General features: G+C 39.6%; 2 protein-coding genes and 1 long non-coding RNA gene across 6 annotated transcripts in view; 1 reads left to right on the top strand and 2 right to left on the bottom strand.

The window, feature by feature from the left end:
• Positions 1-9,299, bottom strand: part of SLC30A10 (solute carrier family 30 member 10) — a 9,716-nt gene extending 417 nt beyond the window's left edge. The window contains exons 1-4 of the mRNA XM_075088850.1: positions 8,676-9,299; positions 8,158-8,241; positions 4,471-4,707; positions 1-3,722 (exon numbers count right to left, since the gene is read on the bottom strand). The exon at positions 1-3,722 is cut by the window's left edge and continues 417 nt beyond it. Of these exons, the coding sequence (XP_074944951.1) occupies positions 3,247-3,722; positions 4,471-4,707; positions 8,158-8,241; positions 8,676-9,195 (1,317 nt within the window). The 5' untranslated portion in view covers positions 9,196-9,299 and the 3' untranslated portion in view covers positions 1-3,246. The remainder of the gene's footprint in view (positions 3,723-4,470; positions 4,708-8,157; positions 8,242-8,675) is intronic.
• A 123-nt stretch (positions 9,300-9,422) lies between these two features.
• LOC142055810 (uncharacterized) lies at positions 9,423-10,521 on the top strand. The gene is made up of 2 exons (XR_012660061.1): positions 9,423-9,788; positions 9,957-10,521. It is a non-coding gene; the product is annotated as an uncharacterized LOC142055810 (long non-coding RNA).
• Positions 10,522-25,764: 15,243 nt separating this feature from the next.
• EPRS1 (glutamyl-prolyl-tRNA synthetase 1) lies at positions 25,765-71,876 on the bottom strand. 4 transcript variants are annotated; one of them, XM_075088849.1, is made up of 35 exons: positions 71,735-71,815; positions 70,172-70,259; positions 69,047-69,131; positions 64,501-64,600; positions 62,424-62,580; positions 61,061-61,200; positions 60,507-60,601; positions 59,068-59,194; positions 58,323-58,515; positions 57,779-57,950; positions 56,563-56,796; positions 55,002-55,086; positions 54,598-54,657; positions 52,328-52,438; positions 50,620-50,756; positions 49,666-49,873; positions 49,104-49,216; positions 48,369-48,486; positions 47,884-48,255; positions 46,744-46,974; positions 45,807-46,055; positions 44,716-44,946; positions 44,122-44,387; positions 37,048-37,099; positions 35,960-36,169; positions 35,705-35,777; positions 34,839-34,918; positions 34,415-34,516; positions 33,598-33,753; positions 33,282-33,479; positions 32,747-32,920; positions 30,222-30,382; positions 29,096-29,174; positions 26,406-26,470; positions 25,765-26,136 (listed from the first exon to the last, which is right to left on the bottom strand). In XM_075088849.1, the coding sequence occupies exons 7-35, from the start codon at positions 60,545-60,547 to the stop codon at positions 25,986-25,988; spliced, it is 4,449 nt and encodes a 1,482-aa protein (XP_074944950.1). In that variant the 5' UTR covers positions 60,548-60,601; positions 61,061-61,200; positions 62,424-62,580; positions 64,501-64,600; positions 69,047-69,131; positions 70,172-70,259; positions 71,735-71,815; the 3' UTR covers positions 25,765-25,985. The 4 variants fall into 4 exon arrangements, with proteins under 4 accessions (XP_074944950.1, XP_074944946.1, XP_074944947.1 ...); XM_075088845.1 differs by lacking the exon at positions 70,172-70,259 and having other exon boundaries at positions 71,735-71,876; XM_075088846.1 differs by lacking the exons at positions 46,744-46,974; positions 70,172-70,259 and having other exon boundaries at positions 71,735-71,876.
• Positions 71,877-72,089: the final 213 nt, after the last annotated feature.

Below are 72,089 nucleotides of genomic sequence, written 5' to 3'. Positions count from 1 at the left end.
CAAACGTTTCGTTGTGATACAACTAGATCACATATATGACTGGTTATGGATCAGAGGGCCACATAAGCTGGACATCCAGTTGAAAATCACCTGTGTTTTAAGCATATTTCCTTTGCTACAGATAGTGATGGACAGATAGGGGCGAACCCTGCAAGAGAAACTGAATGCCATTCCACTGCAATCAGAAGGGAATAATTGAAGAGGACAGGGTAGCACAATCAACCTGTAATTGTCAGAAATTTTACATTACTGAATTGGAGGGGGAAAAAAGCAGTTAAGCTAAAGAGGCCAGAAAAGAGATTTTTTTCAACAGTGCAACACACTACAAAACTGAATTTAGAACAAGTGCCCATAGATAAGGGCAAATATTGGAATATACTGTATTTCAAAATGAGATAAGCTTAATTCATGAGAATTAGAAGAGCTATGCCAAGAACTGAAAGGAAATAAGCCAATACAAAATAGACACTGATTGGAATGAAGTCTTTTACAGAAGTAGAGAGGGGCCAGCCAGTAGAGCCTAGTCGTGACACACTTAAAACAGAGCATAAAAGTATTTTCTTCCAGAACTCAAATAAAAACAAGGATACTGGGTCAGAAACATTATTTGGATACCCTGAAAGTCCCTACACAGAAAAAATAACATTCACCTCATAAATAATGTAGCTCTGTTGGTTTTGCTTGCTTAAGTAATAAAGCAATTTTTAAATCTGCTTGTTTTCTAGACCTGAAGATTTCTATAACCCCTGGTACTTTCCTATTTATTCACAGCCAACAATTACAGTACATACAACCAGACAAGAAAAATGTTTAAGAAGGTTACTTCATTGTATTTTCAGGTTACAACACTTTTGAAAACTTAAAAAATAGATAATCACAGTTTTAACAAACACTGGAAGGATAAAGAAAAAGATGGTCCATTTTGTCAAATGCCTCAACATTACACATACTTGTTTTCTCTAATTTCAGAGTAAACAATACTGGCATTGCATCTTTCAACGATTTAATAAAATGTATATATAAAAAGACTACCTGATGTAAGACACAAATCCATAATTATGAAAGGGTGCTTGTTTTAGAGGGTATCTGGGAAGCAAGTTCTCCCATAGACTTTGTTGTTATTTTGGGAGATTTCTATTCCAGTTCTCAAAAAAAACTATAAATATATTTGTTATTTACATCTAAACCCTGACATTTAAACATCATCACGGATGAAAATAAGGAAAAAAAAACCCAAAAGAGCTGTCTTACTATATGCCACACGCTTTTAAAAGACAGAGCAATTCTTAAAATGTTTCCTGATTTACATTAATTCATGCAATAACTGCCAAGCAAGATCTTGCTGCTTTCACCTCTGCTGCTGCCACCAGAATCAAACAGACCATAAAATCAAGCTTTTAATTATACTAACACATAGTTTAATTTATATAATACAACCCTATGATGGAAGGCTATAAAATTAATGTATATATATTAATTCACCCAATAATCTGTTCAAGAGGGGTAACTACAAATCTAGATATGTGCTATTTAGACTGCAATCACTCCTTCAGCAAATTGCATTTTCCAAGCAGCAAAATAGCCTGCTGTGTGTTTTAATATTCATTGACTTAACGTAATCATCCTTATTAATAAGGAGGTGGCTGCTTTCTAGCCAGCCTTACAAAGAGGTCCTGGTATTTTCCCAGCCCAGGCAGGAAATCAATTTTCCCTTTCTGTTAAGGTGTCACTGAGGTAAAGGCACCGCTATTTTATAGAGGTGTCCCCATAAACAAATTAATAAAATAGCCTGCCCAGGCCCCACAGACCATTGAAAGGCTGCTTTTGACAGCAAGACATATTTGAAAGCATCTGGATCTGGTCCGTTTAGCCAGTGAGGCTAAGCACTACACTCAGTGTGGATTAGATAGTGGGTTTCCTCTCCCAAACACCTGGGGAACAGACCTGACCTAAATCCAGCACTGGTGACAGGGCACATAATCTTGTTTTCCTTAAAGCACCCTCACATGCCTTCAAAATGAAAAAGCAGCAAAGAGATAAAGGAACTGCTACACTAAATATACTTTGAAATACACCGTTGGGCATGGGGAGGAGGGGCAGGGCAGAGGGCAGGGCTTAGAGCTTTAAAATATATCAGCAAGAAATAATCAAGACTAAACAAGGAAAAAATCCCTGTAATTTTTTCTTTTAAGCTCCCTCTAAGAGATAATACTGTATATAAAACTTTAAAGGAACTTTCCTAATTAATGCACTATTATATTTTGTCTTAATAATAGAACTGCAGAATGTTAATTGTTCATAATAAACATGTTAGCTTATTTATTCAGCATGAATAATGGCACTCAGTGTTAAAGACACTGCAATCAACCCACACAATGATGAATTCAGATTGTGGCTATTATAATTTCTGCTGTCAAGAGGGGGGAAAAAAAAAAAAAAGACTGAGTTGTACAATCACAACAGTGAACAAGATAAAAGTTAACTGGATGACTGCCTGCATTTCCATTTGCTACAATCAGTACAGACAATGTTAGCATATCTTTGCTTTCATGACAAGAAGTCTACTCTTTAGCATACTTATCTGTGATTAGGCTAAGACTCCAGTATTACTAGTAGAGAAGCAAGACCAGCTTCTGCTTTGTCCCTAAATACAGGAGTCAATCAATAAAACAATGCAAGTCAAAATTCCTGAGTGCTTCCCCTCTCCCATAGACACTCTTAATTTCATTCACAAACCCCACCGGCCAGAAGTACAAGCATTACTGTTAAAAATGAACTGTCTATGCAAAAATGGGTTTTAAGGATCAGTAAAGCATCTCTACTGAAGTCCTTTATAAATATACAGTACTTCAGCCCAGTACAATCATGAACTGGCCACAGGGCTTTCAAGAAACAGCTCACTTCAGCAAAAAGGGCTGGAGTTTCATTCCCAGTGCCACTGGCCATTAACTGCAAGCATCAGTGCAGACGGCAATACCCCACCCACTCTAGCGACAGAAATTCACACGTCGTTTGGTAAGGAACTGGGTTAGGCTGTATGAGAATAATCTTAGATGAGTGCAACACCCTTTGTGGAAATATTAATCCTTATTTCAGATACAAGGGGTTTTTAGGTGTGTTTTGGTTCACAGCTAAAGCACAAAAACCTTTTTGCCACACCAACTTCAGCTACAACCACCAACGACCCCCTTCCCAGCCAGGATACATTTGTTCTATGAAAACATTACACAGAGTAGAGGGAATTGCCTAAAGTCGTGTACTGCTCAACTGTGATTTTTCATCAGACACTCCACAATTTTTCACGCTTTTAATGCTATCCTCTGCCAGTGGGTACTCGATAGGGATTTCGGTGTCATTTTTACTTGAACCATTGTCTTTATGCAGTGCAGAAAAGCAACTATCATTTTTCTCAGTATAGCCGTTAGTTTTAGCCAGGGGGGGCTCCCGCTGACTGCAGCACAGCTGAGAGTCACAAGCTTTTGAGATGCAGGGTGAGCTGCACAGTAGGTGGGAGGTCTTGTGGTCAATGTACTCAGGCTGAATGGTCACAGAATGGATCCCTGCTTCGTGGAAAACCTTCCGTATTTTATAAGCAGCATCTTGGTAATCAGTAGGAGTTTGGCACTTGATATGAAGAGTAGCAATGTTCTTTCCACCTGCAAGCTCCCAAACATGCACCTCATGAAGGCTGCTAACCCCTGGCACACAAGCTAGTCTGTCAGCTGGAAAACATAAGAGAAAGATATTAGAGGCTTTCGTGTACTGGCTAATGACTAGCTTTCCCATGAAGAGCCCTGTCCAAAAGCAACAGTCTCCAAACTATCTTTTTAAAAGAGCTGTACTTAGTAAAATCTGTCTGTTCGCAGCTGACTTCGGTTCAGCCTCCAGATGACCACACAAGCAGGCCACCCTTCTTTTTGGGTTCACCCAGCCCCTCAGGGTCCCTAATGGCAATTTACCAGCCATTCACAGAAGCAACGTCAGAGCACCACTTCTTTGGCCAAGACCCCACGTCTTCTGGTTTATTTAGCCCTGAGCATGGTGGAATTCCAGAAATAACCAGTGCTACCTCAAAATTAACTAGTGTAGCTGGAAAGCTACAAAATTAACCAACCTTAATGGAAATGTCTAAGCTGTTTTGGAAGCCTTTTGGAAGAAGCTGCTGCAGGATTGGGATATATTCTAATTCAGTGTTGTTTCTTCCACAAACACCCCACACAAAGCATTAACAGCTCAAGACCTGGTATTTTTGATGTATTATTGGAGTACCACATTCTCAAAATGCATGCTTTAACTAATCCAGAGAGATTTGAGTCGTGTTGCTAGGACACAGGCATGTGACTATTTCTCATGGTTCTTGAAAATTTAGAGCTATTATGAGTAAATAATCCAAACGTCATTCCAGAAATAACATATGCATTGAAATATATAATTAAAATTAATAGCATTTCAACAACAAATTTTACTTACTCAGTAGTTGCATATTAAGGCCTTTGGGAACCATCTGCAACAAAATAATTGAGGTCTCCTTGATAAGCGGGAATGCAGAAGACAAGATGATGAACACCATAATTATTGTCAGGCTTGGATCGATGTAGCACTGCCAATTACATGGAGCATTCCCCAGAGGAAGTACATGGAAGATTGTAGCAGCAACTACCACGACCACAGATCCAAGTGCATCTCCCATAACATGCAAAAGAACACCTGAAACAAATGGCACAATTTCCATTAGTGGGGTGTCTTTTTTTTGAGGAGGGAAGGAGAGTAAAGCTGCATTTTTCAAGTCTGTTCTACTTGACATTAAAAACACAATATTCCAAGCACTAACATCATAATCAGTGTCTTCAATAACAGCTTTCAGAACAAACCAGCAAGGGAAATACTGACTCTGAACCACAGCTGCTTAAGTGGGATGCATTATTAAACATGTAGGGTGTGCTAGCAACTGTGGTCCAACTGCAATGCCATGGCAACGTGAAATGTGTTTGCTTAAATGCTTGCAGATTATTAAGAGGTCCTGGCACATTAAATCTCAATTCTCAATTAAAAATTGATTACTAAATCTATCCGTTCTACCCTGGGAGCTAAGAGAGCCACAGACCACACCCAGTAACAGTTATTCTCCTCCATTAGCTTCTGCAACACTGCTGAAATCTGAAAAATTACCTGAGTGAAACCTAAGCCCATTCCTATGGCTCCAAACACCCTCAAACTCCCTTTCTTGGATCAAACTTGATTACTAGTCATGTTAAACCTTGCCCCACCAACACTACTAGCCCTCAGACCTCCAAAGAAAATCAGAATCTGGTTTGAGAGTTAGTCACATGGATGCCATGGTTTAATATGTGCTTGGAGTACTCTAAATTGAGCAAAACGTGGGGTACCACTTTTTACATCTATAGATACGCTTTGGCACAAAAGGTAAAGACACAAAACAGGCTCTAGTAATAACACATTTTTAGCTGCCCTTTCAACTACAATGACCAAAGCAGTCTTCTTGCTACAAAGTTACAATAATCTAAGAACTCCTTTCTTCTTCCTTTTTTTTTTTTTACTACTTTACATAATCTTCCCTCTTCCCGTCATTGCTCAAATGCACTCCGGTTTTGTCAGTCTTTACTGTTCAGACCCACATTTCATTCCAACCCATGCCTAATTCATAACATCTCTAAACATATGAAGTTAATTTCTTTGTCAATACTTTCTATTCAGAGCCTGTGAAAGAATAAAATGGACCATATCCTTTTAACATCCCTATGACAAGCACTTTCAAGAGCTTCACCACCATTTATTCGTTTCCCCTGGACTGGAGAAGCTGTAAAAAGCTCCCTCTGAAACACATTAGCAACACAGCAAAAAGTTTTGACTGTTTGGTGACGCTGGACACTGGACTACACCTAAAGCCATGCCTGTGCTGCTGTTTCTGCTAGCTCTTTGCATGAACATTGATCTTCAGTGTGAGAAATTAAGGCAATAACCACTGAGTTCCTCTGAATCACTCGGGTCAGATAAGAAAGTACAAACTTCCAGTGAGTGCAGCTCTTTCTGCTGGAGTCAGGCATGTTCTGCCCCACTTGGCAGACTCCCACAGGGCTTTACTCCTCCTAACAGTGTTGCAGTGTTTCCTTTTCATTTACAAATGATCCCAATTCAGCGTGGGCTATCAGCTATTCCCGAACAAGAGACAGGCAGGATGCAATCGCCAAGGCAACTAACTTGAGAGCAAAGCTTAAAAAGAACAAGAAAATGTTTCAGAAATCTTCTTCTGAATTAAGAAAAAACGTAAGCATGTCAGAATTATAAATTATGAATTGATAATATGGAATTTGGAAAATGCTTATTTTACAATATTAACATTGTTAATATGTACATCTTGGTTACACATCACATAGTGGGGGCCTAGGCAGAAATGAACGCTTTTCCCTATACACCCCCAAAAGCTATGGTTATGAAATAGAACCTAAAATGAATTTTTAGTAAATAAAGTCAGTACGGTAAGACCATAGGTAATGCACCGTTTCCAACAGCTTGTGCTGAAAAGTCTGAATCATTCTGCATATGCTCAAGAAATAAAAGGAATAATTTTACACTACAGTAATTAATTGAGTCAGGCAGAATGTCTGGATTCCTGTTCCTACCACTTTTGTCCAGCCACATTTTTCAAGAAGGGTCCGATTCTATAATATACAGATTTTTTTTTTTTGCCAAGTGATTATGAAGTAAGTATAGCTATGTAGCTAATTTACAGCAGCAAAGAAAAAACATAGATTTTGAATCAGAATTTTAAAGATGTGCATCTGTAACGCTGGCTAAAGAAGTAAGGAAAATTTGTAAGGACAATCAAAATAGATTTTGCAAAGATGACATACTAAAGTAGCACTGTGAGAAAAAGTCTCTTTTTAAAAATCAAAGACAGGCATCTTAAAATAATCGATACAAAACTCCTTACCCTGCAAACATTTTTGAAAGTTTCCAGTATCATCATGTCTAAGCACTGGCATTCAGGCAAGTAAGGCCTTCTCTAAAATACACTCTTTGGTTTCTTATGCTCTCCTCCACCCCTGAAAGTGACAGTTTGCTTTTCCTGCTCCAATAACTTACCACTATAATGCCATATTATCCCGTGACACCAATTTCCAGACGTTCAGGAAAGTGCTGCGGCTCTAGCACATGGTTTGATTTTCAAGTGTCTTCCCTTACAGACACATTTGTGTAACTCTGAAAACACTTTCGGAAGGCAGGCAGACCACAAAAAAAAAAAAAAAATCCAAGTGCCTGACTGCCATGTCGACCTCTTTAAGCTGAAATCTTGTGATGCCAACTTACACAACTTTGGAGGAATATCAGATGCTGGTAAGTGACCATAAGAAGCCTGAAACTACCATCCTGTTTAAGCTTTCTGACAGCCCTTTTCTTGGGGGACAAACTCAGAGCTTAATCTGCTTTTGGCTCTGTTCAGAACAGGCGTGTAAACATGTATGCATATAAACACCTATATTAGAGAGGGAGAAAGACATACCTTAATTTATTCCTAGAAGTAGCTATACAATTTCAGTCTGCAGATACCCAGAGACCTGCTGAATTACAACATAAGAAGGGCCGATACTGTCACAGACTCTTTCAGGAACAGGTTCACAGTTCAAGGACCTAGGAAAAACACTGTGCTGAAGCATTAACTTCAGCACCTTTTTCCTCACGCTGTGTACAAAACATTGTCAACCGCAGGATTTAAAGAAATTTTTTTCTGCCCAAAAACACTTTAAAGTTGAAAACTGTTCAACTACTACAAAAAGCGACACTCAAAGAAATGCCTCATAGATACCTGCTTTACCTCCCTATAAGGCCTCTAGTGACTTGAGCTTAGTGCAAGATTTGCCACCTTTCCAAAAAAGTTTAGAATAATGCAGCTAAAGAATTAAAATCAAAATGTAAACACACACAGAGCCAAATCAGCATCACACCATTTTGTTATTATCTATGCTATTTCATACAACCAAAACCTTTATGCTAAAGATAACGGGGTCCAGATACATAGGAGAGTCCTGGGCTTTGGCTCCATTTCTTACTGAGATTTGGGGGGGAAAAAAATCTGAAATGGAAACCAGAAAGTGTTTAAAGTTAATATAATATTAGCAGTTTACTCCTGTGCTGTACCTCTGATGTTCAAGGCTTCAGACTTCTTCTCTTTTTTCTTCTCAGGCCCCTCTTCAGGGCTTTTTTGGTCATTTGGTGAATCACCTGCATTCAAAGAAGAAACGCTGTGTTGTGTATAAGTTCTACAAACAGAAAAAACATCATCCTCAAAACCAACTTATTTCAAAGACAAGAAGAAAACAAAACAAAAACCAAGCCAAAACATTTTCCATGCAGCTCCCTGAGCAATGCATCCCTCCCCCATCCCAAGGGGATGCCCAGCAGCCCGGTGTAAAGTACAAGGTAAAAGAGGTGGTGGATATCTGACTCAGCTTAGTGACATTCCCTGGGGCCCACGGGTGGGTTCAGGGCTTCGAAAGGGCCCAGAGGATAGGTCTGGCAGCTCAGCGGGTCCCGAGGCCAGAGAGGAGGGAGAGAGGGGACAAGGAGCGATGGGGAAGGATGCGGGGGTTGGGAGAGGTGCAGGACATGAAGGGAAGGCTGGATGGCGAGGCGGTGAGGATGCAGCCGAAAGGCACCTGCTTCATCCGCCTCCCCCGTCGAGGCACTGCCGGGCACGGCCCGCAGCGTGGTGGCAGCAGGTGGCAGGGTGGGAGGGTGGCGGTGACGGCGGCAGCAGCAGGACCCCCAGTCCTGGAAGACGAGGAGCCCCACGAGGTTGACGGCGAGGCCGAGGGTGCCAACGATGAGCACCAGCTGGGCATCATCGATGGGCTCAGGCCGGGCGAGGCGGAGGATGGCCTCCACGAAGATGGTGAAGCAGAGGGCGGTGAGGAAGACGGCGTTGCCGAGGGCCCCCACCACCTCGGCGCGGCTGTAGCCGTAGGTGGCGCGGGGACCCCGTCGGCTGCGGCGGGCGATGCGCCCCGTGGAGAGGCCCACGCAGAGGGAGATTAGGTCCGACAGCATGTTGAAGGAGTCGGACACCAACGCGATGGAGTTGCCCAGGTAGCCCGACACCAGCTCGGCCACGAAGAAACCGACGGTGAGCACCAGCATAAAGACAAGGCGGCACGTCTTCCCCGAGTACCGCCCCATGGCGATGGCGGCGGCCGGTCCCACCGGCGCCCCTCTCCGCGCTAGCGCCGGGGCATGCCCCGCCGCCCGCAGCCAGCGCCGCCGGCCCGCAACAAGTGCGGCCGCCCCGGCCCTTAACGCCGCCGCCCGCCGCGCCAGGCCCCGCCCGCCGCCCTGCCCCGCCGGCCAGGCGCCGGCCCCCCGCCCCGCCCCGCCCCAGCACCGCCACCGCCCCAGCACCGCCCCGCACCACCACCGTACCCCCTGGCCGCCTCCCCGGGTGGAAGGCAGCGGGGGTTCCCCGCCCTGCCGCTGCGCAGCCCAGCGGCGTTCACGTGTCGCTAGAAACGACAGTGGGTTACACGAAATCAAGAAAATATGAAATAATTATGAAATAAAAGGTCGTGGGGAGGTGCAAAGCTGGCACGCCGGCTGGAAAAGGGCACGCAACAAACCCGAAAGGCTGTCCTGGGAGCTTGCCAGGGCACCAGGTACCACCACACTACCCAGATACGGTGCAGTTTCAGTGATGGGTCCAATAGTGATACCCCTTTGGTGCTTTATTGATAGCTTAAGTGCCTAATCAAAGGCTAGAGTGCCATCTACTGAACCAGGTAATTTCTTGCCACTAGCCTTTAGAAAGGTATGTCAAAGCAGTACCTAGGCTGATGATGGATTCACGCACGCTTATGAGAAAAATAGTTTCATGCATTTTTTTTTACCCTACAGAGTAATCTCTAAGAAGCATAATAAATAAGTAAACCTCTATCTTGTATTTGTAGATTTTTTTATTCGGTTATGACTTGGGACCCAGCCTGTAAATGGAAAAAGAACAGAACTGGACTACTAAATACAGCATTTCAAGATAATGGGAGCCACTGGATAATCAAAGGAGGTGCTGGGAAATTTAGCCATTCTCAAAAACAGATGCTAACGTCACTAGATTCTCTGTGACCCCAGACTGGACTTGTGATCATCATACAAGTTTTCCATGTTTGACTTCAGAAGTAGGTAAAAAAGGAAATCAGAACTGGGCCCAAGAATAATAAACTTAAATAAAAGACTTAAGACCTAAAGAAAATAATGTCCTTAAAATCATATCCTGCGAGAGTCTGGAGTATTTCAATTACGTGAGAGGCACACTGGTGCTGGAGGTACGGCTTCAGCAACTACAATTCACACTGAAGTACCACATCGTACATTTCACCACACTTGACAAAGCATACATCACTATCAGAAGATAAACCAGCATGGCTGGGGAAGACTGTCATGTCCCTCCTACCAAAGGTGGTGCTCTCTACAGCCAGAACTTCATTAAAGGCCTTGGGAGTTTCCTCTTCATTCTAACTGTGATGCAATTGCACTGTTACTGCTGTTAACTGAGTCTGATCTCTTGCTTGAATACATCTTTTAAATGAGGCCTCTCAATTGCACCTGAATTATGTGTACACAGCCAAAGCCTTTCTTGCAGATAACCCAAGATGTATCTTAACCTCTGGAGTGGACTTAAGTAGCCATTCAGGGCATAACCCCCCCACCTATCTCCAAGGCCTAAAACACACAATTCCCAGTTAACTGGAGATTCTTGTGCACGTCCTTCACACATTCAATACCCAAGCAATGAGACAACCTGTAATATTCAAATTAACAAATACATAAAAATAAATGTATTGAAAAGAACCTTACCATAAAGACAAACACAATAGTGGGAGCAGATAGCATAATTACATCAACGCACATTTCACCTTTAACGTTACATCAACCAACACGTGATGAGAGATTTTAAACAGCAGTGCCAAATAAAAAGCAGTGTGACACAGGTAGAACAAAAAGAAGAAACATATGAGTTATAGGAAGTTTAAATAGTCTGTTAGATAAAAACATTAAAATGACAGACTATCTTCTTTATTATAATTAGCGATCGAAAATTCTGACTCTGGCACTTCACGTGTGATCAAAAAAATTCACTGAAGCCCAGCTTATTGCACCTGCATGGAACTGAACAGAATTTCTAGTGGTTCTTATTTTAGGAAGATGTATGATACAGTAACTGCAACTTCATTAATCCTTCTGTGCAAAATATACATTAATTCTCTTTGAAAAAAATAGTAATGTGTCATAGCCCTGAACTCACTTCAAAAACATAAAAATATCACAGTCATTTTGAAGAAACAGTGCTAAAAATATTATTTTCAGCAAATAAGGCTTTGACTAAGTCTTACACGTAAGGCAATTACAGATGACTCACTGAAGAAGTCAGAAGCAGTACGTGTCAGAGCCTCAGCTCTGAAGCTGTGTCTGCTGATCCACTGCTGCTTCCTTCTTCTGCATGTCAAGCTCATGCATCTCAGTCTGCTCCTCACGATAGAGCATCAGTCTGAAAGCCACACACTGACACAGGAACAGAGCAATGTCTGTGCTGGGTTAGACCCGAGGCCCATCTCTGAACTATTTCCAGTTCCCATCTACATCTTCTGGAGACGAGGGAACAAAACCTGCAGTCCTTAGAACACAGGTCAGCCACAGGTTCATAGAGACACAGCAAAGGTCCCAACTATCTCCTTTACTCCTTTCCAGTACCGCCTCACATTTGATTCACCTCCTGTCTTCTGAGCATTCAGCAAACGTTTTTCTAGAACTAATTGTTCTCTCCTGCTTTCTATTTCTTGACTTCCGACCCTTTATTTGTCCACACAAGGGCCTTTCCCCTTCATTCTATGGCTGCTTAGAAAGCCTCTTGGAGGTCCAAGCTTTTGCTCACCCCACTGTGCATACAAGCCCCCCTGGCCCTCTTCATGCAGGTACCACTACGACTTCAAGACAAACAACTCCTAAAACTGTCATCTGAACAAAGCTACACTAATCACTCTTGTTCAGTAAGTCATCACTTTCAATAAGATTAATTAATTTAGCTCAATCTTCAGAATAAAGTGTACATTATCTTTTGCACTTTGATCTTCTCCCACATCATCCAAAAGAAAGTCTTGACCTTGCACATAGGAGGCACCAACTCTGTCACCAGGGTTTTCACTCAGGCTCTTTCCCTCTTGTGGGCACTTCGGTTCTGCTGGCACTGATCCACTTGCAGTATCAGTAAGTTTGATCTCAAAACCTTTTAGCAAGAAACTCTGTTTCTGATTGTTTCGCAGTGTGCTTGGCACCCTTGTGTGTTTTATGCTGACTGCACACATTCAACAATATAATGTTACAGTTCCACTTACTCATCCAGTACTGAGATTGCCTGAGTAGCTTAGGTGCTATTAAATAAAACAATCAACCTGAATATCCCAGTCTCTCTGCTTCTAACTATGCTGAGTTGAACAAGTCCCTCTTAGGAGGTTCAGAAAAGGTCGTCCAACACCTTAGTTTCCTGAATTATTTGCCAACTTCAGTTTCAGCTACAATACTGCTAGAAAAACTGTTGTTGCAGTTTCTTCATCCTAACCAGGAGCAGGAATTGGTAACGGTTTTATGAATTGATAAAATTCTTAAGAACGAGACAACTTTCCTTCTAAATCCCAAAGATGCAAAGCACTCCTGTAAGCATCAAGATTGCTGTGTGCCAAGTTTTTAAGGTTCTCTACATGCCATTTTTCAACACTTAACCACTGGTAGTCAGACCCTCTAAGCCAACAGGCTATCCCCACCTGTGGACATAAGGGGACGCTTAGGTAGCAGTAAGAGCAGAGTAAGTATATATGATCCTTTCCGAGAATACTTTTCCATCCTTCAAGTATTTTCAGCTCGAGTTTCTGAGCTAGGTGGCTGTCAGTGGATTTCTCTTCCATGTACTTGTCCAGCCATTCACTCACTGATGTAGACTTCAGCATTGCATCCATGGTGTGGAGAATCACCTCTTTGCTTTCAACCTGGATGCAGTTAGTTTCATGTGATATACCCTAGTGCTTGTAACAGAGGACAGAACAAACAGGCAACGACTACTGACCTTCCCTATGCCGCTTTTGATTTTGCAGACTTCTGTCATACCCTCCTGAAGTTACACATTTTCAAGGTCACAGGTTAAAATCTACTTAGTTATTCCTTGCAGAGAAGCAATTATCAGCCTTTGGAAATAGACTGTCTCTGTATTACTGTGAAATATCAGGCAACAGTAAGAGCAGTAACAACAGTAATGTTCTTCCACTGCTGAATGAAGAATGAAGATCACTCATAGCCTTGTGGTGCTATAGAATTTGAATAGTAAAAAAAACCTTGAAAATAAATAATTTTGAACACTATAATTAAGAGAGATCACTCTTCATCCTGCTTATCAAAGTCCTGGCAGTGATTACTTTTTAACCCATCATTAAAATGAATTACATAAGCTATTTCAGGAATGATCTGGAAAAAACCAGAGAATGAAGGAAACAAATGCCACACACCACCGTATGTGCTAAAGGACTCATGCCTCTTTAAGACTGGGGTGAAATATACTACATTTGCACTAAAAAGCTGAGGCTGACCCTAGGCACATTATATTTAAGGGCAGCATCCCTAGCTGTAAGAGCCTGAAATCCAATAGGTGGGTAAGACCTTTAAGCTTGCGTTTCTCATCTTGTAGAGAGCCTAAACCATCTTCTTTCCAACAAGACTTGATTTCAGCCCTGAGGGCTCTTGCAGAGCTTGTTTCTTTAAATTAGGAAAGCTGGGCCAAATTCATAGCAAATCTAAATTGAAACAATGTGGTTGGCATCTGCCACAGATAAATTTGACCACAAAATTAATCACAAAAGAAACACCAACCAACCGATCTTATTGTGGACGATAGTTAGTACAAGAGTATTCCGTTTGCAGTTGGTTTGTTCCTAGACGTTTGCTCCTTTTATTTATATCTCCCTCTAATTCTGCTCAGAACCATACTTGCAAGAGGAAGATGAGGTCTTTTGGCATATGCTGAAGGGTGGGAGGGCTGGGAAATCAGTTCATTAGATCTGCTTCAATCCAGGGAGCAGACGCATAAAAGTTAGCCCTCCAGAGTTCAGCAGTCTGAGTGAAAGTTTTATCAGCGTCCTCTGCAGAGTACAGAGGTGAATGTCCCTGCCTTTTTCAGTCACAGCTGTGACTCTCCTGAAATTGTCCCAGGAAAGACCATAAGCTGGCTGGACACGGAGAAAGGATTTTTCATGCCCTTCCAAAGAGGGCTTGATTACACTGGTAGGTGAATCTGAAATGATGGACCTGTGGGATTATTTATTTCCTAGCCTGGAATGTATTCTGTTTGTAAGATTATTTTTTTTCTATTTTAAGATGGTTTTTCATTTTGTTAGTTACAAACCACCATTCCCTGCTCTTAGTATCTAGCATAAGGAAACGTTTTGCATACTTTAAGACATATCCAGCCAGTATCTGCTCTACTCCCTGGATAGTGCTTCCCTGAATATTTCTACTTGATAATTCACTTTTTTAAAAGTGTAGTTCTGTTATGTTTCCCATACATATATATGTAAATGTCTATATAACCTTTTTTTACCAGGAGGTAGTGCTGTATATTGCAAAGAACGCGAAGAGGAGAAAGCCAGTCACTGTTTTCATCATTGTAAATTACATTGAGAGTCCTACTACAAAAACTTCACTTTCTATTCCAGCAGCATTTCTAGACCGAAGCTGATACCAATCCTGTGGCTGTAGCAAACTCTCTGCAGAATAGCCATCCAAATAAAACAATTAACATATATAACAGGTCAGCCTTAAAATCCCCCATTATATTAAAACTGTTTATGACTTTGAACTCGGTTATCTCACGGTCCTTTTATTTCCTTCCAGCTCACCAGATACTGTGATGTAACTCACACAGTCTGTCTATGCCTTTACTATGAAGTTGGTTCAAGGTTGAGAGCAAATGCAGTTACACAAAGTTCAGTGGTACTAGTACCGTTGGAATCTGGGTTCAGAAGTTTTGATCTTACCTTTATGCTGTTGCATAAACCATCCAGGGATGCTTTGCTTGCTTTACTTATAGACCTCAAATTTTCATTCCACGCTTTTCATTTTGGCCAAAAGGTAGCCACAAAACCTTTGCTCTTACTTGTTTTAATGTAAAATTTTCTCCTCAGAAACAATCTGGGAAAGTAAAATGTCTCCCCCTTGGATTACCTTCTGAGGTTTCTTTTAAGAGCAGAAAGCATTAAAAAAAAATCTTAAGAAAAATTAGTGAAGCACGTCGCTAAATAGACTTTCACAGTCTCTTCCCATTTGTCTTGTCTTTCTTGAAGACCCTGGATTAGAGCTTCAGCTAATCTAAGATAACAGAGGTCTGGTTACCTTTGGGGTAGCTGCTCAGAAAAGCTTTGGAAGAATTTGGTGAGAATTATTTGGCATATTAAACTAAAGAAAACCTTCAGAAGAGAGACGCATTCAGTCCTGGGTGTACAATAAACAATTAAAATCACTTTGAGGGTTTCCCTTGGCCTTTTTATTCTGTTTGAGAGGACTGACTCCAGTAACGCTGTAGAAATCAAAGCCAGAAATCTAAATATTTGGTTAGAGTGGGCTTTGGTTACCTGCATGCCAGCATACTAACACCTCTGGGATTTATGGAAATAAATGCATAAGGCTTATGTCCATTTATACATACTACGCTGGCAAGTGTTTAGTAGTTGGATGCCACAGTGCAGCATAAACCCATGAGGATGTACTGTGTGAATAAAGCAATGGTCTGTTGGTAAACTCCTGTGCTGCGCATTGGGCAATCACCTGCCTATGAATGCAGTCAGGGATGAATTGGCAAGAAGTGTTTACTGAAGAGTTGGTGCTTTCGGAGAAGAATATCATCAACCTGGGGAAGACATACTCGAAGGAGAAGCAAAACAGAAGTAGCAATGCTGATCATGAGGAAAAGCTTTCAGGCTTTTCAAGTGTGAAAAGCACAGTAAGCCAGAGGTTTGTTATCACACGTGTTACAGCCAGGGTTCCTTCCCATTCCTTAGAAAGGTCCCAAAACCACCAGACTGGCGTAGTCTGGCACCCTTTCAGCAGTACATTAGAGAGAGAAACCAGTTCAGACCAGGAACTTATTTTTCCCTTCTTAAATACCAGTGAATTAAGTGATCATGAAAGTCTTCACACTGACAGCCTAAGAAACTGAAATCCTCTGTTCTAGATCTCTAATCCCCATACCACTTTTGTCTCCCACAGTATAGACTGTTGGGTCTGTTGAATCTGAGAGCGTCTCTAAAAATACAATTGCTTTTCAATACCTGCATACTTACACTCACGAGCTCTCTACTGGGAAGATCTATGGCATTAAGATACAAGTCAAGCAGCCATTTATCCACTTATTTTGGTCTATAAATCCCCTGGGATCAGTATGTTTGCAACAGATGTGAAAATTGAGTTCAGAACATTAGAGCAACACAGCCTTCTCAAGTCACCCAGCCAGTTAAAGCTAATACCTCTCCTCATCTCCATTCACACACATCCACCCCCAACTCTCCCCTAATTGCAAAAGCGTGGAAGAAGAGATTTGCCTCCCAGCAAGCCTCAGAATAAACAAACACCCTGCATAAGGTCCAGGAGGAGAAAGAAAGTCTGTTTTCCACTTATGTGACTGCTAGCTTACTTGCCACCTTTTATCTGGGAGGCAGGCTGCTGGTGCACAGTGAGATAGGAGAATCAAGACCCAACGGTGTTAGCATATAAAAAGCTCACGCACATGCCTGCTAAGTTGTACCTACCAGAATATAAAAGCAAGCCACTTGGCTGCTAACAGAGAACATGTTTTATTTAATGAGTTGTCAACTGTGCGAAGACCATGAGGTGTCTCATGAGATGAGGGCTGTTTCTCACAGCCCCAGCCACTTCATGGGCAACTCAGTATCACACAGGTTGGGCCAGGTGACATCATCCTCGTCTTCTGCTTCCGCCCCAAACAGTTCACAAGATGACAGGACAAATGTTTTATGCATGTTAAATCTTTGTTCATTTTCTTAAGATAAACAACAGAGAATTAATTCAATCAGACCAATGTGATGCTTTCCAAACTGTGGTCTCCTTAACAGATTAAAATTGTGTATAAATGAGTAGAAGAGACAATTACACTGAACCACACAAACAAGAGTAAGCTTATCTCTGTGTGCAGTAAAACAGGCTTCTGTATTTTTATGACTCACTATAAAAGGTATGGTCAGTATTGAAGTTGTCTGGTATTTATTATAAAAGCCTGATTTTCTTTTCAGCTGCTTATTACTTTGCCATATTCTTCATTTTTGTGCCAAAACTTTCTGTGTAAAATACAAGACCTCAAAATTGTCTGAAAACTCTGACTAAAGCTGCTCCGTCATTTCCAACAGCAACAGCAAGTAAAATGTTTTGTGAATGTTAACTTCTGGCAGAAGTTTCTTAGAGAAGCTTTAGTATTTCTACGTTTTAACAAGTATTTCCTGGATTTTAAGTCAAAGCAATAACTAGTCTGTGCTGCCCTCCACGCTGCTATGGATAGCCCAGCTGGCCCAAGTGCCTCTGCACAGCAGTTCCTTGAGAGAGTGTAGAAATATTTTATAACTCTAATAGCTGCTCTGGGCCAGCATCAAAAGAAAGAACAGGGGCATGTCTTCCCCATACTCTAGCCAACCTCTCCTCTTAGTGCTAATGTAGCGTGGCAAACTAGACTGCCTGAATCAAGTGCAAAGACAGACCTAGAGGGGCAGAGTTTAACCTGGTGGGAAGAGATGGGCGCTTACAGCTGGCAGAGGGAGACATGGGAATTTGAACAACAAGCTGGAGAGAGAGGCAAAGGGGGAAGTCAGTAGATGAAGACTTAGAGAAGCAGAGACAGAGCAAAAGGGTAGCAAGAACCAGGGGGAAAAAAAAAAAACAAAACAAACAACAAAACAGAGAAGGGAGAGGGATAGAAGAGTAAGGGGTGAGAGGCAAAACAAACCCAGCCGATGGGTGGAGGAGGGAAATTGGGTCTGCCTGGATAAGCAGGAATGGCAACTCAGAAAAACACATTTATACTTGCTCAACAAAAATATTTGAACTAAGATGAGAAACTGAGGCACGGAGGTTGCAATTTGCTAAACAAGGAGTACAGCAGTAGAACAAGCAAAAAGGATGGAGAGCTGGGCTGGCACCTGTGAACACCACCCTCTGTGTCCACTGGATCTCATACCTGACTAACAATGCTTGTTGTAGGCATGGCTTGCTCTGCACCTGCTGCCGGCTACACCCAGGAAAGCCACCAGCTATTCATTCCATCCCTGACTGTAGACCACGCAACAGATGAACTCTTGGCTATTGTGATTAATCATTACACTAATACACGTGGAAGAATTTGCTTCAGTGGATTTAGATGTTCCCACTGCCCTCAGCACCCACAATACAGCACTAGATGACTGAACCACTCTCTCCATTTTTCGCTTTGTATTTTTCAAAGTGATGCAAACTACCACACACAAGAGAAAAGTGGGCTGTTTAAATTCATTCCCTACTTGGGGAACAGAGATTTGAAGGCAGCTCTCCCCCTTCCCAGGAAAACCTAAGAGATAGAAGGTTACTCTACAAACCTTTAATCTCCAGCAAACCGTCACCGGTGTCAGGATATCGCTCAGGTGCCACCAAGGGCATTGCCTGCAGAAAGCTGCATCGCACCAGCAGGATTCAGAGACCGTGTTCATCCACTAGAACTTCCGCTACTGACAATGACGCACTAGAAAATTTGCCTTGACTTCCATCTCCAGGAAAGAGTATCTTTTCCTCATACACAGGATGACAAAAGAGAGAAACAAAATCCCTCTTTTTTAATATATAGCTAAAATATATATAAAGCATATAGGTGTACTTTTCAGAGTACAGCTGTTTGGGGAATGACAATTCTTTCAAAAGAAATAGTAGTAAAAACCCAAAAGTAATAAAAATCCCACTCAGGTTGAATTAGAGGAAATAAATGTGAAATTTTACCTAAGTGGGTATTGTAAAATCAAGTCCAGAAGAGAGAAGCATTCCCTCTTCAGTACAAAATGGCATTGTCTTTCCTGTAGGTATTACCACAAGCAGAGAAGATTCACCTTACCAGAAACAGAGAGGCAAAACCACTGACAAATCTACCACTGCATTTATGGGATGGTACAAAATTAATCTCTGGCTTGTGTAGCTGAAATTCAGTTGAAAGCAAAGTGGAGTTGCCAGGTACCTGGATGTGAATCTCTCAGAGGGAGGAGGATGGCTGTGTTGTCCCAGAGAGCTGTTAGGAGCAGGATCCTGGACATTTTATGAAAACGGTGTTTACCTACACAGCTGCCATTAACTTAAGTTAATTCCCTAATTGCCTGACACTCTTCACCTTTGGTTTTAAGTGTTGATGTGTTTCTCCTCCCTTACTTCACCCAGAGGCATAATTTTCTGTTAGGATAAAACTAAGAAGCTGTCACAGAGACTAAGACTTTGTCAGGAATTGCTGACAGTTCTTAATATAAAAGCCCATTAAATCCCCCTGTGAATTACATATCACCACAAATTTTGTTTAAGAGCAGCTCAAGTTTTAAACAGCTGGGTATCTAAACAAACAAGTAGCAAAATAAGTTGTGCATCTGGTTTTAGTGTTATACACCAGTATAGTTAAAGGTTCAATATTGTCTGGAGGTACCTTTAATTACGAACAGAAATCTTTTCCACTTTAAGTCCTACAGAAAACACATTAAACACCAAAATGTAAACTAATGAACATTTAATTTCTAATACCAAAGCCCTGTCCAGCCTGAAAGTAAAATATAAAACTTAGCTTCCCTCACCTCACCTAGAACAGTACATAACAGCAGCTGCTTTATTAGACGAATTCTCTCAGTTTTCCCCCCAGGATGTCCAGTTAATGCTTTGCAAATGTCTGTTTCCTATCCCGACTGAAATTTTTGAGAAATATATTTGTGTGTGTGTGTATATATATATATATATATAAGTACAGAAAGAGAGAGAGAACATGCATGTATCTTATGTTAAATAAAGTGAGATTTTTTTTGCAGGAATAAAAAAACAGCCCCCACGCCTTTTCCCAAACATAGAAACTTGAAAATCCTATGCTAAGAAAAATAAAGTAAAAGACTAAACCTCTGCGCACTCAGCAGAACCTCCTGCAAAAGATTTTTGTAGAGTATCACTGTTTCTCCCCTGCCCCTCTCTAAAGCACAGGTTAACAAACATCAGCAAAGAATACTTCAGCTCTGAATTCACAGGTTTTTCAGTCAGCATTCAAATATTCTCAAAATAGTTGCCTTTTACCCCCAAATCAAAGAGACTCTCCTTTTGTCTCATACTAACTGTGAACACCCCTCAAAAGATAACCATGTCCTAGACAAAAAGTACCGCAGAATTACTTAAGCATGGAGAGTTACTGACTGTGGATGATTGGTATTTCAGGATTAGGTATTTCCTGATAAGTATCTCCTTAGGGTGGTAGTACACCATGTCCCACATTTGGCCAGCTAGTGGATAATGGAGAAAATTTCTCTTGTAGATCACTGTACTCTATAGAAAGTCAAAGCATACACTACTTAAACATTATTTACTAAGAAACACATGTGGTGATAGCTGCCTTGCAGGATAAGCAGGAAACATATATGGGTTCAGACATAAAATCCATTACCCTTGCTAACAAATGGATGAAGAAAACTACAATGATTTACCGGTCCACCTCAGAGGAGCAGTAAACAGTCTCTAGAAAAGTCATTAAGCAGAAACATAGAGCCAGGAATGTTGAGCAACTGCTTTAGGTTATTTACCTGTTTCGACGTCTCCTTGGGGTGCACGACAGTAACAGCAGTCCATGAAGATAACATAGTTGAACACATTGAAGAACAGACCTGCAATCCCGACAATGAGGACGAGCAGCGCTTTCTCAGTCTTCTGAGGATTGATAAACCTCTTGATTGCCTCAATGAAGATGCTAAACATCAGAGCGGTGGCAAAAACAGAGTTGCCAAAAGCTCCCACCACATCTGCCCGGCTGAAGCCAAAAGTGTTAGCCTTGTGCCATCTGATGCGACTGAACCTAACACCGAACAAACCGATGATCATGGAGATCAAGTGAGAGAGAACAGCAAATGCATCTGAAGCTAAGGAAAGTGAATTGCCAATGTAGGCCACTGAGATCTCAACAGCAAAAAGCACAAGGCTCACCACGCACATGAGGATGAGCCTGCTGCTCCTGCCTGAGTAGCGGCCCATTTCTCTTGCTCTCTTCCCCTTACTCTGGGGTTCTGCAAGACAGAAGTGTGCGAGGAGAAACTCGCTGCCTGTGATTCTGCCCTTCACTTGTCAGTGCTGCTCACATGTGGGAGCCACTTTTATAGGAAGCAGTAAAGCAATAAATCAGTTTAAAGGGCAGTTTAGCAAGATTCGTCATGTGAAGGCAGCCTGAATCCTCCAGTCCTGTAGGGGTTCCACCCTCAGGAGACATTTTTTTTCCTACAGAAACAAAAATAAAGCAAGGGAGAGTACCAGGATCCCGCACCAGCACTTGCTACTCTACCCAACAGCACTGTCCTAGAAAACTGAATAAGGCCCAGAGGAGAGCATAAGAAGGTGGCTCAGAATTTTATGCAGTTAGAGAAGACATTTCTTTTGCATAAAACTTTCCTCTGATGTCTGTTTTGGCCATTTCTATTGCTGGTAACTTTAGTACTGAGAAAATACTAAATGTCTCTGGAAGAAGACATTTTAAATCCCTGTGAGGTTGACATTATTTCTAAGAACACGGTAAACATGAACTGCCTGTGAGAGTATCATAGAATGTCCTGGGTTGGAAGGGACCCACAAGGGTGATCGAGTCCAACTCCTGTCCCTGCATAGGGCAACTCCAAATTTATACCATATCTCTGAGGGCGTTGTCCAAGTGCTTCTGGAATATTGTCAGACTTGGTGCCGTGACTGCCTCCCTGGGGAGCCTGATCCAGTGCTCCACCACCCTCTGGGTGAAGAACCTTTTCCTAATATCCAACCTAAACCTCCCCTGGCACATATTTCTGCCATTCCCTCAGGTTCTAGTAGTTGAACATGTTGTCCACAGAGCAAGTTTCAACGACAACTGAATTGATCTTCCATTTTAGCAGCCTAGAGTTCTCCACTGCTTGTACTTTTGGCACTTTTTAACATTGCCCATAGATATGGAGCAAAGCTGGAGGCCATTTCCTAAATATGCGACCATTAGACACAGAAGCTGAACTTCAACCATAAACCCAAAGTGCATCATTTATTTCTCATTTAGAAAACCCTGCCTATCTCACAAATCCCAAAGTAATCCTCATATGCTTGCAAGGAAGAGTCAGATTTGGGGAAAGCACAACCAGAAGTGAAGGGGGAAATAAAAGCTGCAGAAGTCCTAGCTTGCACTTGGTGGCATTTTTGGGACAGAGTAAGAACCCGAAGGAGTTGTGCTTTTTTTGTCACTCATTGTGGTACCAGTTGAGGTCTTGAGTGTATGCATAGGAGCTTATTCACACACACAAACCCTGGTGAGGGAAATCTAGCTGCTAATAGCACGCTAGACAATATGGATGATAGGACCAGGTGCCTTCCTTGAAAAGTTTATGGTCCAGTTTTTGTTTGAAATGTCCATCTGTGTACCTACATACACAGTTAGTTCCAAGATAAAACGGAAGGAAATTACATGCAGTACAGCCATAGAGAGATAAGATAATAATTCTGATAACCTGAGCTGACCAACTGTCTCTGCCGGCCTTAGGACTTCCCAAGGTGAATTAACTTTAGGTCAAAAACACAAACACCCACCCCCAATTTTCATTTACTTTTTTTGCTCAAAGGGTTTCAACAGCCAAAATATTTATGTTTAAAGTCCAGTCTGTTAGAAACCTTCCCTGACAACAGATGTAATTTTTAACATTCGGTCATTTGTTTACCTACACACTGCAGCTGCAGCTCCTGAGAGTTTCCCCACACACCCACACCTTTTAAGAATACCACTAACCCTGGTAGGATGAATTAGTAGAACTAACTACAACATTGAAACTGGTACTTGCTCTTCTTCATCCTCTCCCACCTGTGTTACTACTTCTATGCCAGCTATTTCTATGGTGTTTTCTTCCTTCTTGTATTAAAGTAATGTTCAAGTACTTATTTTATTATCTGAACTAGAGAGCATGAAAAATGAGAAATTTTTTTCAAGAGTTATTCTCCTTTCAGTGGAAACAGACAAAGGTCAAACTTCAGAGCTCTCAAAAGTCCTGCCTTACACCAGGTTTTGATTACCAAAACATGAGCTCAAACTACATGAAGCATTCCCTTTGCAGCAGAGCTAAAAAGCTTGCGTGCTTTATTTCGTTAATAAGGAGCAGCACCACATTAAGCACCAGTTCTACCACATCCCACCTTACTATGCTATTTAACCCAAACTTATCAGTATACAACTATAAGAACTAAGGAGCACTAAGAGATTTGCAGTTCTAGTATAACCACAAAGCAGTATCATTTAATCAACTGTAGTGTTATTCCAATTCATACACTTATTTTCCAAGAGAGACAATTTATTTAAGATTCTGAGAGTTTTTTATACCATTAAAATGAAACGCATGGCTGTTTCTATAATGCTTTACATATAGCTCAGATTGTGCTTCTGATGGAAGGATACTTGAGATGGACATGCCTTCCCAGGTAGGCACTAGCTTTTCTATGGAAGATCACCCCAGAGATCTGCAGGTGGATCATCCGTGTTCCATACACTTCAAGCCCTACTATGATCAGGAAGAAGCACGCTGGAGAAAAGAATTAAAAAACCAACCAAACAACAACAAAAGGCTGGGCTTCCATGAAACCTCTGGCTTCAAACTCATTTGTAGGTGAGAGCAACTTATTTCTAAGAACTGTTGTCAACATGTTTACTCATGAATTTGATCCAGTCAACTGGTTGAAGATTGTCTGGTTGTTCAAACTGATAAGGTTGCAGCAGTATTAGAGACTGCATTTAGTTTTGCCCTTCCTTTATTCTGTGCTATTAACAGCTTCTGCATCTCATTTTTAAAATATCAACGTTGCAGAGTGTTGATGGGAGCTGAAAGTACTCATCTATTCTTAATAGACCGCTTTGCTCTGTCAAAAAATCTTGGTGCTCTCCTGTCTCTCATGCCTGAGGACACTGAAGCTGCTTTTTACTGCCTCTCCCCTTCCCCCAGCATGAGTGCGCTGCAGTAGGCAGGGAAAACATCACTCTGGTATTACTACTTACGCTCTTTCTCAAAGTATAATTCCAGTCAGCGTTAGAGGATAGAAAGACCTTAAGGCCACTCTTCTGGTATGTCAACTGAAAACAAGACAAATGCATGCATTGACATATCATTCCCCAAATCCTTCACTCATTACTACCGCCGAGATTTTGTTTATAAGGTGAGAAAATACCTAGACAGATGAATGCAAGATAGTTGATTTCCAGATGTAACTGAAGCAAACCTTCCAGGGCTAGTCATTAACCAAGGAATATTACAGAGAATTTCCAAGTGTTTGAGTGTTCTGATCTGAAATATTTAATAATTTTTGCACTTTTCTCTGAAAAAGTGGGGTACTATCACAAGGTGCACGATCCTAAACTGGACAGACCACCAGTTCAATTTAATATTCAAAATTTTGACTAGAGAGGCTGACCACAGGAATCTGGGCAAAAGCAAACATTTTACATGCTTTTGAAAGCAGAGAAGTGTGAAGAACTGGGAATAGCACTGCAAGTCTCCTGTATGCTTAAGACTTTTAGACTACTGATGCTACATAAAAACAGGGGTTTAGAAACAGGCAGCCATGTAGTATTGTCCCAGGAAGAGTTTGGGGAGGATCTTACTAGTCCAACTTTTAAATTGCCGAATTTTCACTCAACCCTTCTCAGGGAAAGGGGTTTATGTAGATGGCCTTCAAAACTGCACACAGGAGAAACAAGGAACACGATAAGTATGTGTCATCCAAAAGTTATTTTGTGCCAGGACTATTTCATATTATTTTTTAAGTCAATCCTATGTTCAGAATGGAAGTAATACTTTTTCATAACTCTGCAACATCCAGCCTCCTCTGCTGAAGCAACACATAGTGAGTGCAGGAAAAGTAAAAGGGGTTTATGGGACATGTCATAGGTATAATCACAGCCTAAAATCTTTAGCACTGAAAATACCTCCCTTCAGATTGCCTTTGCATCACTCATTGCAGTATCACTGTGAGACAGCTATAAAATGACAGTTCATAAGAAATGAGAAACAGGGCTTTGCAAAATATCCACAAGAAATGGCATTCACCTGCACCTTGCTAACAAAATGGCATTTAATTTAAGATAGCCTTTCAAACTTGTTTTTCGATGGGGTAAAAATATTTCTTGAAACACCTGGCTCCAGAGGGAGTTTTCAAAAAGCATTTACCATACCTACAAGTTATCAGCAAGTCTGTTCTGAAAATTGAAAAATTTGAAGGCAAAATTAAAAGCAGATGTTTTATCTATAAAAGTTTATGTCGGCACTCTAAACTACTGTAGAGCGTTTACGACATTCTCTCCAAACTTTCAGGTATTTTCTCAGTGTACAAGAAAATATACACACAAAAATGGAAAAAAGACATGAGCAAAGAATACGTATACTCCCCATTGAGCAACACAGAAAAAACAACCAAAGCATATTACAGCTCACAATACATGTTTATTATTAGAGGTGTTTACAGAAAAGTCTGTGAATTACTGCTAGCCTAAGACTGACAATTGGGGGCGGGGGTTATGGTTTATGGCTTTGTTTTTTGAATCATTTAAAAAGTCGCAAAACCGATTAAGTCTGGGGGCTATTTCAGTCTTATTAAAAAAAGTTCAATTCACAGATAAAGGAGAAGGTGCTTTCACTAGTAATTTAGTAACTACGACCAAATAGGGTGTAAAACTTGGCAGGGTTTTTGCCGCAGACACATCTTGCCCCACGCTGTAGTTCACAGAGAGGCTGAAAAGGTATGCAGAGGCTTTTTGCTCCCATGGACGGGGCGCCAGGCTCAAGATCTTGATCCCTGAAATAAAAGCATATTAATAAATAAATACTTTTATTTAAAAATAAAGGTGCAATAAAGTGTATTATACATAAAATCTCAAAAGCACACAAATAAGTTTGAAAGTTTCAGAACTAAGGGAGTAAATATATTGAATTATGCAGGACAGCAAGAGCCAAGGCTGACTGTACGTCAGTGTTATACCCAGAGGCATCTTACACTCCTGTTTTATAATCAAAACATTTTGATTTTGATTGTGGTAGATACTCCCCAGTTCAGCTATATTTTACCTGGCAGTGGTCTTCTTGATCCAATCCTCACACTCAATTTCCCCACAAAAAGGGATTTGTACAATCTGAAGGGGGGGAGAGGAAGAAAACCCACAGTTATACATCTAAAAAAAATTGTCCTTGTCTCTGGAAGATTCCTAAAGCTTAAGAGCTCATATACACTCAAAGTGGGAAAAGTTCTGATTGCTACAGTTAAGTTTTAATAGCTCTTTCTCATCTGAGAAATAGATAAGCACAGTCTCCTCTACGTAGTGCAGCATGGAAAAACCTACACAAACCCAAAGCAGCATTTAAATCAAGTCAAGGTGCTGATTTTCTTTTTTTTTAAGCCAATATGTCTTCCTTCTGTGGAAAGTATAATTACTGTTTTCTCCTGCAATACACTGTTTTTCAGGAAACATTTAAGACTTTCAAGCTGGAGAACAAATGCTTGCTTAGATATTGCAAGATAGTTAGTGCTCTCCTAATGAAGTTTCCATTTTAATTTCATTACTATGAATTTTCATATTTTCTGAACAATAGAAGAACATACATATTTTAAGAAAACAGAATCACCAACTGCACATTTTTCTTGGGGGTGGGAGGAAGTGGTGCGTATTTTCCTGCTGTTTCCTTCAGTTAGCTGAACTGAAGAAAATTGAAAAAGTACAGCTGAAAGGATAATCTCAGTCTTCTCAGTACTACTCTTAGCTATTGTAGCAAATCTCAATTCCCAAGTTTTATATTGCATTTTACTGATTTTTTCATTTTATTGATTCATTTACGTTAATTCAGACATGCCAATTATAATGAACTTCAAATAAACCAAAATGGTGCGAGTATCCAACTTGGAATGTAAAAATATTTGTTCACATTTCCAAGTTTAACTGCATTATAAACGAGATTACATTAGAGTTCTAAACATAATATAAATTGTTCAATTCTCTTGGCCCTCTGTAGAATCTAGCTGTACGTGACAGTAAGTTTTGATCATTTAAGACCAGGCATTTTACCCTCTCCATAGGCAGAGGGTATCATCTGGAACCTCTGCAGTATGAGGAGAAGAAAAGGAGTTCTATAGTATTTAATCAAAGTTCACGGATAATAATTTACGTGCACATACAAATACAGAATTAGCATCACATTCCGTTTCTGCTCTTGGAATGAGCTAGACTCTCCATTTCAGTTTATTTTTACATACAAATATACTGCACCTCTTAAGATTTTTTTTAAGTGCTTATGTCTTCCTCAACTGTTTGTCTTGAAGACAGTCAAGCATAGTTTCAGAGTACTTGTTTAATTCAGAAGTGAAAGATTTGTGATGGCACATCTTGATATCACAATACATGAGAGCAATAGTACTAGCCGAACATCTATGCACAGTACATTTATTTGTTAAGCAAAGACTAAAGACTTGGTTTTTAAATCTACCACCAGAATCATCAGATGCTTCAGAGACACTTGCACCAAGGAAATAATATTTTGCAGTCAGCAGGAAGAGCCCAAAGCTCTTTGGAAACAGAATATTTCACACTTGTATCTAGTTTCATAGGGGAAATTAAGGCAGTACTACTATTCTAGCGTGTATGCACAGAATGTCTAAGAAATCTGTATCCTCAACCTCATAAGCATGCTAAATCAGGCCCTCCTCTGAAGTTCATAGTTACTCCTTTAAATCTTGTTAGAAACTGAATTTAAGTGCAACAGAAATGCAAGAAAAGAGCGTGATGGAAGGTCAAGCCTAATCAAGAGTAACTTAAAATTATTTTTTGAAGTTAACAAAAGCACTATGAATTCTTGGCACTTGTGCATTTTCCATCTGAACTTTGGAAATACTCAGAGTAGGTCTAATTGGCACACAACCCCCCCCATCTCTCTATTACTACTTGAACACATTAGCCTAAGTATATGAACAATTTTACAAGCTGAGGTTTGTGACAGAATGTCAGGGTTAAGAACTTGTGTCAGTGGATCTCTGAAAAAGAAGCAGCAGCTCAATTCTCTACTGAAGACTTAATCTCTCATCTGAACTTCAAATAATTTGCCACAATTTTAAATTTTTCACAGATCTCTAGTTCAGTAGAGCTCAATCATCCACATTATGGATTATTCTTACTATCAACCCAAGGAAGTTTCTGACTTGCAGTAATTCTCAATGAACCCAGTGGCTTCTACTCAGGTCATAAAGGCAAAACTTCTTTGACGTAAATAGCATGTACTTTAAACTCTTACCTGAACCCTATTATAAGATTTGACAAGTATTTTTCACTGTTTGCATTAGAATAATGCCAGTACGTTTATCTTAATCTGAATAAAATATTTAAGTTAATCTCTCTGAAAAGCACTTTCTGATAAAAAATATAACACTTTAAATGCAAATTACCAAGCTGCAGCATTTTAAGTCACTTCGATACCCTGTCACCTCTAGCATAGGACTGAATTTTGAATGGTGGTAGCCTGAAACACCATATTTAGTAAATAAGGTATTTTAGCAAAAGAAGAAAGCAAGGTGTTTAACAAATTTTGGGAAAGCTAATTCATTTTTGTGCAGCTCCCCAGGAGAGGCTTCATCTGCTTGTAAGGGGAGAGTTCCATAAAAACCACAACAGTATTTAAATATAAGCTTTGAAATTTCTAGCCCCTGGTTATTTGCAAGGAACAGAAAGTATGTGATAGTACCTACCAGGACAGAATGAAGTAAATTTCCTTACCTTTCCTGAATCAAGCTCTTTTTGAAAGTCCTCCATAGTATTGGCCACCACCATATGACTTTTTAGGTCTTCGGAAGCTCTAAGAAAAGGGGGGAAAAAAATAACCAAAGAACCCAACAAAACAAAACAAAAACCCCAACAAATGAAAAACAAACCAGTCAGGGCAGCTTTACACACATAACCTCACTGGCCAAATGAACTAAGTTTTCAGTCAGAACAGAAAGTTCATGAAGATAAGCTATATATTCCTTCAAATCTTCCTAATCAGGTTATGTCTTTCTACCATTTTTGCACTCAAAGAGATAAAATTTTTATTAACTGCCAATGGGCTGTTCTCCAGGTGCTGCATATTTCACCATGTTAATTCACACTGTTGTGCATGCTAGTTCAACACTGACCAGCTGTAGATAGAAACAGATAAGTACTATAGATCTAGATTTTTCTTTTTTAAATTATGTTCTAAATCTAAATAGCAAAATGGTTTTTAACTAGGTAGAAATATTCTGCTTGTAAGCAACTTCACTCACCACAGAAGAAAGCAGGAAAATCCATCTGCCATGGTGCTGGATCAGCACCATGTTCTTTCTTGGTCTCCTTACAAACAACAGTTTGCAATGACAGACACACAGGGGATTTGGCACATGCAGTAAGCGCAAACAACAGTTCCAAGAGCATTTGACTGCTTATAAGAAAACATTACTATGGAAGTCAATAGGATAGAGGGTCTTAAAACACAATTCTGAACATAGAACTTCAGCTACTGAAGTTTCTTGGACAACTTTGTATTTTTCAAAATTCCCTACCAAAAGCATCTTTCTGGAAGGAATCCTGTGCATTATCCCATGAACTATTTGTGGTGTGTTTGTTTATTAATACTTTACACAAATTCACAGAAGTATTTTTAAAATAAGTTCACACCCTTCAACATTCCGTTTCATGAGCACAACAGGAAACTTTTATCACTGTATATGACCAAGTTTCAGCAGCAGAAAAAAGAAATGTCACAAATGGAAAGATGGGCCTGACCTGTCTTTCTGCACAGATGAACCAATAATGTGAGAAATTCTTCTGACAGGTAAAGTGCATCTGCGATTAGCACAGCCATTTACTGTATCTCTCAATTTACCTGTTGTAAAGGTTAGCATGGATCTCCTCCAAAATCTGCTTCAGTTTATCTTCTGCCTCATCTTCAGAAAAGGTCAGCTTCTGTCCTGTGTCTCTTCTAACAGCTACAAACTGTTGGCTCTTCATGTCTCGTGGTCCCACTTCAACCCTGACTGGAACACCCTTCATTAAAGAGTTAAGAGTTATAATGAACAAGTAATTCTCAGAAGAGTGCTCTCTCCCTCTCTCTCCTCCCTGCCCCACCCCCAAGCCTAGTCTTAATATGGAATCACTTTACACATTTAAGTTTCTTTGAAAAAAATCAGCATATACTCCACTGCTTTTATGCATTTCTGTCTTTCCCATCCACACTCTCTTCACTTGTCATTATACCTTCCTCCAACCTTGCTTCACTAGCTTGGAGACTGCATCTGTGCCAACGTGCAAGTAATACTATGACAGTTAAGGCACAACTGAAACTAGACTAAGACAGTTATCCCAGCCAGTGCAAATCAGACTTTTAAAGTCTGAATGATTAAGACTTCTATAAGTCATTTTAACATTCTAGTTCATCAAATAATACCTTTTAATTCTGTTTTCACAGAACACTTTCAACTGTATGAACAGCAAATAGCAAAAGTTCTGTTAAATATAGCCCCAATACCGACATTAATTGTACAGAATACTGGACTACAAACAGTTGCTTTATTTATGTAAAGCTTTTATGCTTCATAAACTTTGGTGATAAGAACCATGTAACTCCTCATCTCCCATATGCCATCACACAAAAGGAGTTTCCATTTTACTAGTCGTTAAGAGTCTACTGAGTCTAACTTATTTTCTCTATGTCCTGCTAACATGTGTCCCGAGCTGTACACATTCCTTCATGGAAAAGAGACTAAGTGTGAATGCATTCTGATGTTGACTTCCAACCCCCCAAGGGAAATCTAATTGATAAGCTAAGAAGCTAAAAGCTAAAAACAGTGTTCAACAGGTGAATCAAAGACACTCCCCCAAGCTTTCTGGAATCTCTTCAAGTTCGTAGTTTGCAAATGATTCCCTATACCTCCCCCACTCTTATTTATCCTAAAAATGTAAATAATATAGTAAAATCTGCCTGAAGGGTAAAATATCTACTTCTACTGCAAAGCTACATAAAAAGCTATTCAAAACTGTTATTAACAAACAATTTAAACTGAACAAACATTCTAGTTTATGACATACAAAAAAGCCATCTCTCATCAGAAAGTATCTAGTGTTTCTAATTGTAGTACTACTTTCCAGTGAAAGAAGGATGCCTAATGTTCGCACAGGGAAACTTCCTAAGAAAGAGCAATGGACCTAATAATACCAGACATTATAAAACAAGTACTAATGACTTGGCTCTTTTCGGTGGTAATATCAGAAATCTGCTAGTCTGAAAAGTACATAAAGGAAAATACATACCAGTTATGTCTTGTACTTCTTACTTTGGTACCCTTGTATTTTTTGCCCTACGAAATTCCTTATCAGTACTCAAAAAAATGAATGCACTTTTCCTGCAATTAGCTTGAAGATGCAGTTTATGTATTATGCTAGACTCATTACTAGATTTTATAAAAACATCAAGTTTGTTCCACGCTGTGCCTCCTCTATAAACCTAATTTTATTTTAAAAGTCTCCCAATATGGATTCATTGTATTGGAGCTCCATTAAAAAAAAAAGTTTATAAAAAAGAAAGAGAACTTGGACACAATGGGAACTTTCAACAACTCCAGGATCTTCTATCATAGAATCATAGAGTCATTTAAGTTGGAAAGAGCCTTTAAGACCATCGAGTCCAACTGTTAATCTAACACTGCCAAGTCCACCCACCTTGTACCTACGCACCACATCTACACCTTTTTAAAATACATCCAGGGATGGTGACTCCAGCACTTCCCTGGGGAGCCTGTCCCAATGCTTGACAACCCTTTTGGTCTTACCTTGAAGATTAACATATTGAAACTCATTTCAAATTCAGAACAAAAATATGATCCCATAACTTCACTCCATACATTATTCAATTTCTAATTACCATTGCTTCATTCTGTTCACTATTTTTGTTTCAAAAAAGCCTCTTATATTTGATGAGGCAGAACTGTTCCTCTCAACTACTAATATGAGCGGAACACCGTAATCTTGAAACAAACAAACAAAAATTGCTCCTTTCTTTGTTGATGCTGTACGGATTTATCTTCTCCATTCCACTGTTGTGACCATGCACACACTTAAGTGTTACAATTTTTTAAACATGCAAGTGATTTGTGCTATTAAATTTCATTTTCTAGGTACATAACGTGGAGACTTGGAAGTTCAAATAATTGTTAGTGACACGCAAATCCTAGCAAACAGAGCAAGTCTCAGAAAACATCTTTTCTTCACTGATTATTGAAAGTGATCACTGATCATCAGGCAGCAATTCTTCATTTAGAGAAAATATCTGCCTTCAGAATACAAGGCATGCATAACCTGCCTCATAGATACCCCACATATAAGCTTCAAAACGCCTCCTGGAAAGAAATGTACCTTAAGCTCCCAGTGGTTGAACTTCCAGCCGGGTGAATAGTTGTCTCTTAAATCAGCCCGCACACGGATATTAACACTAAGCAGTCTATTACGATATTCATTACATTTCTTCAGTAAAGCCTCTTTGTCCTCTTCAGAAAGGGAATTTGTAATACCACAAGGTATAATTACAACCTGCAATACAACATGTCATGTACTTTATGTTATAAGAAAATTAGCTCCTAGTTATTATAAAAACTTAAAAACAATATTGTGGCCCAATATCCCAGTATTTTCTTTCAAGTTCTCGCAAGTAAAGGATATATTTTTCTTTTCATTCAAATGATAGAGATAAAATTATTTTAAATAGATGGATTACTAAAGACAGCTTGTCCACCACCAGTACCCAAATGATTTGTACTAACTTTATACAGCATGCTCTGTAATCAGACAGCTCCTATCCTATGTTAAGACTTCCAGGTGCTTGATATAAAATGCTCATCTATTCCAAGACAGGAAAGGAAACAAAATAGTAGTTTATGGCATTTTTACACACCTGAACACAGGCTACTCGAGGCGGAAGCACCAGTCCCATGTTATCTCCGTGAATCATTGTCATTACACCAATAGTTCGAGTTGTAATGCCCCAGGAATTCTGATAAGCAAACTGTTTTTCTCCTGGTTTCTTGGGATCTTCAAATACAATTTCAAACATCTTTGAGAAATTCTGCCCTAGATGATGTGATGTTGCTCCCTGAAATAGTTGTACACAGAAAATGCTACTCAGTGGAAAGTTAAGTCTCTCAAGCATCAGTTTAAGGCTTTCATCTTACTGCATTTGCTGAAAAAAAAAAACTTCTTCTAATAAATACCTGGATAGCTCTTCCACTAGCAGATATAAATGCCTCTACAGTGGTTGTATAATCACCCCCAGCGAATTTCTCCTTCTCTGTCTTCCTTCCTTTCACAACAGGTATTGCTAGGAGATCTTCGTACACTTGAGCATACAGATCAAGTATCTGCATCACCTATGATGAATATGGTGTTTTAAGAATTACTCAGTATTTTGCATTTGCTAGATCGTGATATACTTTTATATGTCAGAGTCTAAAACCTTAAAAGCTTAACGCTTTCTCAAGATTGTGATTAAAAACCCAGATTTCTTCAATTGCTTTAAACTTTGGCTCTTATTTTCTATGAATCAAATAGCAACTGTGAACCGTGACAGAAAACAAGAGTCACTGCAGAAATGCCAGTCCAATGGCTATACTGACTTCTAGTTTCCACCTAAAAGTTTGAATATCTGCTAAGTAAATAAAGATATGCTATAATACTCAATGAAACATCTGTCTTCTGGGCAAAGGAAGTGTTAAAATTTCTAGCAGTTAACATGTGATCGCATCATTTAGATTTTTAAGGAAAATGGATCTTTAAGGATCATAATTTGTAAGGAAAGATTCTTTATATATCACACTCTTTGAACTCTCCATATCATCTGAAGAGACTAAAGCCTCAGACAAGTGTTACATCTGAGAAAAAAATGGATTATAGTACACTTGGCATTTTTCATGAGGGCTCCCAATGAAAAGGAGACATATTTCTACCAGGTCCTAATAAAAAGATTTGTTTGTGTTGCTATGGAGAAGGTAACTTTCTGAAAGCAAAAGCACCATGGCATTTGCTTTTTACCTCCTCTGCTGCTTCTTCATATGTTGCAAATGCGGTGTGACCCTCTTGCCAAAGGAACTCACGAGTGCGAAGGAAAGGTTGGGGATGTTTGAACTCCCAACGCTGGGGCGGGTAATAAAAAAATTGAACACCATGATTAATACTAAAGTGTCAAACTACTGTTAAAAATAAGTATTAGAAAATTCTGAATAAAAAGATAAAAAATAACTACTCATAGATTTTTACTTGAACAATATAATCAACGATACACATTGATAAAATGTTTTATTAAAAACAGTGAGAAAAACATCACATAAACCACATTCATACTTTTGCCATGGAATATGTGCTGTGATAAGTATCAACATGCCATGTCTACACAGAAGGATTATCCTACACTGTATCTATGATACAACAGTTACTCAGAAATTGTGTATGGACATACCACAACATTGCACCACTGATTAAGCTTGATAGGCAGATCCCTGTGTGACTGCACCCACTTTGCATAGGCAGGATACATGACTGTAAAAAGAAAACAGCTTTGGGTCTCTGCACAATACATCCAGTTGACGCCAAACCTTTCTTTTTGTTACATGTAAGCTTAACATTCTCTGCTGTGAGAACTATGGTTTTATGTTTAATTCTCTTTAAAGGATGTTTTTTGTCTTAACACATAATATTTTCATTGAAAGGAACACTCTCACTTTGTCTTGTGTCTCTGGAAAACAGCTTGCTTGCTGCTGTTCAAAGTACAATCCAAAGCTTAATATCTAATGACACTATGTTTGAGTCACTGGCTTAGAGTATGTAAATACATCTAGGTTCACAAATAAAGATTCACCGACCTCGAAATTTCAGGACACTATACCATACCTGATTCAATTAAAAACTCATCCAGCCTCAGGTCTTAAAATGTTTGTTTAAATTACTCAGAGGAAATTTTAGTAAAAGGTAGTTTCACAGCTATAGTCAAAGTGCAGGCAAAACTGAAGTGAATTATGAGATGAAAACATTTTCTTATAAACAATATCAAACAAGTAACCAAACATGTTTTTCACTCAAAGCGAGTCAGTCTTCAGGTTATGAAAATTCCTAGAGTGTACACTTCCTAGACAAGTCCATTTAAGGGGACGTGTAGTGTTGCAACGTTTGCTATAAGCGGCAGCAAATTTAAGAAATTTTGATAAGGAGTTATAGAAAACATTCTAAAAAATGGGTTTCCACTTTTCAAAAGGGATGCTTGTCTATCAGCTACAGGATGCCTGTAACTGTTTTCTTCACAGCCAAACTGCATGAAAAGAGGTCTACCTGTTTCACTTGTGGGACGTACAGCAATTGGTTCAGCCAGATCTGTTTTTCCGGATCTTGTGACCCAAGCAACCTAAAGGAAGGAAAAAAGAAAAGGCGGGGTGGGGGGGTGGGGGGGTAGAGAGGGTGGTGGTATTAAAAAAGGAAAAAAATCACACAAAACAAGTTTGAAAAAACCCTTACTTTCATACTCAGCTGCAGACTACGTGGTTGGGTTTTCCTGTAGTCTGACTAAAATAGTGTTTTGAAGTGTACCTCAGGAGCAAAGTCAGCAATATGAGTCTTCTCTTTCTCTAGGGCAGCCTGGGACACAAACATGGGGAAGTAACAGTTTTCCACTCCAAGTTTCTTGATCTCTGCATCGAAGAAGTTCTTGATAGCTTCCCAAATAGCGTAAGCCCAAGGACGAAGAACGTAACAGCCACTCACATCATAGTATTCAATCATTTCTGATTTTGTGATCACCTTTCAAAAGATTATTTAGATACTGTAGTTTCAACTTCAAACATAAGGAACATTCAGTAATTCAAGCGTGTGGCATGCAATTCAAGAAAAGTCTCCTATTTAAAAGTCTTTGTGCTCAAAAAGTTAGCAAAGATATGTGTTGAGATTACTTTTGTTACCTATAATTAGAGAAAGTTAAACAGGAACATTAAGCTTAATAATAGATCTGAATAATGTAAACACTTACCTGAAACTGAGTTTCATGAATCTGAGTAAAAAAGAGTAGCTAATTTCCCGATATCAACAAACTACACCTTTGTAAGAAATGTCTCTAGCTCATGTCAGAAAATATTTTTATTCCCTAGGGTACATGCACAAATTATACTAGTGAGAGGCAACGTACACCACTGTTATTCATTTACAATCTTTCATAAGTAGGCTCATCTAAACCAACCATCTCTACTCTGGTTTTGAACCTCATGAGCCAGCAAACTCATTCCATAAACAACAGGTACGTACTTTATTATACAGCATCTTGAGGCAAAATAAAACTTCCAAGCCTGTGAAATTCCTATCACTTCACTGATGTTCTGCACTCTTAATGAAAGAGGAGTGCATACATGAATTAAGAAAAGCATATATATGGGGAAGAGGGTGAAATGGTTGATGCTTATCCTTTCTAGAGCTTCCTAAATTTATTCAGCTCTTCAATCCAGGCACTTCTATTTAAGACCATGATAGCAGTGTAAGAAATAGAAAGAGCAAGTACTTTGGTTTGTATTTAAAAACAAAACAAAACACGAAAACCCCAGAAATACAAGGTAAGATATAAATCCAAACCAGATTTTGATTTATACAAGAATGAAATAATTCTTTAATTCGAACTGATATGCACTTACCTGAGAGAACCAATCTGCAAGATTTTCTTCCTTTTTAGCTTCTAGACCCAGCCTACAATAGAAAGAACCAGATTTGTGCTGTACAGAATTTATCAGTGAAATCTATCCTAACCTTTTTTCTTTTTGTTCTTGGGGGGAGGGGGGGAACGACAGACAGAGCAGAAAAAGGGAGGCATGGAACAGAATGTTTTGATTTTACTTTATAAAGCTAACTTTTCCCAAAATTTTTTGAGTTCCACATGTATTGGCTAGTAGGAATTGCAAGCATTTCCTTACCTTGGCTAACAACAATATTTCATATAAATAGCTCCATTTCTCTTCTACTGTTTGAACCCTCCTAATTCTCACCATGGTCTCATCAAAGAACCTCATAATGGGCAACCCCAAGCACCTCCAATAAGTACCTAAGACTAACCAAAGCTGTATGTAAGCTGTCTTACTCTTCATTTGAAAAATTTCTTACCTAGCCAGTGGCTACAATTCCAGGAAACTTATGCAACTTGAATTCACCATTCATATGAATGTCTGTCACACTGTTCAAGACAGAAAACTGACCCTACCACCAAAATAAAGATAACTAGTAGAACTACAAGATTCTAAAGGAAGCTGAACTCGTCAGACTCAACTGACAGTAGACAAAGGTAAAGTTTTTCTATCTCTACAGAGAAATTTTAAGGATCAAAAGTGCATTTTTCTGGCATAATTTCTATACAAAATAATGAAATCTTTGTCTCTAACACGTGATTTATCTGAAACATAAATAAATAGTGCTGTGGAAAGACTTCTAGAACTTCCAGGGTGGAAGCAAGAGAGGGGATACACAGCAATCGTCACTGGAGAGTTCCACCATTAACTACAGCAGCACCTTGCCCTAGGTTGGGCTACATACCTGTCATGGTACTCAGGTACACATCCTGGTTTCAGCTGGGATAAGAGTTCATTTTCTTCCTAGCAGCTGGTATAGTGCTGTGTTTCGGATTTAGGGTGAGAATAATGTCGATAACACACTGATGTTTTAGATGTTGCTGAGCAGTGCTTACACTAAGTCAAGGGCTTTTCAGCTTCTCATGCTCTACCAACGGAGAAGGCTGGGGGTGCACAGGAAGCTGGGAGGGGGCACAGCCAGGACAGCTGACCTAAACTGGCCAAAGGACATTCCATACCATATGATGTCACGCTCAATATATAAACCAAGGGAAAGCTGGCCAGGGGGCCACTGCTTGCAGGATGGCTGGGCATCTGTCAGCAGGGGGTGAGCAGCTGCACAGTGATTCACTTGCTTTGTATATTATTATTATTACTATTACCTTACTTCAATTATTACACTCATCTGAACTCAGGAGTTTTCCCCCTTTTACTCTTCCAGTCTCTCCCCCATGCCACCCGGGGGACAGTGAGTGAGTGGCTGTGTGGTGCTCAGTTGCTGGCTGGGGTTAAACCACAACAGTCCTTTTTGGTACCCATTGTGGGGCTCAATGGGTTGAGATAACGACAAATCTGACCAGAGTGCATTAGAACAAATTTGTTATAAACATTCATTATATTAGTTTGCTAGTTGCTGGTCACAATGTTCATTAATTTTCTCTCAGAGTTGTCATTCTTGTTCTCCAATTTGTGTTAAGTATCATCTTACTTACAGTACATGCTCCCTGTTGTGCTGTTTATCACTGCTGGGAGCTGGGTCAAGGTTATTGTTTTGCTGTACTTTGTAACACTGGCTTATGATATGATAAAATGGCTGGTTCTTAGGCTAACCCAGTATTTGTACTCATCATTACTGTCATCTCTGTACTTCAGGAAGCATCTCTCAGAAACTATTAATAATTATACTTTGTACCTTTCCTCCTCAGGGAGTCAATTTATGGGGGAGACACTTCCCTTCACCTTCCCCTTCTACTCCAGGCTAGTTACAATAGCTCTTGAGAATTCTGAATAACCCTGGGATGTTCAAACTAGCATGTTCCTCTTGCTCCTACTACTGAATGTGTTTCAGGTCTTGTTTAAAGTTAAACAACTATTTAAGAATACCACACAGAGATTTACCCCAAGGCTGGATAGTTATGAGTAGCAGGGTATATGGGATAGTATGGGCAGGTACATAGGACAGTGAATCCTGAAAAATTAAGTAGAGTATTTGGAAAAAGTATGCTGTCACCCTGGCAACTCCAGAGAGACACAAATCACTGCAAGGTGCTGGGGCCTGGCCCATGCCTAGAGCCCTGTTCAACACTCTTCAGTACCCTGAAGGGGAAAAGAAGGCCTCTGAATCTGACAACCAAACAACAGGTACCACAGCTACTCCAACCCCAAAAACAGGCACTGAGGCTACTCCAGCCCCTGCATCAGGCACTGCGGCCAAACCAGAGAACCAACCCATGCCAGCATCTGTCACTCTTGTACACAAGAAGCAATCCTGGAAAAAAAAGTCAGCTCATTTAGTAAGGGATGATGAAAAAGCAGGGCCATCATGAGAAGAGGAAAAGGCAGAACGCATAAATGAGATGGTAACCACCTAATCCCTATCCTTGAGTGAACTGTGAAATATGCAAAAAGATTTCAGCTGTCATCCAAGGTAAGCACAATATCATCTGGCACTCTGATGCTGGGATAACAGGGCCAGTAGCCTGGAATTAGAGGGTAAGGAAGCCAAAGAACTCAGATCCCTTTCTAGGGACGGGGGCATTGACAAGTGATTGGAAAAGGGGCACAAGCCCTCAGCCTCTGAAGGTGAAGGAAAGGTATCCCTTCAAAGAAGATGTTATATATCACCCAGGTAAACGGACCACCATGGAGAGAAGTATCCAGTACCTGTGGGAATTAGCCATGCTGGAGGTGATTTATAGTGACTGGACAACAAGCAGTTATCCAAAGATCCAGATGAAGTCTGATACACATGATCCATGTGGCAGACATTTCTATGGAGTGCACCATTATCCTATGCCAAATAATTGGCAATGCTGACCTGGAAAGATGGAGAGGCACCAACAGTGGATGAACTGCCTGGCCAACTCTGGCAATAAAAAGAAAATCTCTTCTTTCCTCATCTCAGCTGTAGGGAGATTGTCACGGAAGGTCCAGCAAGTTGAAAAGGATGCGTCCTACTCCCTACCCATACAGAGCAGTATCTCAGCTATTTGGAGTAAGCATTTCTCTGCTCAAGAGAGAGGATATAGAAAGTACATGCCACTGGCCACCCTGTGGTTTCACCTGTGTGACCATGGAGAGGACATGAGGAAGTGGGATGGAAAATCCACCTCAACCCTAGATCCACAGGTATGTGAGCTACAGGGAAAAGCAATCATAGAAGGGGATTCCTTCCTGGAAAATTGCTGCTCCAGTTTCCAGTGGGCAGTTCCCCAGACAGTGAGAAATTGACTACCCTAGGAGTGGAAACATAGCCCTACTATTTGCCGTGGACTGATCCAGACTGCACCAGAACAGGGTGAGGCTCCAGAACACCTGCAATACATTGATGATATCATCATGTGGGGCAACACAGCAGAAGTTTTGAGAAAGGAAAGAGAATAGTCCAAATCTTTCTGAAGGCCAGTTTTGCCATAAAGCAAAGTAAGGTGAAGGGACCCGCACGAGAAATCCAGTTCTTAGGAATCAAATGGCAAGATGGTCGTCGTCAGATTCCAATGGATGTGATCAATAAAATAGCAGCCATGTCTCCACCAACTAGCAAAAAGGAAACACAAGCTTTCTTAGCCACTGTGGGTTTTTGGAGAATGCACATTCCAAACTGCAGTCTGATCATAAACCCTCTCTATCAAGTGACCCGGAAGAAGAACAATTTTAAATACGGCCCTGAACAACAACAACCCTTTGAACAAATTAAACAGGAGATAGTTCATGCAGTAGCCCTTGGGCCAGTCCAGGCATGAAAATATGTAAAAAATGTGCTCCACACTGGAGCCTGGGAGAATGGCCCTACCTGGAGCCTCTGGCAGAAAGCATCAGTGGACACTTGAGGTCAACCCTTAGAGTTTTGGAGTTAGGGACACAGAGGGCCTGAGGCATTCTATGCTCCAGCCAAGAACAATATTGGCAGCATATGAGGGGATCTGGGCTGCTTCAGAAGCGGCTGGTACTGAAGCACAACTCCTGGCACCCCAACTGATGGTGCTGGGCTAGGCGTTCAAAGGGAGGGTCCCCTCTACACATCACGCAGCCGATGCTACATGGAGTAAGTGGGTCACACTGATCACACAACAGGCTTGAATAGGAAACCCCAGTAACCCAGGAATCTTGGAATTGATCATGGACTGGCCAGAAGGCAAAAATTTCAAAATCCCAGCAGAGGAGGAGGTGACACATGCCAAAGAGGTCCCACTGTATAATAAACCACCACAAAATGAGAAGCAATATGCCCTATTCACTGATGGGTCCTGTCATCTTGTGGGGAAAGCATTGGAGGTGAAAGGCTGCTGTACAGAGCCCTATACAACAAGTCGCAGAAACTGCTGAAGAAGGTGAATCAAGTCAGTTTGCAGAAGTAAAGGCCATCCAGCTGGCTTTAGATATTGCTGACCGAGAAAAGTAGCCAGTGCTCTATCTCTATACTGACTCATGGATGTTGGCAAATGCCCTGTGGGGCTGGCTACAGCAGTGGAAGCAAAGCAACTGGCAGCACAGGTGCAACCCCATCTGGGCTGCCGCATCGTGGCAAGACATTGCTGCCCAGGTAGAGAACATGGTTGTAAATGTACGTCACATGGATCTCACGTCCCCAAGAGTCGGGCCACTGAAGAACATCAAAACAACCAGTAGGTAGATCAGGCTGCTAAGATTGAAGTGGCTTAGGTGGATCTGGACTGGCAACATAAGAGTGAATTATTTATAGCTCAGTGGGCCCATGACACCTCAGGCCATCAAGGGAGAGATGCAACATATAAATGGGCTCATGATTGAGGGGTGGACTTGACCATGGACACTATTGCACAGGTCATCCATGAATGTAAAACGTGCATTGCAATCAAACAGGCCAAGCGGTTAATGCCTCTGTGGTATGGAGGATGATGGTTGAAATATAAATATTGAGAGGCCTCGTAGATTGATTCTATCACACGCCCACAAACCCGCCAAGACAAGTACAATGTGCTTACAACAGTGGAAGGGACCACTGAATGTCTGGAAACATATCCTGTGCCACATGCCACTGCCTAGGACACTATCCTGGGCCTTGAAAAGCAAGTCTTATGGTGACATGGCACCCCAGAGAAAATTTAGTCAGGCAATGGGAATCATTCCAAAACAACCTCATAGACACTTGTGCCAAAGAACATGGCATTGAGTGGGTGTATCACATCCCCTATCATGTACCAGCCTCCAGGAAAATCAAACGATACAATGGACTGTTAAAGACTACACTGAGAGCAATGGGGGGTGGGACATTTAAAGACTGGGATACACATTTAGCAAAAGCCACCTGGTTAGTCAACGCTAGAGGATCTGCCAACTGAGCTGGCCCTGCCCAACCAAAACTTTTACGTACTGCAGAGGCAAATGAAGTCCCTGTAACATACATAAAACATATGCTGGGGAAGATAGTCTGGGTTATTTCTGCCTCAGGCAAAGGCAAAACCATCTGCAGGACTGCTTTTGCTCAAGGAACTGGGTGCACTTGGTGGGTAATGCAGGAGGATGGGGAAGTCCACTGTGTACCTCAAGGGGATTTGATTTTGGGTGAGAACAGCCAATAAAATAAATATTATGTTAATTGCTATATAAGATTGTATATCATCACTTCTATAGTGGCTGTATGCCATATCAATGGTATTACAGTAAGAATCATCCAGATTAATGAAGAATGAACTTTGATGAAAACCAAAGCAAAGCGCAGTAATAATGGAACCAAACTGGTTTCAGCATGCAACAATCCAACAGCACACACCATCTCTCTTGCCCTCAAGGACTGTTATGACAGACTGTGCCCAAAGTCATGGACTAAATGAACAGAACAAACATTTTATAGGGATGGCCCATAAACTAAGTGAATTATATTTGTGTGTATATATCAAAAGACAAGAAAAGCAGTGGTGATTAATTGGAATGCATTGGAAGGTGTGGGACCTGGGCATGACATAGATGGTACAGAATAAGGGTTGGATAGTACCCTGGTTTTGGCTGGGATAAGAGTTCATTTTCTTCCTAGCAGCTGGTATAGTGCTGTGTTTTGGATTTAGGGTGAGAATAATGTCAATAACACACTGATGTTTTAGATGTTGCTGAGCAGTGCTTTCACTAAGTCAAGGGCTTTTCAGCTTCTCATGCTCTACCAACGGAGAAGGCTGGGGGTGCACAGGAAGCTGGGATGGGGCACAGCCAGGACAGCTGACCTAAACTGGCCAAAGGATATTCCATACCGTATGATGTCACGCTCAATATATAAACTAGGGGAAAGCTGGCCAGGGGGGTGCTGCTCGGAGACTGGCTGGGCATCTGTCAGCAGTGGGTGGTGAGCAACTGCATCGTGCAGCACTTGTTTTGTATATTCTTTATTATTATTACTATTTATTTTATTTCAATTACTTAACTGCTTTATCACAACCCATGAGTTTTCCCCTTTTTACTCTTCCAGTCTCTCCCCCATGCCACCCGTGGGACAGTGAATGAGTGGCTGTGTGGTGCTCAGTCATCAGCTGGGGTTAAACTACAACATCACAGTAAATATTCTGGAAATCCTGGTACAATGAAATAAGCATAAGGGTTGTTTTTTTTTTCCTCCAAGGTTTATACTGAGCAAATAGAGCAGCATATTTGCAGAAGTAAATAAAGAAGCATAGCAAGTTCTCAATGACAGTAACAGTACCCACAGTAACAGTGTGTGAACACTGCTTTATGCTTTCTACAGGCTACGTAGAATTTTCCTCCATTGGATGCTGAGGTGCAACTGACACTAAATAAACTTAGGATCAAGCCAAAAGCAAGTTACCAAAGTATGAAAATGAACACAGTTACTGTGGAAATGTCCATGCTTTCAGGTGAAATGAGAAACCTGTAAAACTCTAACTCTGAATAGAAGTAAACGTTTGAGGTTTCTAGCAAATAGATTAAAGATTGCGCCTCTACCTGGTTTGTTTCTTAGGGCCTTGACCCTCTCCTGATCCACTTGAGGAGAGTTCATTACCACTCTGTCCTTGCAAAGGTTCTTTTTTTGGGCCATCATTTTGCTTCTGTTGCTTACTCTGCTTTTCAGACTTGTTCTCTTTCTCTTTCTTCTTTTTGTCTTTGTCATCAGTGCCACTAACAGAAATTGGTTTATAGTCAACTCCTGCAACAGACTTATACTGGGCCTTCAACTGAAGAAGTTCCTTCACAGCAGCATCTATCTTTTCCTTGAAGAATAAAAAAAAAAATTTCATACAAAAATCACAGGAATAAAATGGCTCTATCAAAAGAATAATATGGATCTATGTTTGGCATTGTGGACATCCACAGAGTGTTGGGGGAAAAAACCTGCAAAAGCCAATACTTAACTTAAATGCATTAACATTTTAAGGACCATATCTGAACGGAATAATTTTACAAGTACATTTCAGTTCTCAGAATTCAAGTGTTGCCTATTCAAAATGTACATTTCTAATTCCCATAATCACACAATTTAAAAAAGATTTTTAGATTTAAATACATATATTACATTTTTATATTACAGTACATTTTTACCTTTTCTGCTTTTTCTGACTTCAATTTCCTAACTTCATCTCCTTGAAGAGCTACTTTGCTAAACAGGGCTTTAGCTTTGGGTGTGTCTGGACCACTGAGTACTGTGTTTGACGTTTGGGGCAAAGCAGCTTCTGCTACTGGGGGATGTCCTGGCCTGTAGTCCTGCCCAGTCTTTTCCTTGTAGTCAGCTTTTAAAGCAAGAAGGAGTTTTACAGCTTCATCTATTTCATCCTATATGGAGAACAAATAGCAATATAGTACCAGTGAGAATTAAAGAAAGAACTGACAAGAAGCATTGACTTTCAGGCTAAGAAAATAAAACTTCGATCTAGCAATAAAACAGTGCTTCATAATTAGGAGAGGACTCAAGTAATAGCTCTCCCCCAAGCAACAGGAGCTGTTTGAGGACAGTTTGAGAGCTGTCACATTGTACCAGAATGCTCCCCTAGCCCGCCTGGCCAGCTACAAGCTGTTAATAGCATAATCTACACTAAAAAAATACAGTAAGCTGTTTTTAAAAAGGGATTTAAAAACAAACAAACAAACAAAAACCCCACCAAAGCAAACCCTCCCAGCCTCTCCCCCCCCACCTCCCCAAAAATAAAAAGCCCAACACCAAAACCAATTCTGCAAGGTAGAAATATAGGCAGAAAAACCAGCAGCTCCTGAAAACACATAGGTTTGTCTCATGTACTTTTCCACACTATCACTGAATTTGTCAAGTTTTCAAAAGTCTTGTTATTGTTGCAGCACACTAGACACTTTTATCTTCACTTGTCCCAAATACAGCAAGAAAAAGCAAAATACATTAAAAACTTCTGCAAGGTTGATATCTGCCATGTTTGCACCTATTCACGTAGCTGCGAGGGGTTAAGTTTGACTTTCTACACCAGTCGAATTTAGAATTTGTATCTCAGAGTCAAGAAAGTATCCAGCATCAGTAGCCCTGTGTGGCATTATCAGACCATGCAAGTTTGATGGCTAAGCTATGACCTGGACATAAAGGAGCTTAGTACACTAATCGTTATTTGGTGAAAGATTCCCCCCAGTGGCAAAATGCGGTAAGACACTTGCTTACTCTACTGTTATACCTTGGAAGCTTTCTCTGCTTTGAGTCTCCGTACCACTTCCCCTTGTTCAGCTACATTATCATAAAGTGCTTTGCCATCCACTAAGCTACAGGGCGCCGAGTTACTGCAGCATACATAAGATGGAAGTGTAGTAGAAGGTATACAAGGAGGAGCTGAAGGTGGATTTCCAGGCTTGTACTCTTGACCTGTCTTTTGTTTATATTCTGCTTTTAGATTTAAAAGAATTTTCACAGCCTCATCTATTTGTTCCTGAAGCAAGAAAGGACAAACAGTAGTTGCAGATAAAGATAGAAACAACAGAGATGCAACACAATAGCTAAGATAACATAGCCTTTACCAGAATGGCACTAACATAGCTGTTGTAGTAAAACTTCTTGAGCTAACTTGCTAGTGTAAGTTGTCATTATTGAGTTCTGTGGTAAAACTTTTTAGCCAGAATACCTACAAGCTGCACATCAAAGGACCTAATCAGGCAGTATATATAAGGGCTGATTTCTGTGCCATGAAAGCTTCCCATTTAGACAGCTTAGTTCCCTGCAGTTAGAGCAGTCCATGGCTTTGTACGCTAGAAAATGGCAGCAAATACTCAGATTCTGAATAAAGAATGGTTCCCTGGCCACTATAAAATTACTACCAAATTTATTATTGCTATTCTAGCTTTAAAGTTACAGCCTTTTTTTTCAATTTACTGACTATACTCTATATACTTATCTTGCACTGCTAAAAGACCAGCCTGTTTGTTTATTTTCCAGGTTATCCATCCACTAGCAGAGAACTCATGAAGTCAGCCATACAGCTTAAGAGAATTTGGGAAAGCACTTCATGAATTTGAAAGTACTTGTTTATATTTTGTTCCTCAAGTTTCATAAAACCTCTAATTAGGTTTTAGTTTAAACTGAAAATATGTTCCACTCAGAAATATTCACTGCTATTACACCTTTGAAGCTTTCTCCGATTTAAGTTTGCGGACCACTTCGCCTTGTTCAGCTACTTTGTTGTACAGAGATTTGCTGTCTACTGGACATGGGGATGGAAGAGTAGAAACAGGAGAAGGCTGAGGAGGGACAGAGACCACAGGTGGGCTTCCTGGTTTGTACTCCTGGCCTGTCTGTTGTTTATATTCTGCCTTTAGGGATAAAAGGACTTCCACAGCAGCTCCTATCTCATCCTGAAAGAGAAAGGAAGGGGTAGAAATAGGGAGGAACAAAGACATAGAAACATAAGACTCTGAAGTGCACCTTAAATACTTTAATCAAAAGACCTTCAGATCATGTGCACCTATTCCACTTTCTTAACTATTTAGTAGAATTGTTCAGAGAAGTTTTCTCTACCACTTTCCTGCTTTAACAAAGTACCTCCTGTTAAGAGCTATACAACCCTACTAGTCCGAAATAAAATTGTAACAGTCAGTTTAGATCTTCCCATTTATTTAGAGTTTATGGTGCCACCAAGACACTATTATGAACCATATTTAACCACCAGGCAAAATGTGTTACTTCCCATCTTGTCTTGTTCTGCATTATAAAGAGCAGGAAGAAAACAGCTACTAGTAGCTCTGTTTTCTATGATCAGCTACAGACAGGAAGAGGTTTGAAAAATACCTTTGGATCTTTACTTTCTTCTTTTTCCTTTCTGTATTTTTTTTAAGGTCTAAATAGCAAAAAGTCAATCCTATGAAATCACATAATTTGACCATATTTAGTGAGAGATAGAGAGAGAGAGAGAGAGAGAGAGAGAGAGAGAGAGAGAGAAATACCACAAGACATTTCAACCCCAAGGATCAGATTTGGATTCTTAACCAATTCACACTGTGGGGTGAATCCTGTTCCCTTTTCAGAAGAGCAGTTTAAGAAATATAGGAATTTACTTGCATCTTTATGCATATTAACGCAAACTTTGCCATACACTTCTAGCTAAAAGTTAAGTATTGGAAAACACAAGTCTTGATAGAACAGAGCCCAGTCCAAATGATGATCACTATTAAAACATGGAACTATAAGCACCCATTTCCCTCCACAGACAAAGGACAATGGGCTATGCAAACCCAAACAAAAAAATATTAGTTTAAATCAGCCACCTTAGGTGCTTTCTCAGCTTTCAGTTTTCGGACTGCTTCTCCTTGCTCTGCTACTTTATCATACAGAGCTTTACTGTCCAGGGTACTAGAGGTCTCAAGCTTTGAAGAGTGTTCAGTTACAGATACTGGTGGATTTCCAGGCTTATACTCCTGGCCTGTCTTCTCTTTGTATTCTGCTTTCAAGGCCAGCAACTGTTTCACAGCTTTATCAATATCTTCCTTTGATGCCTTCTTAGCTTTCAAGTCACGAACTATATCACCCTGTGCAGACACTCTGTTGTAAATGACCAGGTGACTTTCAGATACAGTACAGGTTGGAGTAGAGTTATCACCAACAAGTGGAGGAGATTTTCCTTTTACAGCTGAACCAGCCTTACAAAAAAAAAAAAAAAAAAAGCGCTAAGTATTCAGCATTATACTCTTATACAGTTACAGATGAACAGCAATACATTTTTTTATGGCACTTTACTAAAATGTAAGTTTACCTCTTTCTTTGCAGTTTCAGCTTTGGTCTTTTCTTTTGACCCAGATGTTGGCATTTCCTTAGTGTGCCCATCAGGGATGTAAATCAAAATGCACGGGGCATCTTTACAGCTGTAAGGACTATAAAAGGATTTATAGAAAACACAACAATAAAGGAAATACAATATACATATGAAATGTTTATTGAAACATATGTTCTACTCTTTCTACAAGATGCTCTGGCACAACTGCAAGTTTATCTTTGTACACAACTGTAGTTACCCAAATTTACATAATTGGGGATCTGCATCGATTCCCGTTATGTACAAGTTTTCTTTATGTTATAATATTATGCTGGAATACAGTGTAACTTAGTAATTTGGTAGCTTGCGAAAGAACTGTTACAATTAAATAGTATGTGCACACTCTAATTGAGCAAATGCCTGGTTTTTTCTGTAACACTGTTCCTTAATTTATATACTTAGAATCACAAGGAAACCATGATCTCTTTACTAAGCCCAAGTTAGTTGGGGTGCACCGAAAGTGCCGTGTGCTTGGCTTAGATAGTTTGAAGAGGTAGGAATGTACAAGCTAAAAGCTGTGCCATTCCACAGAAATATTCCACAGAAAGGTCACGGTAAAGGGGAAAATTTTTGCAGGCAACATTACTCTTGCCAATGCACATGTGAAAACATTAAAACACAGCAAGTTAAAGCAAATTCTGTGAAGTCTACGCAGGCCGTTCTCAGGTAGCTTACCTCACTGGCTCATAGGGTTGATCACAAATAAAGAATCCTCTCCTCTGAAGTTGTATGATGTCCCCTTTTTTTAAGTCCTTAAGGCAAGGATCACCTAACATCAGTTCTTCTTGCTGTAAGAGTGAAAAGAAATCAGTCCAAATCAAGCAGAGCACAAGAAATAGTAAGAAATACAGTATAGCTGTTGAAGGATAGTGGTGGTTTTCCAATTTCAGAAGTGTTGAATTGTTAGTTAACACCAGGGGCAGCAGAACAAGTACTTGCAGTAAGATGCTACACTCATAGCAATGTAAAAAGACAAAACCTCAAACTATTGGTCAGAGATGTGTAAAAGCCAGGTAACACCTGAGAAAAAGCATAAGTCAGATTTTAATTTTGTAATTTTGAGAGGTTAAATGGAAAACATGGAAACTACACACACCAGCACATGATTTACTTGTTTGACAATGTTTGACAAATGAAATCTTACAATTTAAAAAAAGGGTAACTAGAAATAGTAATGGCAAAAAAAAACCCCAAACATTAAGCTTTGTGGAATAAAGGGGACAAAAAGATAACTGACCTTGCTATTTCGGTTGATATATTGCTTGAAATCTTCATCTTTACCTAGAACTGGCTTAGTGATCAGATGCTCATAATTCACACAGACAGTTGGGATGAGTGGTGCACGTGGAGTTTCTGCTAACCAAGTGATCTTAGTCGTTTTTTTGAAGTCCTTATTCTCTAAGTTCAACTTGGCATCGATGGATGCAATTTTTCCACTTGAATTTCTATAGGAAAACAGAAATCAAGAAAACAGAAATAAGAGTAAAACCTAAGTGATTTGTTCTAATTTTATACTAGAGCTCATCAATAACATTCACGGAAAAATGAGTGTTCAGAGTTCATTTTTGAAGTGTGGGAGACATGCAGGAAACGAAAGTGTATTTCACTCCTGTTGAAGTTTTTTATTTTTGATTTCTTAAATATAAAGAGACAGTAAAGAACATGGGAGGGAGGCGGGGGGATCTCTACTTATTTATGTTCTCTGTCCCAGCTCACCCCATTCTGCCACTGCCACAACACAACTACTTCAAAGATACTAGGATGACATTAATGGTCTCCTTCCCCCACCTTAACAGTTCAGCAACTGCAATTGTGGTAGGTGTAGTTTTTTAGCATGCAAAAGTAGGTATTCATTACAGGGTGAAAGTTGTTATAATATCAAGTGGGGGTTTTTGTGTGTGTGAAAAAGCTGTTTCACAGTGGAAATACTACCACTGATACATGGAGAACACTGGATGAGAGACATGCAGTATCAGGACTGACTGGTGATTCCAGACCTGAATCTAGAGTAAAATATGCTCTATGCTAAAGTGTTGTTTTCTGACACATTTCAAAGTAGATTTTTATATACAGAAACATAGAAGGGACATATATGGACAACCATTAATATTTTGCTGTTTCAAGCTACCTATTACAAAAATCACAAAAAGCTGAAAAGCAAATAATCATTTCATCTTCCACTCTTTGTTACCTGTTTAACTTAGTGATGATAATATTGCCCCAATTTATGAACGTAACCACCTCTCCCTCTGTCAGGGTCTCTGCATCTGCACCCTCAATCAGGACTCTGGAGCCGTACCACACAGGTTTCAACCCAACATCAGCATTCTGTGAATAATGATTTTTATTTTAAAGGAGAGACTGTTATTTATATAAGCTGACTAAATTTAATGCAGTGCCAAAACACTGCTTTATTTATGATAGAAGACAGATGATAACAATAACGCAAAGCTATATTATTCTTCCACACCTCCCCCAGGTTTCTGGTTCACAAGTGTTGCATGCATTCCTCTGACAGTACGCTCAAAAAAACCCATCTCCTATCAAATACTAGCTCCAACACCACTGATAGCATACCCCGTTTCCTTAAGGTCCATACATCTTTAAGATCTTAACAGGTAAAAACTAAGTTTTTTCTCAAGCTTCCAATTTGGTATGCAAATGCCCTTCAAAAATAATTTCATAACTCTCATTTTTGCCTTTTTATATAGTTAATATGGAAACAAATATGGAGCTTCTCTCAGCTGCATGAATTTTTGAAGACAGAAATTGGAAATACATCACTTATAACACTAAAAATAGCTTTAAAGCATCTCAACAATGGAGATAAACTGAAAAAATGCAGACACCTAGAAGATCAGGAGTTTGAAATTTCTTTCTTTTGGTCAGTTCTTCATTGTATGCTTGAGACAGCATTTTTAATATCAATGTTTTAATATACTGGCTTTCAGCTGCCCAAACTTCAGATTTTTGACTCTTAAAGAGATACAATTTTCACTTGCAACTGCTGAATATGTTTCCTTGTTTATCTGCCATGCGGAAAAGGGCAAACTAGATGGCCACCTCTCAGTTACCAGAAATGGCTGCAGAAACACTCAGAGCAACAAAATAAAAATAAATGAAGCAAAGACTCAACAGTATTCACTTGCTTCTCAGTATAAGTGTGATATCTAATGGATGCTTTCAGTGAAGTTAAAGTACAATCTGAGATGCCACACTCAAAGGAAAGCATCTTCCCTAATTGTAGTGCCAAAAAAGAATTGTATCAGTAACACATCCCCCTTGTTAAGGAATATTATTCAGTTTACTGGATACTAGGAGTATGAAATTAGCAAGTTCTTAACTTTTGATAATAACTATTTGCTATGCAAATTTAAAAGTCATATTAAAAAAATCCAGAGATTGGTGGACTTAACAGGTTAATATATCACTTCTTTACATAAGTCTAATTTTATAAGCTATTTTTTAAAATCTCCTGCATTCCGTACTCCTATGGATAAGCAGTATCTACTGTATTATACCATAAACCCTGAATAAAATTTTATATTTATACTTTTCTATGAAATTTAGTATCAAACAGTGATAAAAACTGTCTGAGCATCACTCCATACTTGTAACATCTTGCCTCTTCTGAAAACTCCCAGAGACGCCTTTCAATACATGGTCTATACGCACTCTATATATTTAGAAAAGCAGTTTCCCGCATCATCTTAACAGAACAAACACTTTCAATAGTTGCCCACTTTTTGACAATTCTGTGAAAAAATTACACCTGGGTTTTATCTCATGCTGTCTGAGCAAGCTAAAACCAGGACTCTCCCTGCTGACTGCTCCAAGCCAAGGTACTTCCAGTCTTACTGATCTGCAATACAAGAATATTAAAAGAGTAAAGCGAGAACCTTTGGATGTTTAGCCACTTCTTTCATCTCTTCTTGAGCTTCAGGAATATTTACTGGGACCACTGCATCTTTCAGCAGAGCAGTGTACCGAGGTGCTACTGGGTCTATCACCTACAGAAAACAAATGATGGGGATCATAACCATATGACATTGACACAGAAAAAAGATGCATAAAACAACAACTACCGAAAAGGAATATTAACTGGTATTCTTTATGTTACTGCGTTCGTTTAGGTTTTCTTTAATGTTACTTTAACCCAAAGCTATAGAAGAGGAAAGTAAGAAAAAAGGGGTAACACTTCACAATTTCCCATCTTTACTGAAGTATTTTGAGTAAAAACCATGGATTGAGTACTACTGTCACCAGAAGTAACCAAAATTATGAGCTAATGCCTCATAAGGAAGACAGCAAAATGTACTTTGACACAGTCTTACTATGCACACAGGCTATTACATCGGGACCAGTTTCTCTCTAGGTAGCTGAATTTAAAGCAACAATTTATCAGTGCAGTTCATTCTTTTTCCAGCAGTGCAAGACCTAACCCCATACTCATTTTCTAGGTCAGCACTCCAGCAGAATCAGGGACAAACCTGGCTATACAGGAAGCACCAATTAAGTCTGCAATTTTAATACAAACGCATTAGATACTATAATAAGGCAACACCATAACATTGACTTTGTCAGGATTTCTACAACATGAGTTGGCAAGAAAAAGATACCACTAAAATGTCTTCCTATATTTTTATTGCCATTTTCAAATTGATTTAGTTTTTCACAGCATTTTTCATACCTGAAATACTGGTTTGATAAACTGTTCAGAGGCACTTAAAAACATAATTCAAGTAAAACAGTTGTCTAAGTCCAAACAGAATATCAGAGGTCTACCAGTTTAACTGGAAACTAACACAAAGGAAAACACCTGCTTTTACTAATATAAAGTGACTTTTCTTCTCCTCAGTTTATTCCTGCTCAAGCGAAAAACTACACAGCAACTTTAGGAAAAAATATTTGTTATCTAATTACCTGACATTAGCAAGCAAGGTGATATGATGACATACTTTTAAGAAATTACATATTTCTAAGTTCATAATCACTGATGTCAGACTCCTAAATATTAGATACACCTTTGAGCTCAGAACTACCAATTGCTTTTGCTCATATTGCAGATTGCAAACTATCCGCACAGATACATGTAAATAAAATAGGCTAATAAATATGGTGCTGTCCAAGGAGTTGAGTCAGAGGTTTAAGAAACTCAGTTTAAAAGCCAATTCGAAAAATGAGCCCTGACAGTCCATTGTGGATTCTTCCCCAAAATCCAATTCTTAGTCATAAATATATTTATGCAGCAACAGAAAGAACCAATTCATAAACCTTTGTTTATGTAGCAGACCAAATGCAAAATATATGAAGAAATAAAAGACACATGCCAGACAAGCAAAAACTACTTAAATGAACAGGTCTGGGTACTCTCTAAGCAAAACCAAGCAGGAATCCCAATGCAAAATAACAGGTGTTTCCACAATCACACAAAATATGCCATCAGCATTATAACAATTCGCCTTATTATAGTGTCCAAGCATCTGCTGCCAGAAAGCGACTAACCGTGTCAAGATGCAATATTCCTTATTTGACATTCAGTCAGAAACATCAGCAGTGCTGGCTTTATCTACATAGGCAGTATACCCAGCGCATTAGTCCTTTTGCCACAGAAAGGAAAAGCGGCCAACATGAATCAAATTGAATAAGATTTGTGTTTATTTTAACAAATAAGCCAAACCAGAAACAGGCAGCCTTTTAAAACTAGGAATAATGCATTTTCAGTGGGTTTGTAGAGCTCCTGTTATATAAGCAAATGTGACTGTGCTATGAAGCTGCAAAATGATAGCTTATGCTATGTATGCTTACAGCACTGTAAGCTATATGCTAAGGTAAAAAGCATTAAGTAATACCTTCTTACAGATAGCTCGCAGCTTGAAAGCAGAAAAATGAAATGCAGTTTTCATATCAGATTTTACAGCAAATATCATTATCTTTCCCCATACTACTAAGTAAGGCAAATAAGTATTGGTATAGGAGATAAGTAGGATTAGTGCTAGACCAGGTTAGAAGTGGGGGGGGGACATTCCATTTTCCTGAAAGTGTGCCAAATGATGCAAGATATTGCAACTGCTACTTGTTGTGATAAGCACTCCAATGAATGCTGGATTCTCTACATATCCCAGAAAGAAGTTATCAGGAGTAGCATCAAATTCATGTAAGCACATACCTTTTTATTAAAGGACCAAATTTTATCCCACTCCATATTCACGACGGATCGAGAGGAACCCTGGAAAAAAACCCACATTAATATAAATATTCTAGCTATTAGACCCATTTAAAACAAAGTCCGTTAAAGACTACAAACCCTCTACACTGTTTGCATTCATCAAAACAATTTAGACAGGCATCTTGAGCTTGCAAAACACACACTTTTTAAAATAAGAAACCTGCTACCCCATTTTGTCAGGACCTGCTCACAGGTGTTAAAATTGTTTAAGCAGTACACACGAAAGCAGCAAACCTTCACAAGAAGAAATCTCATAGTCACAAGTACTTTAACTGAAACTTCACAAAAAAAATTGTCCTTAAGCAAGTGAGATTCAAAGAATCAGAAGAGAAGAAAATACCCACCTGAGCAGCAATAAACTGTTTTAGCCCTTCAACTGTCATGCCTCTTCTTAGGACGCCACGCACAGTGGGAAATCTTGGGTCATCCCTGGTAGAAAAAGATGTGTCATCAGTATCACCACTAAGTTCTGCCTATTAGTTAGACTGATCAAAAATTTTACTAATACTGCCAACACATGAAAGGCCCAACCTCAGTGTATCTCACTTCTGTGAATTAAAAGCTAGATGAGAAGACCTAACCAAAAAGGCTGAGCTCTTATCCATACAAAAAATATGCAGATTTTCTTCTACTTCACCCCAAGGGAGGGAAGTAATCTCTTGGTGAAGCAGCTCTTCTATATCTCTTCAATCTTAAGTCCCCCAAAACCTGGCAAGGCAAAGTTATGCACCTATCACATTACTTCCTTTTCAATGGCACCTGAATAATGGAACATGAAACAACAGGGCTTGGTTCTTTCTTGCTCAAGAAAAACCAGAAAGAGATGGATGACTATGACAATGTTATCTCTCAATCACATAAGTGACAGAATTCTATGGTTTTATTCTCTTATGCAAGACATAAAAATGCCTAGTCTAAAATGTAAAATGTGTTGGTGGAAACACGAATCAAACCTTGCTGAGAACTTAACAGGGAGGCTTAGGTAGGGAGAGGACATCAGCTGGTCATAAGACCAGCTACACCTCTAGGGAAAGGAAGGAAAAAAAAAAGGAAAAAAATAAAAAGAGAATTTTGGCTCTAGCAGAGTAGCTCCATGCATAAACCTGGAATCTAGGCTCCCAACACAATTGAAAAATAAAACCGACAAAAAAGGAAGTAGACTCAGCACACCTAAGCAACCTAGGCAGCATAGGAACTTGTGTAAAATGATGCTCCCATAGGCTGAGGACGGAATCACCTAAAACCAGCCCAGGAAAAACACTACAAGCAATTGCCTGACTTAGCACTATCCATGGATTTCTTCAGACTCCTGTACTATGAGGAGAGGACTTCAGATGGTGTCTCCCACAGCTAGCCTGTTGTGGGAATGAACAAAGAAGCCGCCTCTCTAAACTCCAAACTACTTTCAGAAGTGTAAACCCATGGCTCACCCTGTCTAGGAAAATACTTAGGCTACCAGGCCACCAGGCACCACCTGCAGAAATCCAGTTAACGTGAAAAAAAGAACAGAAAGAAGTGGGGACGGCAGGCGGCAGGGAAGTAGGATGGATTTGACTAGATGGATAGCACCAGAAGTTCTTTAATTCAGGCCCCCTCTGGCATTGCTCAGGAATGTATCCGATGACTCAGAGTGGAAAATGTGTAAGAAGCACCCGTAGCAAGAGCCAGAGTCCAAAAATAAGCTACCTCATGTTTATTACAGGATATGAATATGCATGTACATAGTTACTGTAGAGTAGTAAACAGCCACACTGTACATGCAGAAGTCACTGTCTACGTTCTTAAATATTGTTTAAATATTCATTCATGCTGCTTTAATGTCTAAGCACTGTCCAAAACAGAGGATGAATGCATCAGTCACGAGTGTCTTAAGAAACAATGCTGAACTACAGCCACGTAACATACCATCCATCCACAAGCCCCTCGTTGACAAACCACGTAAGCTTTCTTTTAGAGAGCACAGTGTTGTTGAGGTTTAGCCGGCTATACTCCCATATATAAGGTTTCCTTATGCCCAGTGCCTCGATGATCCAATAGAATTGTTCATCTCTGTCATGGTATTCAGTTGTTCTCAATGCATGTGTGACCCCTTCAATACTGTCAACAATGGGGCAGGCAAAGTCATATGTGGGGTAAACCCTGAGAATAAAGACCATCAATTAGCAGGGCAGAAGAACAAAATATTTTCCTCACATGTAAACATTTAAACTAAGCATAATTTATATTTATGTATTATAAATATTTATAATCTATGATCTTGAAAACTTTCAGATCAAGACTAAAATAGCACGTACACAAGAAATTTTCCGTAAAAACGTCAAGAGGACAATACATTTTTAAAACAAAGAAAGCCTTCAAGAAATTAAATTATCATAGCCATAATATTTGAGACAAAAAAAAAAAAAATCCTACACTGCTACTGTTTTTTTTAAACATATAAAATCCTGACTTATGGTTTTTTTCCTTAATATAAAAAAGGATCATTAGTTGACTGAATAGCGTGCAAAGCTTTCATGTTTTAAAACAAACCCCTACCCTCAGACATAGCTTTACTATCATACACACATTAAATCAATGTTACCAAAACTAGGGTTGTATCGCTGGAAACAGAGGTTTCAAATAAGCACTGAACCTTGAACAATTGGGTAGGCTTACTTCAATGCAAAATGTATTAATTCTTCATTCTGCACAAAGACAGCAGTAGCTGTGAAAATGGAAGCAGCTGCTCAGGTAAGTAGATCAAGGATGTTTTGCAGCAATATAAAAATGTAGCAATGTAAAATTGCCATGGTTCTGTTTACACTCCAAGAGCTAAAGCAAATAGCTTTGTTGTTCAAGATACAGCCATTAAGTCTTAATTCATGTTTGGACTCACAGCTCTTCACAGACATACAATCTATTTACGGACCAAAACTGAAATAATATCCACCGCTGACCACGATGGCCAACTCACAGGTTTTAAAAGTCATCTGCAGAGGTTTCAGAAAGTCAAGAGACTCGTTACATATTCTGACTGAAAAACGCTAGCAGGTTCCACGTATTAAAAGAATTTTACTAAGGAATGGAAAATGCCCTGAAAAGCACAGAAATCACAGGCCACACAAGGAGGAAGTGGACGTACTTGTAAGTATTTCCAGTACGTGGGTGAGGCTGGTTTTTACAACGATAAAGAGTTGGGTCCCTCATGCATCCATTGTTACTATTCATATCTATTTTTGCTCGTAGACAACAAGTTTGTCCGTATTCTGTTCCCTTTTTCATTTCTTCCCACATTTGTAGATTTTTATTAACACCTAAAAACAATAAAAACAAATCATTTTCTAAGGTACCATGAAGTTGATACAGAACCATGTTTTATTACTGCAGTAACAAAAAGCAACATCACCCCCCATCTTTAGACACCGGAATTCATTTCCACACATTTTACATTTTGAATTGTTGAAAAATGGTAATAAATGGTGATGAATTAATATATACACAGTTAACTGCACCTGTCTAAATGTACACTTATTCCAGCCTTCCAGAACAAAGCACTAAACACTTCCAAGTTCCTATACGGACCTTAGAGATATGCAATTATTCATCTCATCCATCTTTGTTAAGAAAAATCAAGTTTTGATGCCAAATTAAAACGATAAGAAAGATGTAAGCTTAAAATATCTTACAGTTATTTCTGTGTTTAGATTCCATTCTTTGCTCACGCTCTGCTTTCATTTGTTCTGGAGGAGTATCATCCACATATGCCTTCCCTTCTTGAATAAGCTTCTCAGCATATTTCATTATTGTTTCAAAGTGATCTGAGGTATATGTAAATTGATCCGGTTTGATGTGTAGCATTGCAACATCTTCAAGAATAACCTGCAAATGCGAAATTGTATACTGTAATATTCAGGAAAGCTAGTTTTCTTAAACCTCTATCCTCTTCATGACAGATGTGGTATCTTCAATGCTCTGCTGTCCAGGAAGGATAAGCCGTAAGAATAATGAGGCATGCACAAAACAAAAGAAGCAGACACTTATTAATTCACAGCCTATAATTACATGAGATCAGACTTAGACAACTTAAAGAAAAAGGTAAGACAAGAAAAGGAGATGAAAGCTGAAACAAATTTCTTGTTATGGACTAAGTAGTATTTATACAATGAAAACAATAGTGTATTGCAAGAGTTGCATATCTACATACCATAAAATAAAAATTGGAGAAGGGGAAGAAATAAGCTACCAAGAAAAGGGCTTTAAGCTTTTTAAAGGTAAAGATGATGGAAATTTCTTCCAAGTGTAACGCTTCAGTGTAATAGTGATACCATAAAAATCTAGTGCAAAAGAAGTGTGCAAGAGCAGATCTGAATGTCTTTTACCTTCGGATTAGCTATACATGAATGGATTTCCCTCCCTGCTCTCTTATCATACCTTTTCAAAGTCTTCTTTCTCTTTTTCTGGATTTGTGTCATCAAATCTCATAATAAGTTTTCCTTTAAAGTTAACTTGGTAGTGCTGATTTAGCAAGGCAGCTTTGGCATGACCAATATGCAGATATCTAAAAGGAAATAAAAAAATAAATATGGACACCAGCACTACTTCAGCCAGACTTTTTTTTTTTAATCCTCTGAGGGAAGAAGAACAAATGGAAAGCAATACCTAAGTCCAACAGAAAACCCAGCCCAGGAGATTTGCTGAAATACTGCACATTTATGAAAGTAGATTACGGTTTTTTTCCACCATAAATTTAGTAGTTAACTGTTAAAAATACCTAAATCCGTAAATTAGAGTGTCACTATGGATATAAAGATAGGACAGCAATTATCTCCAGTTTTACAGACTAACTTTAACCAAATGTTGATGGTACTCAGTAGTAGCTACCACATAATCTCAACCCACTGCATTCAGAAGAGCGGAATTTTCTGAAATGGTGGTTGCTGTGTATTTTTAGCATAAGCTAAAAAACTACTGTTGATTTAAACTAAACTTAAAAAACCCAAATCCACAAAATGAAAAACACTTTAAAACCCACTTAAAATATGTATCCCTAAAGAACAACGTTTTAAGTAAAACACCAGCATTAAGACACTAAAAGCAACTAAAGTAATGTGAGAACAATATATGTTATGTATTTCGTGCATGTATGTGTATAACATGTTATCTGAGCAACAGTTTATACTGGACTAATAGAGTAAGAAATACACTACAGAAGTCGCATGATGCTCAATAGCCAGTTTAATGAAGAAATGCAATCATGGAAGTTTTACAGCTCATTAGGCAATTCTAAAACAAAACAGAAAATTAAAGCTGGCAGAAAATTCTACTTATGGAGTTGGCTCATCACATCTCCACTGTGTGGTCTTTAAAGAGTTTGTGATTTGGAACTACATATAGTCCGGACCCTCAGGCCAAAGACCTCTATTACACATCTTGGTGTCAAAGCTTCCTGAAGGGAGGCTATCCCATCCATCTTTCCCTTCTGAAATCTAAGCCTCCTTGAGAACCACCATGAGTGCTTTCACCCAACTGATACTGTATTTACAGATTTACACATCATAGCTCCTGTCAGTTCACATGCCTCCATTATCTACGCAAACGCTGTCCTGCTTCTCTTCATCCCACTGCTCAGCAGCACCGTGTCACCTGCTGGCAACTTACCTCCCTGTTCCAAGTTCAGGCAACACTGCAATGAGGTATAGAGGAGAAATAAACATACAGCTCTAATGTAAATAGGGACAAAGCTTTAAATACTCTTTTGGCTTAAAAGTCTTGTCTGATAAACTGATTAACACCCTCACCAAAGCACACTTTTTATAAATTAAAAAGAAAAACCACAAATAGAACAATCTCAAAGTATTTGTGTTTCTTACCCACTTGCTTCAGGAGGAAACCTCACAATGACCTTCCCCATCTCTGCACCAGGAAGTTCAACAAACTTCCCAACATCCGCTTTCTTTTCTGTTGCCTTAAAAAATAACAGACATAATTACAGATCGCATTAGCTGTATAATCAGATATAAAACTCTAGATAATAGCTTCTGCTCCAAGGTCTGTTTTCAAACCAGACAACAAAAAGGTGCCATACTGGACCCCAGATTCACCTCTTCACAACTTTCACATTACTTATATTACATCAAAAGATTAATTCTGGAATTTTAAGTTATTCTGTCTTCAAATGTAATCCAAGACTGAAAAGTCTCACCAAGTTGTTTAATTCCATAGAAGAAGAGAGTTGCTAGCCAAGTTCTTATATCTTAATGTTCTTAACCTGAATGCAATTAACAAAGTCAATAAACCAAAGACTGCAATCTTTGCAGTTCTATCAGGATTTCAAAATCCTCTTTAAAAAAACGCAAATTATACATCTACAGAGCAATGCTGATTAAGAGATGTCATTTTTACATTATTCCATGGTAAATCTTACCACTTTAACCTTTGGTGTACCAGAAGCCCACTTGGCTCCTACTGACTGAAAAGCACGCTGTACCTCAAGAAAGCCATACCATCGCTTTGCATGGACAGGAGCCTTGTTTTGCTGTAATTGTTCTTGCCATATGTTATTATCTGTTAGAAAACAAATAATTTTTCAAGCTATTACATTATAAAATTGAATGATTACCAACAGCAGTTTTTAAGACTAAAAAAATATTATGATTTCAAAAAAAATCTACTTATGTTCTCTTCTGAAAAGACATTTAGCCATGGGGACACAAGTCATTCTAAAGCAAATTAAATAAACTCCTTCCAAATCCCAAACATACCGAATTCTTTCTTGGATTCATCAGAGCAAAAGACAGGGGAGGGGAGTGACCAGGGAACATCCATTTTTCTTTGTATCACCCACCTCAAAATCAATAACAATTTTTTTTCCAAGACGGAAATATAGGATACCCCTCTAGTATGTCTACATTTGATGCTTTCTAAGCTTTATAAGAAGTGAAGCACGTATCAATACTACTCTATTTCTGGGCCTGTACTCCCACAATCTACTTTTCAAGGAACACAACTTCACTACAAAGATTCTCATGGTGAAAGGAGAAGAAAAAAAAAAAAAAACAAAAAAAACCACAAAAGGTCTGGCCCTCCTTTCAGATTTCTTGCAAGAGAAGCAACTTCAAAAAAATACTGAAAGATGTTATCTTTTAATCTTGAATATGTATTTTACTTGCAAAATTACTTTGGTCATGCTGAATGGTAGATTGACACCTATCAATTTTAGACATACATCTAAGAGAATATAAAAAATAAACCCATAAAAACAGTTCATTAAAGCTTCTTTTGACCTCTGAAGGGCATTTCATAGGGTAACATATACCCCTTTGAGACTAAGCACCAAAGAAATTCCCTCTACTAAGATGATGTCATTGAAAAGTCTGTGTATAAAATTTTACTCTGTATTACAAAATAATTTAAATATTTAAATCCAGAATTTTGGGCCACAGCAAATTTTCATATTTAGGAAACAGGTAACAAAAGACACTCTTACAGTTAACACTGAAGAAGTTAAAAAAAAAAAAAAAAACCACCATCTATAACTACATCCTATAAATTTCCAAATGTAACAACAATTTTAAAAAATTATAGGGTTTCCTAAGCTGTGCTGTTCCCATTGCTAGCTACGCACAGGCCAAAGCAGTATGCACAACCACATACAGTTGCTGTATGCAACAGTATACAGTCTGGCATACAGCTGAGAGTTGCTACTAGCATCCACAAAAAAAAGAAATTTGAGGACTCCTGGTATACACTGATTACAAGCCAATAAAAGTGAGAACATACACTGATACCTTTTAGTACAGCCCAGACACACAAGTCTGCGAGACTCAGAGAGTTTCCGACCAAGTACGTTCTCAGAGACAGACAGTGGTTGAGCTCTTGGACTGCTGAAAGAAACTGGCTGGCAGTAGATAACTTTGTAGCACTAAACTCCAGCCAGTGGTCAATCTAGATTTAAGGGACAACAGAAAGTCAAAGTTACTAAAAGAATGAAAAAGAAGCTTGTTAAAAATCTAAATTAATATACAATCTACTTAATAGCTGAATAGAAAATACAAACCAGAACATTAGCATTAAATATATTGGACAATAAATCACAATATATGTTCAAAGAACATTTAAAATAAAACATACTGAAACACCCAAAACTATACTAAATGATTAAATTTAATTTCTTCCTTCAGAATGTATTCAATCTGCTGAAAATACTGACTTTACTGAATCTATTCCCATTGGTAAAAATAATCAGTAGTCTTTAGGTATTTATTTATCATACACAGTATATAATAATTGTCATTGTCCTTCAACTATTTAGATACCACATTTGTGACCTATTTGATCTTCCTGGTACAGCTACTGAACAAGTGTACCATTTTCCCCTCCATCCCTATGTTCTTTGCCTCTTCTTTTAGATTTGAAGAAATAAAATCATTCCCCCACCTCTTTTCCCTCCCCCTTCTGCAAAACAGTCTCCTCCTATAAAAGGAAATATACCTTGGTACATAATTTCAAAAAAAAAAAAAAAAATTAAGAATCAGACCCTTGGTTAATAAAGTAGCCCTGTCTATAAATTGAATCCCTCAATCCTGTAAAAGACTAAGTTACTCTTCTACTCCTCTGTCCCCATTACACATTCCATAAACTGCATCAGGAATCCTTCCAATATTCTAGCCAACGTGGCAGGCACAGATGTAATTACACTACTATAGAATTCAGTTCAGTCATTTGCAGTTATGCTCCAAAATATATGCACCACAAATGCAGCTGTCACTGTACTTCTTGAAGTACAACTTCATTTTTGAAAGATGCAGAAGTGAAAAGTATTTTATCAGAAATAAAATCTTGAAAGTGTGTTTGCAGAGGTCTCAGGGGTTAACTTAAAAACAAGGGTTTAGTTTAAATAGCCACAAGATAACCTACAACTTTTTAAACGCCTTACAAGCAATATACTAAGACAACACTTCCCTTGAGACCAGCTGTAAGGGCTGAAGAGTCATTGCTACTAGCTTCAAGTAGTTGTAGAAAAGAGTTGAATCAAGTCCTTCAGTTCCCTCCTCAAATTTCAGAGGAAATAAATTTCAATTTAACTGTTAGTTTCAGCCACCAACTTAAAATTCAGCATATGAATATTCTGACCTAGACTCAGGAAGAATTCCCTCTCATGTCATATCATATCCACGGTTCCTAGTAACTTTTTATGATCTGTGTCAGCAAGGAAGACCAAAAAAGTTGCCTCTTTGGCACAAAAATTCTGGTGCCCTCACAGCACCGCTAGAGAAGCATTACAGAATACAGAACTTTGCACGAGGGAACAGTCCATCCATGTGGCAATTTCTCACCACATTTCACTGAATGAGATTGGGATCAGGGTTTTGTCCACCTTATACAGCAAAACCTCACTATTCCAACGTCATACAGTGTTCCTTGGTGCTACACTGAAGTGTTACAAGGTAGCAACTGATGGCAACAGACCTGAGGAAAGTGAAGAGGGGAAATTGCAGATATCACCTTCCAACACGAATTATCCTAGCAAACTGCCAGGATAGAAGCTGCTGTTGCAGGGGTGGGAAAGAACAACCCTTTCACTGCTCAGATTGATGACTCTTCTTTATAAGAACGAGCAAGCTTAAGACGACAACACCCTCTCAGCATCCCACATAGCCAGAACCTCAGTCTAACAATAAAATGCAGAACAATAGACACAAGTTCCTAAAAAAAACCCAAACAAACAAACAAAAAACAACCCCCCCCAAAAAAACCAAACAACACAAAAAACCAAAACAAACTAAACTTTTATTGCAGGCCAAAAGAGAGGAGGGAAAGGAAAAGGAAAAGAACAAAAAAGAGAGAGGCATGATTCCTTCTCACCTCAGTGTGTTCCAACAGATTTGAACCATACAACCCAGCAGAACCAGCAGCTCTAGCCAGATAACGAGCTATTGAGTTCACGTCGGTAAATGAAACATGCCTAAAGAGAGAAAGATGCAAAATAAAGGTACACTAAATTACTACCTCCAGTTCAATTTTAATTGTACACACATAGTTGAAACATGTGTAAAGCAAATGCAAAGTAATTTCTGGATGACCAACAGGTACCAGGTCACCAGAATAACAACAACAAAAAAAAAATCTAGCAAAATAATATATCAGTCCTTGCTTTTCTATCACAGATAGAACAATAAGCTTCTAAACATGAAACAATTTTGTTTAGATAGACAGAAATAAAACCCTGATTATTCTTTCAAAGAATAAAACTCTCTCTCCACATCTGACAGAATGCATAAGTATAACCTGAGCGACATATTTTCCAGAACATAAGGAGCTAAATCATCATCTGTTTTCTTTTCTTTTCATACAAGAAGGATGACTTCAAAGAGGATTCCTAGAGAATCTACAGAGAAATCAAGATGTGTCCACCGTGGTTTTAAGGGCTAGCATCAGAGGAAAAAAAATGTTCATCAGTTACTCACTTTCAATTCACACTTCACAGAGACTATCCCCCATTGAACAAACTTGGCTGCCCATATTTCTGTTTTTTACCCAGTCTTCTCCAGATAAAAGACTAATTTGAATTTGTTTTTCCCATCTGCTGTTGAAAATTCTCAAAAGATATGGAGGCAAAAGGCTCTCCAAAGAGCAAGCTTCTTTCGGTGCTTTAATCTCCCTCTTCTACCTTGCATACAGTATAACAAAAAGCTGCATACTGTCAGAAATCCAGCTTCAAATTCATTTAAGATAAATGCGAACATTTTCATTAATATTTACTGAAGAGCTTTGGAAGAAAGATGCATCAGACATCAAATCTCCAGACAATACTCATCTCTGCAGTCCCACATAGGTGTAGATTACAAAATTAGAGCTCCAATTGCCTCTGAACAAGCATTGACATCAACAAAAATAGTTCCTGTAAGTGTTCTGTTCCACTCAGTTTAATGGACTAAATGCTACACTTCAATTTGTCAAAAAAAAGGTTTCATTTCTGTTCTGCCATTGTTCTGTACTTCCTGTTATATCTACTGTGTCCTTTATAAAATTAAAAGAATTGTCGGTAGCCCTCAAAAAGTCTTGCAAAAAAAATCAATGAAAGTTCTGAAAAAGATATAGAAGACTTCTTGATATATTAACAATTATGAGTCACAGAATCACAGAATGGTAAGGGTTAGTGCAAATGGATCAGCCAGTCTCATTAGGTTTTAGTGCAGTTAACCTAAGGAACATAGTTCATTTGTAGGGTTTTTTTGCTTCTAGCTTTTCAAGCTTCTAGGATCCAGTATACAGAAGATCCATAAAATAAAACTAAAAACCAAAAGCCACAGTGGGGGCTTAACATACACAAAATATGCCCTATTAGAATTTCACACTGCTATCGGATTTTAATGAAGCTTTTTCAAACTGAAAAAACCCCAAACATTTCTAATACATTTGCATCTACAGAAAGTCTGGGAAATGTGTTTTTGTTGCTTTCACTAGTTCATACTAAAACAAATACCCTTGACTACTCCAGCAAAATTGAATAAAAACATGAAACGTGACAGTGTTACTCTGAGTAAAACCTTACTGGTGCTTAAAAGTTGTTTATTTTCTTGGGGGAGAAAGATTTACTTCCACTCAAATATAGTGCTAATTGGCTTCCTTTCTTTGAGGAAGTTACAAAACATGAAAGCTGCTCTTTGCAGCCAGTGCTTACTAACTCCAGGGGTAAGCAAGGAAGAATAACCAGGGACAATGTAATGTTACAGACAAAGAGTGTCTCTTGAAAGTGACATGAAATGCCACATAATAAAACCAGGGCAAATATTCAAGAAGCAGAAGACAAGATGGGAGAAGGAAAACACACACACACCCCCCCACAGGGAATCTCCAGTTGTAATAAAACATTATTTAAATCAATTTGTAAAAAGCACTGCAGAATGGTTCTGTGCAGAGGTTAGATATATCTGCCTAAGAGTAATACTACTCTGAAGCATGCACACGCTCACAACACAAACCAGAAAAAGCTGTACTGCACTTTGCTGTCCGAGAAGATGCAGGTACACTAAAACACTCCCTAATGCTATCAGCATTTAGCAAAGTGGTTTGTGTTAGCACATGAAGTTTTGAAGCTAAGGCTTCAAAAATAACATTTAAAATCAAATTCATAATCTCAAATTAGTGACAAACTTTTCAGCTAACAAGCTGACAGCTCATTTTCAGCTCGTTAGCTGAAAAGTTTGTCACCAGATTTTAGCTGCACTTCAAAATACAACCTAGAAAAATAGCAAATAAAATGTTCTCTCTTGTTCAAGTGAAGTCATTAGAACTAATGGTTTCCTGGGGAAAAAAAAAAAAATCAAAGTCTGAAATATCCCAAGTGAATTTCAAGTCATGCCAAAATAAGATAGCTTCAGCAGAACTGATGCCATGAAATCCATTTACCAAAAGCATTAGCGAGATATGAGTTCAGCTGATGCTTCTCAAGTCACAGATATACTTTTAACAGACTTTAAAAAAGAGAATCAATTTTTAAAATGATTGTACAACTGAGCAAAAGAAAATTAATTCAATATTGAGGTTTGGAATAACTTCTTAAGCATAACCCAATGCCAGGGATGAGATGACACTAACACACAAAAAATTCCATCTGATAGAACCATGATTCTAGATATTATCTACATGTGGCCAAAGTGCAGAAGAGCTTTGGCTTTACATTTCTGACAATTTCCATTACAGCTAAAATTAATGTTTTGGCAATGCAGTGGGAAGAAGGCATGGTAACACAAAATTATTTAATAAAATAAAATATTCTTTCAAATCCGAGTATATAAATTTGTATTACTCCAAGAAGATCCCCATGTGTCATAGGAGTGCGTATGTGCATGTATACCTAACCTGAGAAAGGAAAATGAAACTAAATCTGAGTAAGACTACTTAAGGGGAAAACTCTCTCATACGACTAAAAAATATCCAGTTACCTTTGTTACGCATGCAGTAACCCACATGTGCACAACACACACTGAAAATTATTAATGCTGTACCAATTAGTCCCAATACAACCTGCCGCACTCCTCTCGCTTCAATTCAAAATCACAGATGCAATGCCATCACAAGGCACAGCAAAAGACAACATGTAAAATCAGAGATTACAGTAAGGAAAGAACTCATACCTGAGTTCAAGCCTAACACTTTAAATAGAAAGCAATATTTGCCACCAGTAAAGCAATCATTATGACTGAAGGCTGTGAATCATACTGTGCTTTGATTTTTTGCAGAAATACGTTCATAGTGACAAGTGCCTTCCCTAACATTAGACAACAGTGGAAAAGCTCAGCTGGTGTTAATTTATGAGGATCAAGTCAGGATCTCCGCAGCAAAACATAAAAATACTGTGCTGTTTTATAACCATTCTACAGACATGAAGGAATACCAATTTATGATGCATTGGCAGCTTTAACAGCACCTTCTACTGAAATAACTCACAGAAATGCAAGTTTGTCAGCATGTCCATGAACAATATTTTTTATCTTGCTCTTTCAAAAAACAATCAGTATTCAAAAAACACACTTATAATCACTAATTCCAAAGTCATGATAGTGTTTATATACTCTAAGTTAGGACTGCAATGTTTATGGGCCAAAATACATTCCCTCCTGTAGATATCAGACATTAGAGATTTCCTCTGATATGTCAGTGGTACTTAAGATATCAGGAAATCTTCTCTTGATATACCCTGGTATCTTAGCTGATACGGAATCTAAGATGACAATGCAGCTTCCCAAGACTAACAGCATTAGTTCTGCATTTCCGATATGTATATGATCCTACTCAGATCATAACAACCGCCGCCTTCATGTCCCAAACTTGAAAATCTTTATTCCAATGGCAGAGTATTTTTAGACGGATAGACAATAGATGTCTGCAAAAGTTTCCAAGATTCTTTCTACAGGATGCAGATAGATACACTGGATAGCATGGCATAGTTAATTAGCACTTTTCTGAGATAACGTCATGCCTTCACTTACATGCAGCAGTGAGCCCAAAATAACGCCATATAAACCTTTCAAATTCATTCCGCCACATATGTACAAGTCCAAGGAATCTTGTATACTAATCTTCCCTAATACAGAATGGCCTTACTTTTGGTAATCCATGGCACCTCAAAAAGGCAAGTACCTAAAAATAAAGTGACTGGCACAGCATACACAATTAGACATTAGTGCATGCAAATAAGAATACCAGAGCTCCTTCCATAAAGATCAAGTTTGGAATATATTGTAAATGTTTCATTTGTGCTACAAAGAGACATCAGTAATGCAGTGATGAATAAAACTGAACTCTTCTCTTCCTCCTACCTGAAAAGGTTACTGTCAATGTTACAACCATGTGATTTTTAAAACTGCTGACCCAAAGCCAGAAGGAGAGATGCAAAGTCACTTACTCGGACACACGGAGGATGGTTTCTTTGCCTTCTTCCACTGAAATTTCAATATCATTCTTCACGTGCTCCACTGTCAGCAGAGCTCCTTCAAAAAAACAAGAGAAAGATACCGAACTTTCTTCCAGGAAAGATATCTTTCCTAGTAGTAATAAACCAGTTACATTTCTTATCAAATAGGACCAGGTAACTGAACCGGCTCCTTCAAGTAAGACTGCCCAGGGAAGACATCAATGCTTAGTCTCATATCCAACACGCTTCTTATTCTTGGTAGTCCTTACAGCTTCAGATTGATAACGTCCAGCATATAGTAACCTGCAGTGAGCTCAGCGAGTGCCGGCAGCAATACATTTTGCTTCCTAAGGGTACCGTAAAAATCACTCCTGTACCCCAGTATATGTAGAAACATAATCTAATTGCTTTTAGTTATTGAACAGTATAGTAACTTACTCCAGCCCCGACATATGCATCAAAGGAGATCAATTACCAAACATACCAGCACTTTCTGAACAAGGATAAGACTATCTTTAACCTGATTTAATGTTTATGAAAAGATTAGCCATTCAAAACCAAGAAACTCTATCCATGTGAATGTGCAGGAAGCTTATACAGGGTTTTCAAAGTAAGTGGTTCATCAGTGACAGTAAAGGATGGCCTGTAGAAATAAAAGAATTATGGAAGTTTTTAGGCTACATCATCAACTGGAAGACAGCTCAGCCCACATTCAAAGTGGCTTGATGCAAACCTCCTCTGATCTCGATACTCTATAGCATGACACAGTAGATCAAACAAAGCACAGAGCTAACTTGGCTGTATTTCTGGATCGGCTCTGGTCCAGATTCAGCCTGCTGAGCATAAGTAGAGGAGCTTGTGGTCTTTTGCTTTGCTCAGAACCACGTACAAAGACAGAAAGCTTTTGCATAGGCAAATATTACTTGAATGAAACTAGCCAAGGACTATACCGTAGGTCTTGAACAGCATCTAACCTGTTACAGTTTTCATAGTGTGCCATGCACTTTGCCATGCCCAAGAACAACGCACGGACTACCCAAAGCAGATTATGTTGTAAGCTATTTATACACTGCCCTAAATACAAAGCACTGGAGCTAGGAAGTCCCTAGCTCTCACCTCTGCTCAGCTGCAAACCCTTCTTTGTGGCATTAAGCTTTTATCAACAGCAAGTCAAGGTAGTTCTTCCCATCCTTCAGTTATCCATCTGTGAAAGTCAGGATGACATCCCTTATGCAATATGTTTCTAAGACACGTAAGTATTTTAATAACATGCACAGAAGTGCTTTGAAAATGACAAGTAGTATGCACATCAAGCTATGTAATTAATACTAATTACATTAAAAACTACTACACTTTTCCCAGCACGCAGCCATGATGAACAGTATGAGTAGAATGAGCGTGCTTGTCTTGATACAAATGTTTACTGAAGACTTTCATATGTATATATACAATATATTTGACATAATCATCCAATCTCCTGAATTAAATCTCTAGTCTTACTCAACAGCTATCAAAAGAAAAGAATCCCACAAAGCCCCTAAACCCATGTTAATTATACCTCATATTGCATCATCTCTTTTCTAGCAAATGAGTATAAGTATCAGAACTGTTATTTAAAACTTACATATTATTTTACCTTAAATCAGTAGTCATGTGAGTTGTTTTCAACTCGTAAATACATTTGGGAATAACAGCACGAAAAAGAAATCAATTAACCAAGACAAAGAATGGGAAGAAAATGTATTTTGAGTAGTTGTAACAAGACAAAAAAATAGCATGGAGTACTTATAAAAGGCTGTTTCCATATGGCAGAAAGTGTAATGAAGGAGGTTCTCGCATTTTTAAAGGCAAAATAACATCAAAGGACACAATCAACTGAAAAAAATCAAGATTTTGCAGTGCAGCTTTGAACCAGCTTCCCAGACGAGTCGAATTTTAGCAGATCAGAACTGACAGCGAAAGATAGCAGCAATCAGGCAGAGCTCACAAAGAAGCCCTGAATTGGGGCTGCCTCTAACACTTAGCCTCAGCGTGCTAAGTCACTCGAAGGGTCTACCTATGACTCAGTTTCTCTAGCGTAAGTGGCGCTAAGCGCCGGCGGCTGTCACCGCGGCCCGCAGAGCCACCGAGGGCAGCCTGCAGGGGAGCAGCCGCCCCGGGGCGGCGGGGCCGGCCATGCCCGTTCCCTGCGGAGCGGGGCCAGGCAGCCGCGGCGGGGAGGTCGCTGCGGAGCGCGGGGGGCGGCCGGGCTCTTGGGCCGGCGCCTCCCTCAACACCTGCGGGTCCGGGTGTACCCGGCGGGGGCCGGTCCCGGGGAGGGGGAACCGCGGCCCCCCAAGGTCCCTCTACCCCATCCCGGCCCCGCCGCCCCGCTCAGCGCGGGGAGTTGGCCCCGGGGACCCGCCGGCCCGCCCGTGCCCAGGCCGCAGCGGGCGCCAGGGCCCTGGGGCCGGCGGCAGAGCCGGACAGAAGAACGGACAGTCGGGGGCCTCCCCTCGCGCCTCGCCCCTCCCCGCGCGCCAGGACAACCGGTGCGCGGCGCCGCATGATGCAACGCGGCGGCCACGCGCCCCGCGCACGGCCCGGCAGGTGGGGAGGGAGGGGGCAGCGCCGCGCGAGCGGCCCTCCGAGGGAGTGGTGAGGGGGGAAGGGAGGAAGGAAGAGTCGGCCCACGCTTACCCAGCGGGGGGCTCCCCGCGTTGACGGCGAGACTAAGCGCCGCCATCCCCACCGCCACAGCCGGCGCCGCGCCGGAACCGAAGGAAAGGGTGGGGCGGCGCCAGCTCGACAAGGGCGGGCTCGGAAGGCCCCGCCCCTGGCCCCGCCCGCCGCAGCGGGGCGGGGCCGCTCCCCGTCACTTCCGGCGGGAGGAGGCACAGAGCCCGTGGGTGAGGTGGTGGTGGGGTGTTGCTGCTGCTGATCGGTCTCTGTGGGGGCGCTGGGTCCGTCGCTGTACAGGCACGGCCCAGAGCCCGGCGGTGAGGTTGTGGCCGGAGGGGAGGTGGGCGGCGCGGGGGCTCGGCGGAGGCTGGCG

This window comes from Phalacrocorax aristotelis, chromosome 3, assembly GCF_949628215.1.
Source record: "Phalacrocorax aristotelis chromosome 3, bGulAri2.1, whole genome shotgun sequence".
Classification (NCBI taxonomy): domain Eukaryota; kingdom Metazoa; phylum Chordata; class Aves; order Suliformes; family Phalacrocoracidae; genus Phalacrocorax; species Phalacrocorax aristotelis.
Note: the sequence above shows the minus strand (reverse complement) of the source record. Positions and strands in the feature narration are given on the sequence as shown.

Excerpts from the sequence above, each read along its gene's own strand:
- EPRS1 (XM_075088845.1), bottom strand. The coding sequence starts at position 71,780 with ATGGCGGCGCTTAGTCTCGCCGTCAACGCGGGGAGCCCCCCGCTGG. Across the intron at positions 46,056-46,743 it reads AATCGGAGAAAGCTTCAAAG|GAACAAATAGATGAGGCTGT; the intron begins GTGTAATAGCAG and ends TTCTTGCTTCAG. Across the intron at positions 36,170-37,047 it reads TTGCAGATTGGTTCTCTCAG|GTGATCACAAAATCAGAAAT; the intron begins GTAAGTGCATAT and ends ATCTTTTGAAAG.